Source organism: Oncorhynchus masou, chromosome 12 (genome assembly GCF_036934945.1).
Source record: "Oncorhynchus masou masou isolate Uvic2021 chromosome 12, UVic_Omas_1.1, whole genome shotgun sequence".
Taxonomy (NCBI): Eukaryota; Metazoa; Chordata; class Actinopteri; order Salmoniformes; family Salmonidae; genus Oncorhynchus; species Oncorhynchus masou.
This window is the reverse complement of record NC_088223.1, coordinates 13224122-13293047: the sequence shown is the minus strand read 5'-3', so window position 1 is coordinate 13293047 and position 68926 is coordinate 13224122. Positions and strand designations below refer to the sequence as shown.

The 68926-nt window shown below is 45.8% G+C and overlaps 3 protein-coding genes across 4 annotated transcripts in view; 1 reads left to right on the top strand and 2 right to left on the bottom strand.

Moving 5' to 3' along the window:
• LOC135549572 (zinc finger and BTB domain-containing protein 10-like) overlaps positions 1-6638 on the bottom strand; it is a 29613-nt gene extending 22975 nt beyond the window's left edge. The window contains exon 1 of the mRNA XM_064979651.1: positions 5653-6638. Within this exon, the coding sequence (XP_064835723.1) occupies positions 5653-6345 (693 nt within the window). The 5' untranslated portion in view covers positions 6346-6638. The remainder of the gene's footprint in view (positions 1-5652) is intronic.
• A 4468-nt stretch (positions 6639-11106) lies between these two features.
• On the top strand, positions 11107-50918 carry LOC135549579 (tumor protein D52-like). 2 transcript variants are annotated; one of them, XM_064979668.1, is made up of 7 exons: positions 11107-11245; positions 43348-43472; positions 43564-43712; positions 43847-43948; positions 48310-48351; positions 49097-49145; positions 49361-50918. In XM_064979668.1, exons 1-7 carry the CDS (start codon positions 11227-11229, stop codon positions 49496-49498), a joined length of 624 nt encoding a protein of 207 aa, XP_064835740.1. In that variant the 5' UTR covers positions 11107-11226; the 3' UTR covers positions 49499-50918. The 2 variants fall into 2 exon arrangements, with proteins under 2 accessions (XP_064835740.1, XP_064835741.1); XM_064979669.1 differs by lacking the exon at positions 48310-48351.
• Positions 50919-55636: 4718 nt separating this feature from the next.
• Positions 55637-68926, bottom strand: part of LOC135549575 (zinc finger protein 704-like) — a 117573-nt gene continuing 104283 nt past the window's right edge. Inside the window, exon 10 of the transcript XR_010456988.1 lies at positions 55637-59525. The gene's annotated coding sequence lies outside the window, so the exon portion shown is untranslated. The remainder of the gene's footprint in view (positions 59526-68926) is intronic.

Here is a 68926-nt window from a genome sequence, read left to right as displayed (position 1 = left end):
CTCTTCCAGGCTCATTGTTCAGTACCTCACTGGGGCCTCTTTGTATGGCCCTGCACTCACTTATTACACACAGCAGCTAAAGCCTGGCTCCTCTGTGTCTCCTCTGCTCTAACTCTGCTCCCACTTAACCATCAAGGCCCTAATGTGAATGTGTGTGTGTATGTGTGTATGTGTGTGTGTGTGTGTGTGTGTGTGTGTGTGTGTGTGTGTGTGTGTGTGTGTGTGTGTGTGTGTGTGTGTGGTAAGACAGGGTGCACGTGGCTCTCTAAGAGGGGCTAAGCCCTGAATAGGATAACAGGAAGGAAGGAAAAGGCAGAATGATTCCATCATCATCCACACCATCATACAATGGGCCCCATGCCAGAGAGTCAGTCACTTCATTTATTTACCCCAACAGGATGGGTAGAATTTGGAGAGGTGTGTATAAGGAGGGAGAAGGATGAGCACGTGGATGAACCATCTCTGGGGAAATCACCAACACATAGCCTAGTCCTACATAAACTAACCTTCAATCCAAACTGGTTCTCTAGCAGATTAGTAAGAATGGCTCAAGATTTTTATTTTTCAGTGTTCAAGAACGTCCTTTTTCTCTTCATTCAGATTACAACCGCTCGCTTTCAGTTATTAGAAAATGAAAACCTGCCATAGAAAGCAGGTTGCAATTTCAGTTAAATCCACCAGAAAAGAACAAACAAATATTCCAACAAAAATGTTAAAACTCAAATATACTAACTAATAAAAACCTGTTCTTATGTTGTTGTTTTTTTTTTTGGGGGGGGGGGGTAATCTTTGTAAATTATATCATAAATAGGACTGGTGGAGTTGTCACACATGCAGTTAACAAAAATATATGGAAATTCCTGCTCTATCCAAAATTACAAGCAACTGATTGTGGCATTAGTGGAAAAATGGAGGAGGCAAGTGGAATGTGAAGAACTTGTCTGCCGGCCCTACATAAAATAACAAAATTGTGATAAATCAAAAAGTATACCAGTTTAATTTAAGGACCAAAAGAATGACAGCTGCGCCATAAAAGTTGCAAAATAGTTGCGAGGAGATTTCGATGTACCGATTCCATGGCACATGGTTCATGAACTGATACACAAAACAACACCGGATTCAAAACAGACCATTCCAGGTGACAACCTCATGAAGCTGGTTGAGAGAATGCCAAGTGTGCAAAGCTGTCATCAAGGCAAAGGATGGCTACTTTGAAGAGTCTCAAATATAAAATATATTTTGGATTGCTTAACACATTTTTGGTTACCACATGATTCCATATGTGCTATTTCATAGTTTTGATGTCTTCACTATTATTCTACAATGTAGAAAATAGTAAAAAATGTAATTCAAATAAAACACTGGAATGAGTAGGTGTGTCCAAACTTTTGACTGGTACTGTACATAGGCGATTGGAAATGATTCAGACAATTACATTGATAGTAGCCACACTCTATCTGTAATATGAAAAGACTTAGGCCTACTTCCTGGTTACATAAAGAGAAATCTTTGCCATCTTTAACCCAGTAGCATTCACTGTGCGGACTTGACAATATGTCCTGGTATTGAGGCCGTTAAATAACCCAGTAACCCAGACAGGTCACAAGGGTGGGGATACGTTCTGGTATTGAGGCCATTAAATGACCCAGTAACCCAGACAGGTCACAATGGTGGGGATACGTTCTGGTATTGAGGCCATTAAATGACCCAGTAACCCAGACAGGTCACAAGGGTGGGGATACGTTCTGGTATTGAGGCCATTAAATGACCCAGTAACCCAGACAGGTCACAATGGTGGGGATACGTTCTGGTATTGAGGCCATTAAATGACCCAGTAACCCAGACAGGTCACAATGGTGGGGATACAGGCCTGCAACAGTACTGCATGTACGCTATGTTAGATAGGCTGCTGTATAGTGGTATGGAGTCCAGCTAGGACTCCCTCCTCTCTCCTGGTCCAAGACCAGCTCCAGCTCCACACTCGGGTTCATCCTTTCTCCAGATGTGCCACGTGTTACAGTGTGTCAGTGCTGCTGGAGTGCAGATGCTGCTGGATGGGCAGGTCTCTCACACTGCTCCGGCTGGGTCCAAAGGAGAACATCACGGTGACAATATCCACCTCTGTGATGTGGCCATTTGTTGTAGGTCTAGAGATAGTTAGTGGTGGAATAATAAGAGTACAGGGGAAAGGGGTTGTTGACGAAAGGGGTGGTCGTCAAAAAGAAATTCCATCTGAGTCCTTAGGCTATGTTTAGGTTCCTACTATCCATGTTGCCTTTATTAAACTACCTACCAATGGATATCCTGTGATGCACTATAATCTCTTACCATAACGGAGTTTAAATAAAAAACAGTTCCCTTTAGAGTAGAATTCTCAGAACGATAGCTCACAACACCAAATCAAACCAAGGACCGCGCGAGCAACGAGAGCCCTGGTTAATGTGGCCACACAAACACACACCTCCAACCCCACAATGATCAGATGTGACGTAACATCGTTCTCAGAGACGACAGAGGACAGCGGAACACCACCAGTTTCTGTTTCTCTACCATCCATCTACCATCGCCACCCTGAGGCCAGCTAGCTCCCCACCCTCTCTAACTCAGACATTAGAACACTACTACAGCAGTGTGAATGACCATACGGTGTGTAGAGGGGACGGGGGGGATCCAGGCCTCCCAACAATGCTCCACATAGGCTCCACATAGGGTTGAAGATTTCCTGGGAAGAATTCTCTCAATTCAATTTAAGGGCTTTCTTGGCATGGGAAACATATGTTAACGTTGTTTATTATCCACTTCTCTTGCTTGGACAAAAGTAAAATAAACAATAAAACTGAACAGTAAACATCACACTTACAGAAGACATTTCAAATGTCATATTATCTCTCCCTCTCCCCTTCCCTGGCCAAACACTACCCTGACCAAACCCAACCCAGGGCTGTATGGTTGTGCTGTACAGAACCTCTGTACCAGGAGTGTACAGCCAAGACCCAGGCTTGTATGAGACCCACTGTCAACCACAGCTGCTTTGGTTTGTGTGCCTTCTCTATAGCAGAGCTAATCGAGTAATCGAGTTAGGTTAGCCACGCAGATGGGCACGAATTTGATCGGGAATAAGGTGAAGAAAATAAGGATGCCATTTTATGTGCTGCAACAATGCAGTTCACACAGTCAATATTCAAACAGTATTAGGCTACTGTTATATATATATGGGGAAAACACCACAGGGAAAATCTAATTTGCATATATTTAACTTTAACCTTAATTAATTTACAAAAATGTAAAGTAAATGTAAAAATGACCATCTGAAACAATATAAGAATATGTTATGGCGTGAAATTAGCCTATAGCAAAGTGTTTAAATACACGATGGATAAGGCAGGTTGGTGTCTGTCGTGTCCCTCCCCATCCTTAACTTCTAAACCTATGCCAGGGCCTTGTTGCCAACCATCCGGGGTCGTCTTGATTCCAGAGAGGAGGAATACTGCTTCTTCTTCTCTACTCTCTCCTCTCACTGGATTTCCTTCTTAATTAGTGACGTGTACAAGTTAGTGGACGGGACAGAAGGAACTAACCATGCAGTGCGATCCAATCCTTTTGCATTTCACCTGACAAGTTAAGAGTCAAATTGTGGCTACATGCTCTTAAATCCCCTGACAGCTTGAATCCGAGTCAGCATAGGAAGTGATCGATATCAACTGGTATCTGTAGTTATAGTGTGTAAATATATATGTATGTGTGTAAATATATATATGTATGTGTGTAAATATATATGTATGTATGTGTGTAATTACATATATGTATGTATGTGTGTAAATATATATATATATATGTGTAATTACATATGTATGTGTTTAAATATATATATATATATATATATGTATGTGTGTAATTACATATATGTATGTATGTGTGTAATTACATATATGCATGTATATATATATATGTGGAATTACATATATGTATGTGTTTAAATATATATATATACGTATGTGTGTGTATATAAATATATATATATGTATGTGTGTAAATACATATATGTATGTGTGGAATTACATATATGTATGTGTGTGTGTAAATATATATATATGTATGTATGTATGTGTGTAAATATATATATATATGTATGTGTGTGTGTAAATATACAGCCCTGGGTTGGATAGGGGTAGTGTTCGGCACACACACACACAAACTACAGATCGCCAAGCTCCAAACACACACACACCCACATCCACACACCCACACACCCACACACACTCCAGATCCCAGTTACCAAATTGCTATTTATCACTTCCTATCCTGACTCTGATTCAAGATGTCAGGGGAATTAAGAGAACTGTGAAAAAAACACTGTAGCCCAATTACAATTCACAACATTGTTGTTAGATTTCAGTAATTGCTTTGTAATTGTGTAGTAACAGAGTGACAGTTTTTGTTCTTACACAAGTGGAATGTTTAATCTCGTCCAGAAGCAGTTTAATATGTCTTATGGTCAGGACGATTCCAAATATGTGAATAACTTGCATCAATATATTAATCCTTTTCACATTGGTAATTTCACCAAGTAGGCTAATCAATGTTTGATATCAAGCTAACAGGGGGAATAACCCTTGGTGATGGTCTTTCAAGGCGGCATAATGGTTTCAGTTGTCCTCTACATACAATGGCTATATGGCTACAGAAAACTATGATATGAAACAACCATACCATAATACCCCCCATTAATCCATACATTTAAGGGGTGACAAGGTCAGATGTTGCTGTGACGATCCATGATGCTGCTGGTATACATATGAACCCATTAGAGTAAAATTGTACCCATTAAAGTCCCATTGTAAGCTACTGGGACTTGATTTAACTCTCCTCCTGTTCAACCCGGGCCATCACACACCATCTATGGATTTGGGGGGGGGGGTCATCTAGAACAATGACTCTAATTTAGCTGCCCCAAAGGGGAGGAAGGGAGAAATGCGCCAGAGGACATTCTGCTCTTTACTGTAAGAGAGCCATCAAAATGACATGTGAAGCAGAGCAGAGGCGTGGTTGGGTAGGCAGGGGTTCAGTTCCCCAAAGGCTAATATGGTCAAGCCCGTGCCTTTGGCGACCTCTAGCTACTAGCAATCATCCAAGGTAGTTGCTGATAACTAGTATGTGTAATGTTCTTGTGGCTATGTAAATGTAAATGAATCGAGGCTATCTAGCCACCTATTACTTTTAGAATAGTACTGTAAGCTAATGGGACTCACACTGTTACTGGCCTACATGCTAACTCGAACTAGACAGATTTGTTTAGCTCGTAATTGGTTTCTATAGTAATGTCACCATTAAACACATTTAATTTACGTAAGCTGTAACGTTAGGTACTTAGATTGCCATGGGATCAGACTAGCTCCCATTTACTAGTAAACATTAACGTCAGTTTCAAACTAACAACTTTACATAGCCTCTCACGGGGAAATGAAGCTGCCAGCTCCAACTAGCCCGGCTATAGCAAGCTACTCGAAGTCAACTGTGCCTAAAACAGAAACTAGAACAAGCTAATTAGTTGGTTAGCTGTGTGTCTATTTTCCTTCTCAGATAATATTGGCTCGCTACAAAGAACTAAAAACATAAATGATAAAACATAAATGAAGCAGGATGACACTTTACCTGTTTTGTCGGGTCATTCCTCCCGTGCTCAGAAGACAGGTGATGTCTCAGCAGCAAGGCCCGCTTGTAATTTCGACTACCTCTCACCAGCTCGTCGTTGTTTTTAGTGGGAATGTTGTGACACCAGGAGCAGGACATAAGTCCCGTCTCCTGACAAAATGTGAGCCATGGAAACTCCTGTAGCCATGAAGCTTGGAATTGGGGGTGTTTCTGGAGTAGCGTCTGCGGTCTCATTTGTACCCAAGATTTCCTGGCAGCTTCGCCTCTGTCGTCCTCGGATCCAGTGCCCCCGCTGCCCAAGTCAGCGCCGTCCTCGTTGTTCAGGCAGTTACCCGCTGTCCGGCTACTCCCTTCCCTGGACTCGTCTTCTCCGACAGTTACTGCCACCCAACCGACACGATCGTCTCCTACCCCGGCTGCCCAGTTGCCCCCTTCCGGGTCCTCTTCCTCCTCAGCCTCTGGTTCTGCGCTATCACTTAGAGATCCCCCACCCTCCACTCTCCCTTGCGATGGTCCTTTTGCCCCCAGATCCCTATCCTCTTCTTGATCTGGCCTGTTCCCGTTCAAATGTCGGTCTTGACAGGCCTGGGCCTCCCAGCTGTTATTGTTGCCCCCACCGACACCACTGGAGCTGGTTACCGCTAATCCACCTCCTCGGAACGCCAGAGACCTGCGGTTTCTCTCTCCGGACATTTTCTTAATATATTAAAATCTACCACTTTCTTAACAATATTACTACTAATTTATATTTCTTTAAGTACTATATGTTACGGATCCGAATTAAATGGCTGGTTGTCGTTTTTTCCCGCTTTGGCCTCCTGGTGAGAGTATGTAGGTTATGCGGAAATAAATAAAGCTTTTAAACGCATAATGAATTTCAGGGTTCTAGCTGCGTCCGCGCAGGCTTGCAGAGGTCGAATGGCAACGACTTTCCCCATAATGCACCTCGATCAGAGAAAGGGGGGTAGTGGGGGGCTCATTTAAAGGAAGATGGGGGGTGCGGTTAACAGCATGGCGTATTTTCTTTGAGTGGCTGCGCTCATTGTACGCGTGCTTCTCATCTTTGTTTTCCTTCTCTTCAACCAATACATCCTTGTCCTCCTTTCATACCTCCTGCCACGCGGGTTGGCAGTCCCCTTGTATTAACTGCGTCAAACAGATCTAGTGCGCTTATCGTGTTTGTTTTATACTAATTCCAATGGACAGGTGAAGCAAGTGATCCAACGCACAAGGTGTAGTGATGGTGGTGGTTACAGCCTACCGGTTACCACAGCCACAAAGTCAACATTGGCTATATCGTAAAAAATACATATTTTTTGTTGTTGCTTTTGGGCAGTGGTGGAAAAAGTACCCGAATGTCATACTTGAGTAAAAGTAAAGATACCCAAATAGAAAATGACTTAAGTAAAAGTGAAAGTCAACCAGTAAAATACTACTTGAGTAAAAGTCTAAAAGTATTTGGTTTGAAATACACTTATCTATCAAAAGTAAATGTATAAATACTTCCTAATTCATTATATTAAGAAAAACCAGATGGCACAATTTTCTTGTTTTTAATGTATTTGTGGATAGCCAGGGGGCTCACTCCAACCCTCAGACATAATTTACAAATGAAGCATTTGTGTTAATAAGCGAGTCCAACAGATTAGAGGCAGTATGGATGACCAGGGATGTTCTCTTGATAAGTGCGTGAATTTGGGCCATGTCCTGACGAACATTCAAAATGTATCGAGTACTTTTGGGTGTCAGGAAAAATGTATGGAGTAAAAAGTGCATTATTTTCTTTAGGAATGTAGTGAAGTAAATATTTTCAATAATACAAATAGTAAAGTAAAGTACAGATACCCCCCCAAAAAACGACTTAAGTAGTGGTTCAAGTATTTTTACTAAAGTATTTCACACTACTGGTTTTTGGTCTTAATTTAAGGTTTGGGTTGGGCATAAGGTTAGCAGTGTGTTAGGGTTGAGGCTAGGGTTAGCAGTGTGTTGGGGTTGAGGTTAAGGTTAGCAGTGTGTTAGGGTTAGCAGTGTGTTAGGGTTGAGGCTAGGGTTAGCAGTGTGTTAGGGTTGAGGTTAAGGTTAGCAGTGTGTTAGGGTTGGGCATAAGGTTAGCAGTGTGTTAGGGTTGAGGCTAGGGTTGGGCATAAGGTTAGCAGTGTGTTAGGGTTAGCAGTGTGTTAGGGTTAGCAGTGTGTTAGGGTTGAGGCTAGGGTTAGCAGTGTGTTAGGGTTGAGGCTAGGGTTAGCAGTGTGTTAGAGTTGAGGCTAGGGTTGGGTATAAGGTTAGCAGTGTGTTAGGATTGAGGCTAGGGTTAGCAGTGTGTTAGGGTTAGCAGTGGGTTAAGGTTAGCAGTGTGTTAAGGTTAGCAGTGTGTTAGGGTTAGCAGTGTGTTAGGGTTAGCAGTGGGTTAAGGTTAGCAGTGTGTTAGGGTTGGGCATAAGGTTAGCAGTGTGTTAGGGTTGGGGTTAAGGTTAGCAGTGTGTTAGGGTTGGGCATAAGGTTAGCAGTGTGTTAGGGTTGAGGTTAGGGTTAGCAGTGTGTTAGGGTTGAGGTTAAGGTTAGCAGTGTGTTAGGGTTGAGGTTAAGGTTAGCAGTGTGTTAGGATTGGGCATAAGGTTAGCAGTGTGTTAGGGTTGGGCATAAGGTTAGCAGTGTGTTAGGGTTGGGCATAAGGTTAGCAGTGTGTTAGGATTGGGCATAGGGTTAGCAGTGTGTTGGGGTTGAGGTTAAGGTTAGCAGTGTGTTAGGGTTGAGGTTAAGGTTAGCAGTGTGTTAGGATTGGGCATAGGGTTAGCAGTGTGTTAGGGTTAGGGAATGATTAACATGTTCATGGTTCTTTGAATACCAACTTTTCCCCCACGACTATTGCGATATTTTCAAAAAAAAATAAAATGTAATCCAACATCACTATGAATTGAAATGTACATAGTCAAATGTGACTAAGTGGAATATTTTGCTATTCAAATGAGGTTTTGTTGATGAATAGACCAAAACAAGTAGCCCTAATTCATTGGCTTAAACATGTATAATGATATAGTAATATATATATATATAGTAATATAATAACATATATATCTGTGTGTGTGTGTGTGTTTAAGTCAACATGATCAATAAAACATTTGTTTTGGTATAAACCATTAGTTGTCAGGCCTGATTTTACATTGCTGTTGTTTTTCACCCTCCAGATTATTGAAGTTAAAGATCAATACAAAATAGGGGAATTGATATTGATCTATTCTAGCCTATGTAATCCCATGGAAACTTGCTCCTGCTATGCTGCTCCAGCAGGTGGAAGCCTTTCATGATTCACTGAGTTGACTGACTGACAGCACAGTTAGATTAATGAGTCGCATTGTTAGGCCTAGTGTTCAGTGTCCTGTTTCAAAGTCAGTAAATTAAGGACTAAGCTCAGACACAGTGTTTGACACTGCTTCTGGTAATGGCATGTGCTTTTAAAGCCTTGTCAGGTCTACATCCAGAGAAAGGAGGGAGGGTGATAAAATGTGCATGCCCAAAACAATCAGTGTCTCTCCATTTAAATGCCTCAAATGTGTGTTGTTGTACTACTGACACAATTGTGGTTGGAATTGCATGTATTTTTTGTTGTTGTTGTTTGAATGGAAATGAATAGATGAATAAGGATGAATAATGGCAGGTGTGTCAAGGCCACTCGTGCCACATTATTTCACTCGTGCCTTCAGAAGGTATTCACACCCTTTGACTTGTTCAACATTTTGTTGTGTTACCGCCTGCATTTAAAATGGGATCAATTGATATGTTTTGTCTCTGACCTATACACAATACCCCACAATATCAAAGTGGAATAATGTTTGTTTTTTTAATTATGCAAATTAATTAAAAATTAAAAGCTGAAATGTCTTCAGTCAATAAGTAATCAACCCCTTTGTAATGGCAAGCCTAAATAAGTTCAGGAGAAAATTTTGATAAAAAGTTGTATGTGTAGTAATAGTGTTTAACATGATTTTTGAATGACTACCTCATCTCTGTACCCCATACATACAGTACAATGATCTGTAACGTCCCTCATTCGAGCACTACATTTCCAACACAGATTAAACCACAAAAACCAGGGAAGTTTTCTAATGCCTCGCAAAGAAGGGCACCTATTGGTAGATGGGTAAAAAAAAAAACTGCTTTGGATGGTGTATCACTTTTTCAGGATAAAAAATAAATGGAATGGAGCTAAGCACAGGCAAAATCCTAGAGGAAAACCTGGTGCAGTCTGCTTTCCACCAGACACTGGGAGATTAATTAAACGTTCAGTAGGACAATAACCTAAAACACAAGGCCAAATCTACACTGGAGTTGCTTTCCAAGAAGACAGTGAGTGGCAGAGTTACTGTTGACTTAAATCTACTTGAAATTCTATGGCAAATACTGAAAATGGTTGTCTAGCAATGATCAACAACCAATTTGGCAGAGCTTGAAGAATTGTGAAAAGAATAATGGGCACATGTTGCACAATCTAGGTGTGGAAAGCTCTTAGAGACTTACCCAGAAACACTCACAGCTGTAATCGCTGCCAAAGTTGATTCTAACAATTATTGACTCAGGGGGTTGAATACTTATGTAAATGTGATATTTCTCTATTTCATTCTCAATAATTTTGCAAAAATGTCTTAAAACACGTTTTCACTTTGGCATTGTGTGTAGATGGGTGAGATAAAAATCTATTTAATCCATTTTGAATTCAGGCTGTAACACAACAAAATGTGGAATAAGTCAAGGGGTATGAATACCTTCAGAAGGCTCTGTACTTAGATCTTTCTTAAATGATTAATATATAGATCTAGTCAAGGAAGTCTATGGTTACAGTCTGAGTCAAGTCGGAAGTAGACTAGAAGATCCGTCTGCCACACATTAAAACCATTAATGTATGTTCAGACAGATCTCAATTAGGCTATCCTACATGCATATGAAGAAATATACCATAGCAAAATGTGAAATATTAGTTTATCAGGCTTGGTGTTTATTTTGTATTTTTTTAATTGAACCTTTATTTAAACTAGGCAAGTCAGTTAAGAATAAATTCTTATTTACAACGAAGCTTGGCCAATTGTGCTCCGCATTATGGGACTCCCAATCATGGCCCGTTGTGATACAGCCTGGAATCAAACCAGGGTCTGTAGTGACGCCTCTAGCACTGAGATACAGTGAGACCTCTTTGCCACTCGGGAGCCCAAAATAGATAGTTTTGTGTGTTGAAATAGATCGTTTGATTAATGTGGTGAGCTCTCGCTGGCCCTTGAAATATGTGTTTTTGGCAATTAGACCATGCCCATCTCAAGCTTATCTTTCCCCCAAAACATGTTTTTCAGAATATTTAGGCAAGTTAGCTGGATAACTCCTTGACTCTGCTTTGTATTATTAAAAAATTAACCACGTGCCTGGCTCTTGTTTACACTTTCTACGTACTCTACGGCTTGACGTCACAGAGGGCCCCACCCCTACTGCCTAGCAGCATGTGAGTGCGCAATACTGCTGGAGCGAAGTGGGGAACCTGCAAGCTTTTTGACCCCAAAAATAATAGCAGAAACAGCATACAACGTAAGGATGGAGGAAGCAGATCAAGGTAATGTATTTGCCATAGCACACATTGCAAAATTACATTCATATTACTGACAAGCATTTTTTTTAAACACTGTTTAGTTTGTTTTAAACCAAAGTTTACCAGCTAGCTGTATGCTAGCCCCGGGAAGCCTGTGGAAGTTCCATCACAGACAGAAATATATTTATAAGTAACCAACGTAGTTCATCTGTGTCGTTTATAGTGGAGCAAATTAAGCATAGTGGGCAAAACAAGGAAGGAAGTGGCCAAGCACGAGCTAGCGAGATGCTATTGGCGCGTTGCAGCATGTATTTACATATTTCCGTTAGGAACGTGTGAAGTGCTCGTGTGCACAAACGCAAATCTTTAAAACTTAGTGCATTGTGTTCGTAACATATTTATGTTTTGGCAACAGACGAATCTATTGAGATAAAATGTTTAATCGATGAGAAAATTAGCAAAATGTCGGCCCGGTTTCACCTAGTTCCGTCCTCTCCCACTGCCCTTATGTGGTGGTGAGAAAGCAACGTTTATTAACGGGTGCTTCAAGTTTATAGCCCCAGTGACGTGTCTGGGTTACCCCATCGGGATTCGTTATAATTTTGGTTCAATTGCAGAAATCAGTTTAAAGAGGGTTTTGAACCCGGTGTAAATCACTAACACGTCACAACACGTCAAACCAATCAAATGCCTTACTTGGGCGGAGCTCCGAAGGTGCTGTCCAGATTAGTGCGGTAGGAGAGATTGCGCGGTAGGGGAGATTGCGCGGTAGGGGAGATTGCGCGGTAGGGGAGATTGCGCGGTAGGGGAGATTGCGCGGTAGGAGAGATTGCGCGGTAGGAGAGACTGTGTGAGGACTAAGGATGTCAACATAACACTGGTGACAAAACATTTTAGAAAGTTTGCAGGTTTTCACAGCTTTTATTTCGAGAAGAGCTAAATCTGTGACAAGAGGGGATAAATGGTCTACAGTGGTGGTCATATCAATATTTGTGACATTTCTGAAGTGGTGTTTGACTGTAAAGGCTAGCATAAGGGACAACAAGTAGCTAGTCACAATGAGGTTCATTTTGAGAAAAGCCAGAAAACCTTGTACGCTACCAAGGTATAACTAACTAGCTAGCTACTAGCTAGTTAATTTTCTCACACGATTATAAAGCCAACAAAATGTTTTCTAAAACAGCATATTATTTACTTAAAAAGCTAGCTGTGTTAGTCACTCGTTTTTTCAGGGTCAGTGATACACATGGTTGGTCTATCTATGGGAACGACTGCAATAATTTTGAAAGCAATATTGCTAAAACGAATGAAATTAAATGTAATGAAATTCAAATGTTTCCTGTAATGCTCATCTCTTGTAGCCTAATTGTCATGTCTTTATTTTCATAATGTACCTAAATTACAAGGGTTGGATTTGCACTAAACTATTTTATATGTCAGCATTTAAAAGACATGTACAAAATCTGGTATATGGTTTGCCTCATATACATTGTCTACTGGTAACATTTTAAATTGAGAACATACAGCTCAACATGTAAACAATGAGTTTAGCTATTCTCTGCTTCAGATGCCCATTAGGCCAGTAATGCCATCATACTGTAGGCCTATGGCAGCATTGGCGATACCATTTGACAGGGCTATTCATCTATCTTCTTACAGGGGCCAGTGGTAAACAACAGGTTCATTTCAGGGGGGCCGAACGTTTTCCACATGCCATAATTCTTCGGAAGAACTGTATAAAAAAAGAAACGCACACACACCATTAAAGCACTGTTTTTTTTTAAATGAAATGTTGCTAAAAGTTATTAGGGAAGAAGTGGAGGAGCTCAGTTCAACCAAAACATTTACATAATAATTGAAAATTAGATAATCATTGATAACTATTTTATTCAAACAACAATTAAAATTGTCTTAAGTAATTAGGTCATTTTTTAAATGATCTGAAAACTAAGCATCTCAATAAATACTACAAAGCTAGAGACAAATTCAAATGATGAAAAAAATGATCAACATGCCACATAGGAACTAGAAACTGCTCAAAACCGCTGAAAACCACACTATAGACAAACACAATGGTACTTGTCATTTTGGCACAGAATGTGGGATTTGTTTTGCATATCTTTTAATGTTCAGAATTGATTAAAGGGCCAGTCTAAATGAATGAAGTTGAATAGCCACCAGTTGAGTAGTCCTGCCATATGATGAGCTGCAAAACAGATTTACATTAATTGTCGGAGTAGAGGATCTTGTACATTTCAGGTAAAATAACAACTCAATGTTTATATCCCAGGACAACAGCAAGCTAGCTAAATATGACAAATTAGCTAGCAAGTGCAAGCTAACTAGCTAAATTGCCATACATGTTTAATGCTTTTCGACCTGTCCCCAAATTAATATAATTGGTTCAGAGTTTGTTTTGATATTTTAACCTGCGTGTCGTGATCATGTTTGGTGTGGTGGGACAAAATACATTTATGCACGATGGCGCATGCGAGCAGCTGGTTTGGGTTCGGTGTTATCATAACCTTTTCTAGTTTTGGGAACAGAAAACTGTATTAAGATCAAATGTTTCATTGATGAGAAAATGTGCAGAATGTTGGCCAAAATCCACCACGTTCCATCTTCTCCCACTGCCCGCTAGTGGGCTTCCTCTCACTACATATTTGGTAGCATATGCTAGCCAACGCAAGTTCAGCCTTCTGCAGAGCTTGTAAAAAGGTTTGATATACAATACAAGTAAAACAAGATACACTACATGGCCAAAAGTAGGTGGACACTCCTTTGAAATGAGTCGACTAAATCAGCCACGTACGTTGCTGACAGGTGTATAAAATGGAGCACACAGCAGCGCAATATTCATAGACAGACATTGGCATTAGTATGGCCGTACTGAAGAGGCTGTATCACATCCGGCCGTGATTGTGAGTCCCACAGGGCAGCACACAATTTGCCCAGCGTCGTCCGGGTTTGGCCGCGGTAGGCCATCATTGTAAATAAGAATTTGTTCTTAACTGACTTGCCTAGTTAAATAAAAAAAATATATTTTTAAAGAGCTCAGTGACTTTCAACATGGCACCATCATAGGATGCCAGCTTTCCAACTAGTCAGTGCTGCCCTGCTAGAGCTGCCCTGCTAGAGCTGCCCTGCTAGAGCTGCCCAGGTCATCTGTAAGTGCTGTTATTGTGAAGTGGAAACGTATAGGAGGAACAACAGCTAGACCGCACAGAACGGGACCGGTTAGTCCTGGAAGTCTTTGTCTTTATTACTCTGACAATGAAATAAGATATGGTTATTGAATGAATGGCAACGTAGAACCTAATACAACCGATATGTTATGCACTATATATACAAAAGTATGTGACTATGCAACACTCACTACCGAGTTCCAAACGGCCTCTGGAAGCAACATCAGCACAATAACTGTTTGTCGGGAGCTTCATGAAATGGGTTTCCATGGCCGAGCAGCCGCACACAAGGCTAAGATCACCATGCTTAATGCCAAGCGCCAGCTGGAGTGCTGTAAAGCTCGCCTCCATAGGACTCTGGAGCATGGTTTGGGCTAGGCTACTTAGTTCCAGTGAAGGGAAATCTTTATGCTACAAAATACAATGACATTCCAAACCATTCTGTGCTTCCAAATTTGTGGCAACAGTTTGGGGAAGACCCTTTCCTGTTTCAGCATGACAATGCCCTATGTACACCGCAAGGTCCATACAGAAATGGTGTGTCGAGATCGGTGTGGAAGAACTTGACAGACTTGCACAGAGTCCTGACCTCCAACTTCATGTAAAACTTTTCTGATGAATTGGAACGCCGACTGCGAGCCAGGCCTAATCGCCCAACATCAGTGCCCGACCTCACTAATGATCTTGTGGCTGAATGGAAGCATGTCGCCGCAGCAACGTTCCAGCATCTAGTGGAAAGCCTTCCCAGAAGAGTGGAGGCTGTTATAGCAGCAAAGGGGGACCAACTCCATATTAAAGCCTTCCCAGAAGAGTGGAGGCTGTTATAGCAGCAAAGGGTGACCAACTCCATATTAAAGCCTTCCCAGAAGAGTGGAGGCTGTTATAGCAGCAAAGGGGGACCAACTCCATATTAAAGCCTTCCCAGAAGAGTGGAGGCTGTTATAGCAGCAAAGGGGGACCAACTCCATATTAAAGCCTTCCCAGAAGAGTGGAGGCTGTTATAGCAGCAAAGGGGACCAACTCCATATTAAAGCCTTCCCAGAAGAGTGGAGGCTGTTATAGCAGCAAAGGGGGACCAACTCCATATTAAAGCCTTCCCAGAAGAGTGGAGGCTGTTATAGCAGCCAAGGGGGACCAACTCCATATTAAAGCCTTCCCAGAAGAGTGGAGGCTGTTATAACAGCAAAGGGGGACCAACTCCATATTAAAGCCTTCCCACAAGAGTGGAGGCTGTTATAGCAGCAAAGGGGGACCAACTCCATATTAAAGCCTTCCCAGAAGAGTGGAGGCTGTTATAGCAGCAAAGGGGGACCAACTCCATATTAAAGCCTTCCCAGAAGAGTGGAGGCTGTTATAGCAGCCAAGGGGGACCAACTCCATATTAAAGCCTTCCCAGAAGAGTGGAGGCTGTTATAGCAGCAAAGGGGGACCAACTCCATATTAAAGCCTTCCCAGAAGAGTGGAGGCTGTTATAGCAGCAAAGGGGGACCAACTCCATATTAAAGCCTTCCCAGAAGAGTGGAGGCTGTTATAGCAGCAAAGGGGGACCAACTCCATATTAAAGCCTTCCCAGAAGAGTGGAGGCTGTTATAGCAGCAAAGAGGGACCAACTCCATATTAAAGCCTTCCCAGAAGAGTGGAGGCTGTTGTAGCAGCAAAGGGGGACCAACTCCATATTAAAGCCTTCCCAGAAGAGTGGAGGCTGTTATAGCAGCAAAGGGGGACCAACTCCATATTAAAGCCTTCCCAGAAGAGTGGAGGCTTTTATAGCAGCAAAGGGGGGGGACCAAATCCATGTTAATGCCCATGATTTTGGAATGAGATGTTCAAAGAGCAGGTATCCGCATACATTTGGCCATGTAGTGTAGTTCAATATTGTACAATGCTCATGTCTTGTTTATTTCTCCAAAATTCAAAGAACAAGGAAGTCTCTGTCTGGTCCTCAACTTCAAAACCCAACCTCAAGTTAACTGTTACTTTGTTGCATGCTTTTGAAAAAACAAAAGAAAGAAAACGAGTCATAATATTGGTTAACAATATATATATATATATAATATTAATTCTCCGATATTTTACAGAAATATATTTTTGCTTTGTTGCTTTGCTGTTATTTTCACTGAAGTTGGTTGAAAATAAGCCTTACCATATGTTTGCTGCTGGAACGCCGTCACACCACACCTTTAGATGTGTCACACCTACTTTACTGTGTACCAAATACAGATTGTTCTGGGCTTGAATCAATAACCCATTGATTACCGTTTACTGTATCTCTTTCGTCCTTTTAAAGCTTTGTGATGATAGACATTTTTAGCTTTATGTAGACAGTCATAATTCAATTGTCACAGTTTGGATGAAGGCGTAGCCTGTTGACATAGTAATGTTTGTTAGTTGGTAAGCGACACTGACGTGTATTGTTACCACTGTTCTTGTGGGTCATTTGTTTACAGGATGTTGGCTTGTAGTCTACCAGCACTCTTCAGTTTTACTGCCATCTCTGAAACGTTGTAAACAAATCCTGTCTCTACATGTCTAGCCTAGTATTTTACGCCCAGAACTAGGCTACACATTGTACAAGAGCAATTCAGGTAGTAGCCTATGCCTCTTGAGCGTGTTGAGCAGCAGCAACACTCTCTGCTTCTGCTTCCTCTCTCCAGTCCCCTATGACCCCTCACCCCTCTGACCACTTCCCTGTTCTCCTCCCTCCTTCCCTCCTACCGCTTGGTTTGATGCATGGTCAGACTTGTAGCAGCTGAATGCATCCTTCCTGGCTTTGACTCCATCCCCCACCCCCTCCTATCTATCTATCTATCTATCTATCTATCTATCTATCTATCTATCTATCTATCTATCTATCTATCTGTCTGTCTGTCTGTCTGTCTGTCTGTCTGTCTGTCTGTCTGTCTGTCTGTCTGTCTGTCTGTCTGTCTGTCTGTCTGTCTGTCTGTCTGTCTGTCTGTCTGTCTGTCTGTCTGTCTGTCTGTCTGTCTGTCTGTCTGTCTGTCTGTCTGTCTGTCTGTCTGTCTGTCTCTGTCTCTGTCTCTGTCTCTGTCTCTGTCTCTGTCTCTGTCCTGCTGGGCAGCCATCTGCCTCGTGGCTCCCTCTCCTTCCTCCTCTCCCTTCATGTCTGTCTGCTCACGTCTCGCTGCAGCAGGTATACAGGCCAGGGAGCCACGTGTTGTTTAAACAACAGATTAACAGGATGATGCCAGAGACAGTCTGGTTTGTGTACTCTGCAGGAGGGGCTGCCAGGTAGGAAGGCCTTTGTGACCTTCTTTTCTTTCAGCAGAAATTGAGTGATCTGCTATGCAGGATACTGTGCAGGATACTAAGTCAATCTGCTCGTTCTGTAGTATGTCTTTTTTTTTGATAACATTGCATCTTTTTATGATGCTATTGCATCTAAGTAGTTTTTTATCAAAAGCAGACCTGGCATTTAATAGCCTGCAAAAGTCAGCGTTCTTGACATACCACTGGAAATATGAAAAAGCAATCCTTTTTATTACCTTCGTCCATTTTCAACTCAGTTTGTCACAGTGAACTCTTGTGTATGGATATGAATTGGCTCCGTTGCCAAGGTTTTCATCAGGGTGTCGTGACCACTAGTCCACGGTTTTTCTTCTTAGGCAGCTGTCATGGCAATAGAGTGAGAGGTTCAGTTGGCTGCCAGAGCTCCAGGTAAAAGCTACAGGAGTGATGATCTGTATCTGGAGCCAAATGACTATTATCAGCCACAGGGCCTAGGTTTCAAACATTAAGCATAAATTCAGATGAAAGAGTACATTTATGGCTATTTTAAGACACCTTTTTGAGGCATTCCCCTGGTATGAATATAGAGTGGTATCTCTTTTGCAGCCACTGCATCTCAGTTGTTAGCTGAGCCACTTGAGATCCTGGTTAGAGTCCAGGCTCTGTCGCAGTCGGCCGCGACCGGGAGACCCATGGGGCGACGGACAATTGGCCCAGCGTCATCCTGGTTAGAGTCCAGGCTCTGTCGCAGTCGGCCGTGACCGGGAGACCCATGGGGCAACGGACAATTGGCCCAGCGTCATCCTGGTTAGAGTCCAGGCTCTGTCGCAGTCGGCCGCGACCGGGAGACCCATGGGGCGACGGACAATTGGCCCAGCGTCATCCTGGTTAGGGGAGGGTTTGGCTGGCAGGGATATCCTTGTCTCATTGCACACTAGCAACTCCTGTGGCAGGCCGGGTGCAGTGCACGCTGACACGGTTGCTAGATGTACGGTGTTTCCTCCGACACATTGGTGTGGCTGGCTTCTGGGTTAAGTGGGCATTATGTCAAGAAGCAGTGTGGCTTGGTTGGGTAGTGTTTCAGAGGACGCATGGCTCTCGACCTTCGTCTCTCCTGAGTCCGTATGGGAGTTGCAGCGATGAGACAAGACTGTAACTACCAATTGGATACCACGGAATTGGGGAGAAAAAAGGGTAAAAAATATATATATATATATATATATATATATATATATATATATTTTTTTTCAGCTACCCTCTACGACAAAGGCCTGAAAAGGAACTGTTTTACCAGGAGGTGGGGAAGGGCTTCATTGTACGGTTTACCGGTGTAACTGAGAAGAGTTATCTAAGGAATGGCTCCAGTTCGGTTATGCTATACTTCTCCACCTGTGCTTGTTTAGATGACCTGAGTTGATAGCAGACACCCTGTTCTTCCCCTTCTGTCAGTTCCACAGTTTCCATCGGTTACTTAACTAGTTAAATAAAGGTATAACATTTTTTTTAACTACAGTGTCCTCTCACAGGCTGACTATACTGCTCACGTTGCAAAATAAATTTAGACATACATATTCAATTATTGCACACACACTGCTCGCGCGCGCCAACGAGTGTCAGCATTACCAAGGGCTAAAATAGAAGTCAGTTCTAAGTCCTGCCTCTCCCATCTCCTCATTGGTTCATAGAAGCAGGTACCCACGTGCCATCTCCTCATTGGTTATACCCACGTGGGTGACGGAAAGACGAACGAGGTCGGTGGCAGTAATGCACTTAATTTACAAAAGTTGCCAATCGCAATGTAAAGTCAAGAGAAGAAAAAGCCTGGAAGGAGGAGAGATGACTAGAAACGATTCGGGTTGGCCGTTTTATGTGCGGATTAATTGGCGGAGTAGAGGACCTTGTGCATTTCAGGTAAAATAACAACTCTGTGTATATCCCAGGACAAATTAGATAGCAACAGCAAGCTAGCTAAATAGGACAAATTAGCTAGCAAGTACAAGCTAGCTAACTAAATTGCCATAAATGTTTAATGCTTTTCGACCTGTCCCCAAATTAATGTCATTGGTTTAGAGTTTGTTTTGATATTTTAACCTGCGTGTCGTGATCGCGTTTGGTGTGAGGGGACAAAATACATTTATGCACGATGGCGCACGCGAGCAGCTGGTTTGGGTTCCGTGTCAGGGGTCACTGGAAATGTCTCTCCCTCCCTGGGAATATCTGACGGTTAAATGGGATGTATTTATTTTGACTTATCTAGCCCTCTGCTATGATGTGGAGACATTGTACTCAAACGTGTGAGCTGCAATTGACCTCAAAAGTGGGCCAAAGGGATATTTATATTTTAACGATTTGACTGAAAGTGTGAATGTGGATCAAAAGTAAGAAGAAGGATGAAGCACAGGCCTAGAAGCTTGGGCCTAGAAGCTTGGGCCTAGAAGCTTGGGCCTAGAAGCTTGGGCCTAGAAGCACAGGCCTGTATGATGAAAGCACAGGCCTAGAAGCTTGGGCCTAGAAGCACAGGCCTGTATGATGAAAGCACAGGCCTAGAAGCTTGGGCCTAGAAGCTTGGGCCTAGAAGCACAGGCCTAGAAGCACAGGCCTAGAAGCTTGGGCCTAGAAGCTTGGGCCTGTATGATGAAAGCACAGGCCTAGAAGCTTGGGCCTGTATGATGGAAGCACAGGCCTAGAAGCTTGGGCCTGTATGATGGAAGCTTGGGCCTAGAAGCTTGGGCCTGTATGATGAAAGCACAGGCCTAGAAGCTTGGGCCTGTATGATGAAAGCCCACGCCTAGAAGCTTGGGCCTGTATGATGGAAGCACAGGCCTAGAAGCTTGGGCCTGTATGATGAAAGCACAGGCCTAGAAGCTTGGGCCTGTATGATGAAAGCACAGGCCTAGAAACCTGGGCCTGTATGATGGAAGCTTGGGCCTAGAAGCTTGGGCCTGTATGATGGAAACACAGGCCTAGAAGCTTGGGCCTGTATGATGAAAGCACAGGCCTAGAAGCTTGGGCCTGTATGATGAAAGCACAGGCCTAGAAACTTGGGCCTGTATGATGGAAGCTTGGGCCTAGAAGCTTGGGCCTGTATGATGGAAGCTTGGGCCTAGAAGCTTGGGCCTGTATGATGAAAGCACAGGCCTAGAAGCTTGGGCCTGTATGATGAAAGCCCACGCCTAGAAGCTTTGGCCTGTATGATGGAAGCACAGGCCTAGAAGCTTGGGCCTGTATGATGAAAGCACAGGCCTAGAAGCTTGGGCCTGTATGATGAAAGCACAGGCCTAGAAACTTGGGCCTGTATGATGGAAGCTTGGGCCTAGAAGCTTGGGCCTGTATGATGGAAACACAGGCCTAGAAGCTTGGGCCTGTATGATGAAAGCACAGGCCTAGAAGCTTGGGCCTGTATGATGAAAGCACAGGCCTAGAAGCTTGGGCCTGTATGATGAAAGCACAGGCCTAGAAACTTGGGCCTGTATGATGGAAGCTTGGGCCTAGAAGCTTGGTTCTGTATGATGGAAACACAGGCCTAGAAGCTTGGGCCTGTATGATGAAAGCACAGGCCTAGAAGCTTGGGCCTGTATGATGAAAGCACAGGCCTAGAAGCTTGGGCCTGTATGATGAAAGCACAGGCCTAGAAGCTTGGGCCTGTATGATGAAAGCACAGGCCTAGAAACTTGGGCCTGTATGATGGAAGCACAGGCCTAGAAGCTTGGGCCTGTATGATGGAAGCACAGGCCTAGAAGCTTGGGCCTGTATGATGGAAGCACAGGCCTAGAAGCTTGGGCCTGTATGATGGAAGCACAGGCCTAGAAGCTTGGGCCTGTATGATGGAAGCTTGGGCCTAGAAGCTTGGGCCTGTATGATGAAAGCACAGGCCTAGAAACTTGGGCCTGTATGATGGAAGCTTGGGCCTAGAAACTTGGGCCTGTATGATGGAAGCTTTAGCCTAGAAGCTTGGGCCTGTATGATGGAAGCTTGGGCCTAGAAGATTGGGCCTGTATGATGAAAGCACATGCCTAGAAGCTTGGGCCTGTATGATGGAAGCACAGGCCTAGAAGCTTGGGCCTATATGATGGAAGCACAGGCCTAGAAGCTTGGGCCTGTATGATGGAAGCACAGGCCTAGAAGCTTGGGCCTGTATGATGGAAGCACAGGCCTAGAAGCTTGGGCCTGTATGATGGAAGCTTGGGCCTAGAAGCTTGGGCCTGTATGATGAAAGCACAGGCCTAGCAGTTTCGTAGTTGTCTCAATGGTCATACCCAAAGACCTACATCTATTTTATGTAGTTTAAGGTTAAGGCTGGAAATCTCTGTCTCTATTACTCAGACAATGAAATAAGATATGGTTATTGAATGAATGGCAATGTAGAGCCTAATACAACCGATATGTTATATACTATATATACAAATGTATGTGACTATGCAACACTCACTACCGAGTTCCAAACTGCCACTGCAAGCAACGTCAGCACAAGAGCTGTTTGTCGGGAGCTTCATGAAATGGGTTTCCATGGCCGAGCAGCCGCACACAAGCCTAAGATCACCATGCGCAATGCCAAGCGTCAGCTGGAGTGGCGTAGAGCTTGCCGCCATAGGACACTGGAGCAATGTAAAACGCCTTCTCTGGAGGGATGAATCACTCTTGACCATCTGGCAGTCTGACGGAGGAATCTGGGTTTGGCCAGGAGAACGCTACCTGTCCGACTGCATAGTGCCAACTGTAAAAGTTTGGTGGAGGAGGAATAATGGCCGGGGCTGTTTTTTGTGGTTCGGGCTAGACCCCTAAGTTCCAGTAAAGGGAAATCTTAACACGACAGCATACAATGACATTCTAGACGATTCTGTGCTTCCGACTGTGTGGCATCAGTTTGGGGAAGGCCCTTTCCTGTTTCAGCATGACAGTGCCCCCGTGCACAAAGCGAGGTACATACAGAAATCGTTTGTCAAGATCGGTTTGGAAGAACTTGACTGGCCTTCACAGAACCCTGACCTCAACCCCATTGAACACCTTTGAGATGAATTGGAACGTGGACTGCAAGCCGGTATGTCCACATACTTTTGGTCATGTAGTGTAGCTTATGGCAACTTTATCATGTAATTTATCTGTGGCCCCTAGTAACACAACCCAGATAATCCCCTTAAATACATTATTCTGAAGTTGTCTTCACAATAAATAATTTCCAAATGATCTCCTTTAATAATGTAGCATGACCGACCGCAAGCCAGCTCTACAACGGAACAGCTTTAAAGCTGATTTTTTTTCTCCTTTTTCTCTGAGATGCAGCCTCACTTAACAATATTAATTACTCTTAAGACAGGTGTCATGGCAAATTTGCTATAATTAGATTTCAATAAGAAACAACTAGCTCCATTTGAGTGGTCTGACTCTTGTAGGAAGTCTTTCAGAATCTGAGACGGCAGCATCCGCCCCCTCCAGCCACGACCGAGACGACCCTGACACATCTCTCTACCTGCAAGGTCTGGTTAAAACGTCAAGGAGCGTCAGAGGGAACTGAAGACTTCTGTCTTCGTCAGAAGTAGCCTAACCTATTCCTACATGTTGTTGATTTCCCTCAGTGGTGTGGATCAGCCCATGTGCAGCTTTCTATGTGTGAAGGATATAAGTGGCCTTGTGAAACTTAAACCTATTCAAAACTATTTCACACCCTTCCACCACATGTCTCTTGCGTACAAGTATGCAGATATAAATTATAGCTGAATGACAGAAATTGCCAGTAGTTGTCATCAGAGATGTTTGTAATTGAAACAAGAAGCTCGAATTGACATTAGGTTTATTGACATTTGGCCTATCCTGTACTCTTGAAAAATCATCATTCACTTCCTGAATCTGTGTTTCAAAGCAGGGGATTGGTTGAAGTCCCAGTGTGTTGATGTGTCATGATGAATGACTCATGATGTGTCCATATGTCATTTGCTCTGCCTCTTAGTGTCTGTCACCAACATTTTCTCTCTAAGCTTCTATTACAGCTGTATACCCAATGCTCCAGTGAGGGGAACCTGCCATGCAGCTTCCCATGTGAATACTATATGACAGGGATCGTCAACTAGATTCAATTTTTTTTCTTGAGCAGATGGTTGGGGGACCAGAACATAATTAAGCAATAAGGCCCGAGGGGGTGTGGCATATGGCCAATAAACATTGGCTAAGGGCTGTTCTTAGGCACGATTCAACGCAGAGTGCCTGAACACATCCCTTAGCCATGGTATATTGGCCGTATACCACAAACCCCCGAGGTGCCTTATTGCAATTATAATCTGTTTACCAATGTAATTATACCAGTAAAAAAATAAAAGTTTTTTTTCCATACTTCTGGTGGTATATGGTCTGATATATACCACGGCTGAATCAGCATTCGGGGATCGAACCACCCAGTTTATAATTACAAATCATTTGTAGACTTCAAATTGACTGCAAGTAGCCCAAACAGATATGTTTGACTAAGACAATCATTTCAAACCTTGTTTACATTTGTATACAATCACATGTCTCTCTATCATGCGTGGGAATACTTGGGGGAAGATTTCTTAAATTAAAATCACTTGGAGCAACATTTCCTGGTGTTTTTGCAGTCTTTTTTTGTCAAACAATAAAATAAAATAAAAAGACATTTGATCAGAACTCGGGGTCCAAATTAAACCTGGGTCGCCAGTTGTGGGATCCTGCTTTATAACGTGGCCTGGGCTGTACCTGCTGCTGTTGACCTAAGATATACAGGATCAATCAGACTAACTTTGCATTTAGACCTGACTTGTTTTACACTGCTATTGGCTTGAATTGGGTTTATGAAACTTTAGGTTATGCTAACTGTTGCAACTCTAAATGTTTCTTTAACAAATAGGCTACAGAGATGCATTATGGTAATACCAAGTGGAAGACAGTGATACAGCAGACCAGATAGTGGTTTATTTTCAGGGAAAATCTCCAGCGGAACATTATCCTACACATTAACAGGATAGGACTTGTCAGATTCCTTGTCATGTCATCTGTAATGGAACGTCCATTCCATACTTTATCCCTGAAGGGTCTGCTCATCTGTTGATATTACTTGACATAACTTCCCTCCTAGTCAGTCCCCTGATCAAAGACCAGGCCTGCATGAGAAGGATCACAGAAGAAAAGCCTGCAGTCTCCCATCTTTCATCTCACTCAGTTGTTAACTTCGTTGTTATTCTCGAGGCAAGACCCCTTGATAGCCCCACTTCCTTACTGTTCAGGATTCCATGGACAGGATTACTATTTCTTTGTGAATTTTCCATCAGAGCTTGAGATTTGGCCGGGCTGTCGACTGGCTGTAAGTTAAAGGGGGGCCCAGAATGGCTGGGGGAACACTAACATTACAGTCAGCTGTAGAGGGGCCCAGAATGGCTGGGGGAACACTAACATTACAGTCAGCTGTAGAGGGGCCCAGAATGGCTGGGGGAACACTAACATTACAGTCAGTTGTAGAGGGGCCCAGAATGGCTGGGGGAACACTAACATTACAGTCAGCTGTAGAGGGGCCCAGAATGGCTGGGGGAACACTAACATTACAGTCAGTTGTAGAGGGGCCCAGAATGGCTGGGGGAACACTAACATTACAGTCAGCTGTAGAGGGGCCCAGAATGGCTGGGGGAACACTAACATTACAGTCAGCTGTAGAGGGGCCCAGAATGGCTGGGGGAACACTAACATTACAGTCAGCTGTAGAGGGGCCCAGAATGGCTGGGGGAACACTAATATTACAGTCAGCAGTAGAGGGGCCCAGAATGGCTGGGGGAACACTAACATTACAGTCAGCTGTAGAGGGGCCCAGAATGGCTGGGGGAACACTAACATTACAGTCAGCTGTAGAGGGCCCAGAATGGCTGGGGGAACACTAACATTACAGTCAGCTGTAGAGGGGCCCAGAATGGCTGGGGGAACACTAACATTACAGTCAGCTGTAGAGGGGCCCAGAATGGCTGGGGGAACACTAACATTACAGTCAGCTGTAGAGGGGCCCAGAATGGCTGGGGGAACACTAACATTACAGTCAGCTGTAGAGGGGCCCAGAATGGCTGGGGAACACTAACATTACAGTCAGTTGTAGAGGGGTCCAGAATGGCTGGGGGAACACTAACATTACAGTCAGCTGTAGAGGGGCCCAGAATGGCTGGGGGAACACTAACATTACAGTCAGCTGTAGAGGGGCCCAGAATGGCTGGGGGAACACTAACATTACAGTCAGCTGTAGAGGGGCCCAGAATGGCTGGGGGAACACTAACATTACAGTCAGCTGTAGAGGGGCCCAGAATGGCTGTGGGAACACTAACATTACAGTCAGCTGTAGAGGGGCCCAGAATGGCTGGGGGAACACTAACATTACAGTCAGCTGTAGAGGGGCCCAGAATGGCTGGGGGAACACTAACATTACAGTCAGCTGTAGAGGGGCCCAGAATGGCTGGGGGAACACTAATATTACAGTCAGCTGTAGAGGGGCCCAGAATGGCTGGGGGAACACTAATATTACAGTCAGCTGTAGAGGGGCCCAGAATGGCTGGGGGAACACTAACATTACAGTCAGTTGTAGAGGGGCCCAGAATGGCTGGGGGAACACTAATATTACAGTCAGCTGTAGAGGGGCCCAGAATGGCTGGGGGAACACTAACATTACAGTCAGCTGTAGAGGGGCCCAGAATGGCTGGGGGAACACTAACATTACAGTCAGCTGTAGAGGGGCCCAGAATGGCTGGGGGAACACTAACATTACAGTCAGCTGTAGAGGGGCCCAGAATGGCTGGGGGAACACTAACATTACAGTCAGCTGTAGAGGGGCCCAGAATGGCTGGGGGAACACTAACATTACAGTCAGCTGTAGAGGGGCCCAGAATGGCTGGGGGAACACTAACATTACAGTCAGCTGTAGAGGGGCCCAGAATGGCTGGGGGAACACTAACATTACAGTCAGCTGTAGAGGGGCCCAGAATGGCTGGGGGAACACTAACATTACAGTCAGCTGTAGAGGGGCCCAGAATGGCTGGGGGAACACTAACATTACAGTCAGTTGTAGAGGGGCCCAGAATGGCTGGGGGAACACTAACATTACAGTCAGTTGTAGAGGGGTCCAGAATGGCTGGGGGAACACTAACATTACAGTCAGCTGTAGAGGGGCCCAGAATGGCTGGGGGAACACTAACATTACAGTGAGGGGTCTCTTTGTCTCCACACTGTCTGGCTTCCCTACTGCCAATGACTGACTGTGGCTAGCCACAGCTGTGATGGGTCTTGGCTAGAGAGTCGTCTTCCAGCCAGCCAATGTCCCATGATTCCTGTTTTGGCCCCACCAGCATGTGACACGGATGATTCCTGTTTGGGCCTCACCACAATCATGGGACACGGATGATTCCTGTTTGGGCCTCACCACAATCATGTGACACGGATGATTCCTGTTTGGGCCTCACCACCACCATGTGACACAGATAATTCCTGTTTGGGCCTCACCACAATCATGTGACACGGATGATTCCTGTTTGGGCCTCACCACCACCATGTGACACGGATAATTCCTGTTTGGGCCTCACCACAATCATGTGACACAGATGATTCCTGTTTGGGCCTCACCACAATCATGTGACACAGATGATTCCTGTTTGGGCCTCACCACAATCATGTGACACGGATGATTCCTGTTTGGGCCTCACCACAATCATGTGACACGGATGATTCCTGTTTGGGCCTCACCACCATCATGTGACACAGATGATTCCTGTTTGGGCCTCACCACCATCATGTGACACGGATGATTCCTGTTTGGGCCTCACCACCACCATGTGACACGGATGATTCCTGATTGGGCCTCACCACCACCATGTGACACGGATGATTCCTGATTGGGCCTCACCACCATCATGTGACACTGTGCGTCTGTAATAATATACTAATGGATTAGAGGCTGTGGTGTATTAAACACTTAAAGAACGTCTTTGTTCCAGTCTGACGTGATGGCTGCTGTTTTGTGTGTGTGTGTGTGTGGGGGGGGGGGGGGGTGACCACAACTTGGGTTGAATCAAGAGGATAACCTGTGCCTAAATGGAGAAGCTGCACGGATTCAACAACAGTTAGTCTATTACTCAGTTTCCTCTTATGGTAAAACAAGTGTACAGTTATACTAGTTGAGTAGGAAGTGTGACTATTCAGCTTACAGGGTGCTTTACGTGATCCGTAACTGAATTTTGCTGTCTATTTTCATGTAGGCTTGTTTACGAGCGTGTCTCTAGGCTGTTCTGTAATGTCATCTTATTGAGTGATGCATGCTTTGGCAGCCCGCCAACAAGGACCAGTCGGGAAAGCAAACATCCGGGACCTATACAATTATTTTCACTGACTGCAGAGAGAATGAAGAGACCAGGTTAACCTGTCCTTGATTTTTTGTGTGTGTGTGTGTGTGTGTGTGTGTGTGTGTGTGTGTGTGCGCGCGTGCGTGTCTGCCTGCTCGTGAGGAACTTGCTGATTGGAAGCAGTGTAAGGCCTCATTGTTACCAAACTCGATCACAGCCTTGCGATACTGTAACAGACTCTGCTTCATATATCCCACTGGTCCCTAATCTCTACAAAGGAAAACGTGCAGGCTAGTTTATATAGTTCAAAATCCAACACCCATGGCTGCTAGGACATAAGTCCCTTACCAAGACAAAGTCAGCCTCATTGGTCTACTGGTTGTATGAAATTGGGATCTATCATCCCACAATTGTCCCAGAGTTTATTTGGAATAGACTATTTATTTCTCGCACAGAACGACAAGCTGACCAATTGAATAAGTACAACTTGTCTACTATGTGGGATAGTAGATTGACATAGGCTAGTGCTTTTGCTGCTCGTTACTCGTCTTGTTGGCTGAGGGAAAAGTTTTAAAAAAATCTTCAAATGCGCATCGGAATTCGGTAAGATGGACTTACACTGTTGCATCCTCGAGTTGTTCTTTTAGTATAAACTAGCATCATCTAAATGTGATTCCTGTCATTCTGAGCACTTTGGGTGGACGCCCTTATCAGGTTATGCACCCAATGCATATGAGTCCGGTAAATTTCTCAAATGTCGGGTCAATTTTAAATGCTGGTCAAATGTCCGGCGCCACATTTTCCTGACGGAAACCCTGGCCTGTACTGTACACCAGCTCAGGCGTCGTATAGTATCTCATCAGGATCACGGACAGTGAGCTCAGTTTTGGGACACTGACCATTTTTGCTTTGTCTCTGTACTGAAATTATACAATGACTGTGAGGTTAAAGTGCAGACTGTCAGCTTTAATTTTCATCCGTATCGGGTGAACCATTTACAAATTACAGCACTTTTTGTACCATTTTAGGAGACCAAAAGTTTTGGGACGGATTCACTTACAGTGCATTCGGAAAGTGTTCAGACCACCAAGACTCTTCCTTGAGCTGGCCACACGGCCAAACTGAGCAATCAGTGGAGAAGGGCCTTGGTCAGGGAGGTGACCAAGAACCCAATGGTCACTCTGACAGAGCTCCAGAGTTTCTCTGTGGAGATGGGGAAAACCTTCCAGAAGGACAACCATCTCTGCAGCACTCCAGAAATCATAAAAACCTGCTCCAGAGCGCTCAGGACCTCTTGGGCGAATGTTCACCTTCCAACAGGACAATGACCCTAAGCACACAGCCAAGACAATGCAGGAGTGGCTTCGGGACACGTCTCTGAATGTCCTTGAATGACAAGTACTCAGACCCCTTGTCATGTCTTAGGGTATGATGTCATGTCTTAGGGTATGATGTCGTGTCGTGGGGTATGATGTCGTGTCGTGGGGTATGATGTCGTGTCTTGGGCTATGATGTTGTGTCTTGGGCTATGATGTCGTGTCTTGGGCTATGATGTCGTGTCGTGGGGTATGATGTCATGTCGTGGGTATGATGTCATGTCTTGGGGTATGATGTCATGTCTTGGGGTATGATGTTATGTCTTGGGGTATGATGTCATGTATGATGTTATGTCTTGGGGTATGATGTCATGTCTTGGGGTATGATGTTATGTCTTGGGGTATGATGTCATGTATGATGTTATGTCTTGGGGTATGATGTCATGTCGTGGGGTATGATGTCATGTCGTGGGGTATGATGTCATGTCGTGGGGTATGATGACGTGTCGTGGGGTATGATGTCGTGTCTTGGGGTATGATGTCGTGTCGTGGGGTATGATGTCGTGTCGTGGGGTATGATGTCGTGTCGTGGGGTATGATGTCGTGTTGTGGGGTATGATGTCATGTCGTGGGGTATGATGTCATGTCGTGGGGTATGATGTCGTGTCTTGGGGTATGATGTCATGTCGTGGGGTATGATGTCATGTCGTGGGGTATGATGTCGTGTCGTGGGGTATGATGTCATGTCGTGGGGTATGATGTCATGTTTTGGGGTATGATGTCATGTCGTGGGGTATGATGTCATGTTTTGGGGTATGATGTCATGTCGTGGGGTGTGATGTCGTGTCGTGGGGTATGATGTCGTGTCGTGGGGTATGGTGTCGTGGGGTATGATGTCGTGTCGTGGGGTATGATGTCGTGTCTTGGGGTATGATGTCGTGTCGTGGGGTATGGTGTCGTGGGGTATGATGTCATGTCGTGGGGTATGATGTCATGTCTTGGGGTATGATGTCGTGTCGTGGGGTATGGTGTCGTGGGGTATGATGTCGTGGGGTATGATGTCGTGTCGTGGGGTATGGTGTCGTGGGGTATGATGTCGTGTCGTGGGGTATGATGTCGTGTCTTGGGGTATGATGTCATGTCTTGGGGTATGATGTCATGTCGTGGTGTATGATGTCATGTCTTGGGGTATGATGTCGTGTCGTGGGGTATGGTGTCGTGGGGTATGATGTCATGTCTTGGGGTATGATGTCATGTCTTGGGGTATGATGTCGTGTCGTGGGGTATGGTGTCGTGGGGTATGATGTCGTGTCGTGGGGTATGATGTCGTGTCGTGGGGTATGATGTCGTGTCTTGGGGTATGATGTCATGTCTTGGGGTATGATGTCATGTCTTGGGGTATGATGTCATGTCGTGGGGTATGATGTCATGTCGTGGGGTATGATGTCATGTCGTGGTGTATGATGTCATGTCTTGGGGTATGATGTCATGTCGTGGTGTATGATGTCATGTCGTGGGGTATGATGTATGAGCGTCTGTAACTTTCTCACTGCATTGGCAGTACAGGAACAATTCTTTATTGTTTTATTATTTTAACCTTCATTTAACTAGGCATGTCAGTTAAGAACAAATTCTAATTTACAATGACTGCCTACCCCGGCCTAACCCGGATTGGGGCTGGGCCAATTGTGCTCCGTTCTATGGATCTCCCAATCATGGCCGGTTGTGATACAGCCTGGAATCAAACCAGGGTCTGTAGTGACATGCCAGTACCTTAGACCGCTGCGCCATTCGGGAGCCCAGCCTAGGTCCCTGGTCTCTCTGTTCAGTAACAATACAGCCTGGTCTCTCTGTTCAGTAACAATACAGCCTGGTCTCTCTGTTCAGTAACAGTACAGTCTGGTCTCTCTGTTCAGTGACAGTACAGTCTGGTCTCTCTGTTCAGTGACATTACAGCCTGGTCTCTCTGTTCAGTAACAGTACAGTCTGGTCTCTCTGTTTAGTAACAGTACAGTCTGGTCTCTCTGTTCAATAACAGTACAGTCTGGTCTCTCTGTTCAGTAACAGTACAGTCTGGTCTCTCTGTTCAGTGACAGTACAGTCTGGTCTCTCTGTTCAGCAACAGTACAGTCTGGTCTGTCTATTCAGTAACAGTATAGCGTGGCTCCAAGCTGGACAATCTGAACTGGATTAGCAGCTCGCTATAATCTGGGACACTGCCGATTACGCCTGCTTCCATCTCACGGGCCTGCCCTCTCCCGGGCCTGAGCTTGTCATGTGACCAACCGACAAATGGAACCCTGTATTTCCTTAGATGGCAGTGGTGGGCAACTGACGGAGGGAGGGGGAGAGTGACCAGGGCTGGATACTGGAGCTACAGGATTGGTGTAGTTATCACAGAAGAGCTCCTGCATGCCATAAACTCTAGCTAGCCTAGCAGCTTCATGCTCTTTTACTTTAAAGACCTCCTGATTGTGCTGAATCGGAATCTGTGGATGGCAGCAATCCACCAGTGGCCTTTGCGATTATTTACAACAGACACGCCTAGTTACCGGGTGACTGACTGTGATTGTGGTGGTTGGTGATTGCAGCGTCGGTAGAGAGCGAAGGGGAAAGGGAAGGTAACTCATTAACACCACAGAACGACTGTAGTTAAGCTGCCTAGGCCTGCCTGTCTGGCTGCTTGTCATATGAGCCTGCAGCAGAAATACAGAACCAGAGACAGACAGACAGACAGACCCAGAGACGGACGGACAGACAGACAGACCCAGAGACGGACGGACAGACAGACAGACCAGAGACGGACAGACAGACAGACCCAGAGACGGACAGACCCAGAGACGGACAGACCCAGAGACGGACAGACCCAGAGACGGACAGACCCAGAGACGGACAGACCCAGAGACGGACGGACGGACAACAGACAGACCCAGAGACGGACGGACAGACACACAGACCCAGAGACGGACGGACAGACAGACCCAGAGACGGACGGACAGACAGAGACGGACGGACAGACAGACAGACCCAGAGACGGACTGACAGACACACAGACCCAGAGACGGACGGACAGACACAGACCCAGAGACGGACGGACAGACAGACAGACCCAGAGGCGGACTGACAGACAGACAGACCCAGAGACGGACGGACAGACAGACCCAGAGACGGACGGACAGACAGACAAACCCAGAGACGGACAGACAGACAGACAGACAAACCCAGAGACGGACAACAGACAGACCCAGAGACGGACGGACAGACAGACCCAGAGACGGACGGACAGAGAGACGGACGGACAGAGAGACGGACGGACCCAGAGACGGACGGACCCAGAGACGGACGGACCCAGAGACGGACGGACAGACAGACCCAGAGACGGACGGACAGACAGACCCAGAGACGGACGGACAGACAGACCCAGAGACGGACGGACAGACAGACCCAGAGATGGACGGACCCAGAAACGGACAGACCCAGAGACGGACAGACCCAGAGACGGACGGACAGACAGACCTCAGAGACGGACAGACAGACCCAGAGACAGACAGACAGACAGACAGACCCAGAGACGGACAGACAGACCCAGAGACAGATGGGCAGACAGACCCAGAGACGGACGGACAGACCCAGAGACGGACAGACCCAGAAACGGACATACAGACAGACAGACCCAGGGACGGACAGACCCAGGGACGGACAGACCCAGGGACGGACAGACCCAGGGACGGACAGACCCAGGGACGGACAGACCCAGGGACGGACAGACCCAGAGACGGACAGACCCAGAGACGGACAGACCCAGAGACGGACAGACAGACCCAAAGACAGACGGACGGACAGACCCAGAGACGGACAGACCCAGAGACAGACAGACCCAGAGACGGACAGACAGACCGAAAGACAGACGGACGGACAGACCCAGAGAAGGACGGACAGACCCAGAGACAGACAGACAGGCTAGGAAGCTAGCCTTGGCTAGAGCTGTGTGTGTGTCCGACTGCCACACAAACATACTGACATATAACTCACACGACATACGCCACAAAACACACACACACACACAACACAACACAGAAGTGCTGTGTGCTTCCAGACCAGGAGACAGGAGAGGACAATCAGAGCAGTGAGTGAGTTGTGCCCCAGTTGCATGCGCCCTATCACATGCAGGAAATTAGTGGCAGCAGCAACGGGGTTCTATGAGTCGTTGTAGTGGAAGGCCGGCCAGCTAGCCAGCCACCTAACCCATCCAGGCAACAGCAATGGACCCTCTGGAGCAGGAATACAAGTCTCCATTTGACTTTGAGCAGGGGGTGAATAGCAGCTACCTCTATCTGTCTCCCAGCTTCAATGTAACACCACCAGGCTCACCGCAGGTGACTGTCACAGCCAGAGGTAACCAGAGCAGTGTGTGGGGGAGTGAGTGAGGAAGTTTGTATTTGTTATAGGGTGTTTGGAAAGGGAACAAGCGATAGAGGGGTGGGAGGGGGTCATGTGAGAGAAAGGGGGATGGATTATTTGAGTTTCTTGATTTGTGAGTGTGTGGGCGGGGGGCGTTTGTGTGTGACTGCGTACTTTTGCCATCATATCCTGACCTGTTGAGTAAGAGGGTCTGTTTGGAGCAGATGTCAAACAGACTTCGTTCTGACAAGCTCACAATGAACGCACTCATAGAAAGAAACCTAGAATTGTTTCAAATCTAAAGTGGTTTAGTCAAGCCTAGAAGGGTTTCAAACCTAAAGTGGTTTAGTCAAGCCTAGAAGGGTTTCAAACCTAAAGTGGTTTAGTCAAACCTAGAAGGATTTCAAACCCCTAAAGTGGTTTAGTCAAACCTAGAAGGATTTCAAACCTAAAGTGGTTTAGTCAAACCTAGAAGGGTTTCAAACCTAAAGTGGTTTAGTCAAACCTAGAAGGATTTCAAACCTAAAGTGGTTTAGTCAAACCTAGAAGGGTTTCAAACCTAAAGTGGTTTAGTCAAACCTAGAAGGTTTTCAAACCTAGTGGTTTAGTCAAACCTAGAAGGGTTTCAAACCTAAAGTGGTTTAGTCAAACCTCGAAGGGTTTCAAACCTAAAGTGGTTTAGTCAAACCTAGAAGGGTTTCAAACCTAAAGTGGTTTAGTCAAACCTAGAAGGGTTTCAAATCTAAAGTGGTTTAGTCAAACCTAGAAGGGTTTCAAACCTAAAGTGGGGTTGAGTCAAACCTAGAAGGATTTCAAACCTAAAGTGGTGTTGTCAAACCTAGAGCGGTTTAATGGCATCGTAGGAGCTTGGTCAAACAATGAGAAATGACAAAGATGGTGTCATAGGCAAATCCCTTTAAACAAATATTAGTCAAAGAATGTATAACAAAGAGTTTAAGTGACTGTTTAACTATGCTGGCAGTCATAGTTGTGGGGGGCCTTAGGTGGTTTAGCAGTCAACACAGTTCAGGGATAAAGGCTAGAAAAATCATGCATTGAATTAAAAAAAAACGTATTAAATATAATATATTTTTAAATAGGTTCATTTTCAGTGAATTTCCTGGTTTGAGAGAGTTAAACAGGAAGTGAGCCTGTTGTCAGTACAGAAACCAAGGACTCTCGGCCATGTAAGGTAGAACCCCCCCCCCCCCCCATGATCTGGGCTGACAGTGTAGGTTACTCAGATCTGTCACTGTCAGCGGTATGGAGACCTGGACCGCTGACACCTGAGTGGCACTGCCTTGTCATCAAGAGGAGGGAGGAGAGACAATAGAAAGGGAGAGGTCAGGAAGAGGTGAGAGTGTAAAATGTCTTGAGCATTTGATCTAATTTGATTAAGCATAGATCTACACAATTTTCCCTCATGGAAAAGTGATTTATGATTGTGATATTCCAAACTGGGTACATATCTGTTAGATTGGCACTATTTGGAGCAACATTGATGAGCATGCTCCTACTTGTTAATGCTCCTTCTTGAGACCAGCCAGTCTGTTCTGAAGCCTATTAGGGGAGAAAGTCACTCTTCACTCTGTTGTTCGTCTTACTTCCTGTCCCTTACCCTGGAACTAACTGTTCAAGTCAAAAAGGATGGATTGATGGAATAGTACATCCTGTTTATTCCTGATCCTGAACGGCCCTCCAGACAGTAGCTAACAAACACCATGTGGTAACACTTTGAAGCCTCCACAAGAACTGCATAACAACATCATATAACGCATTCATAAACAGTAGGCTACATAAGGATTTTTCATAAAGGCTCATGTCAACAACTGCAATTTGATACTTCCTTTGTCACAATTTCACTTGTGTTATGTATGGGTTATGATTGTGTTATGTATGGGTTATGAATGTGTTATCTATGGGTTATGATTGTGTTATGTATGGGTTATGATTGTGTTATGTATGGGTTATGATTGTGTTATGTATGGGTTATGATTGTGTTATGTATGGGTTATGATTGTGTTATGTATGGGTTATGATTGTGTTATGTATGGGTTATGTTTGTGTTATGTATGGGTTATGATTGTGTTATGTATGGGTTATGATTGTGTTATGTATGGGTTATGAATGTGTTATCTGTGGGTTATGATTGTGTTATGTATGGGTTATGATTGTTATGTATGGGTTATGATTGTGTTATGTATGGGTTATGATTGTTATGTATGGGCTATGATTGTGTTATGTGTTACGCACGCCTCTATGAAGAGGGAACGTAACACCCTGCTACAACTAAACTCTCCGTGAAGTTAAAAAAGGTATGGACTGTAGGTGCAAGAAAGAATGACAACGGGCAGAATGTGGTACCGTTTACAAACACCATGTGGTAACACTTTGAAGCCTCCACAAGAACTGCTTAACAACATCATATAACGCATTCATAAACAGTAGGCTACATAAGGATTTTCATAAATGCTCATGTCAACAACTGCAATTTGATACTTCCTTTGTCACAATTTCACTTGTGTTATGTATGGGTTATGATTGTGTTATGTATGGGTTATGAACGTTATGTATTGGTTATGATTGTGTTATGTATGGGCTATGATTGTGTTATGTATGGGCTATGAATGTGTTATGTATGGGCTATGATTATGTTATGTATGGGCTATGATTGTGTTATGTATGGGCTATGATTGTGTTATGTATTTGGCTATGGTTGTGTTATGTATGGGCTATGAATGTGTTATGTATGGGTTATGAATGTCTTATGTATGGGTTATGATTGTGTTATGTATGGGCTATGATTGTGTTATGTATGGGTTATGAATGTGTTATGTATGGGTTATGAACGTTATGTATTGGTTATGATTGTGTTATGTATGGGCTATGATTGTGTTATGTATGGGCTATGAATGTGTTATGTATGGGCTATGATTGTGTTATGTATGGGCTATGATTGTGTTATGTATGGGCTATGATTGTGTTATGTATTTGGCTATGGTTGTGTTATGTATGGGCTATGAATGTGTTATGTATGGGTTATGAATGTCTTATGTATGGGTTATGATTGTGTTATGTATGGGCTATGATTGTGTTATGTATGGGTTATGAATGTGTTATGTATGGGTTATGAACGTTATGTATTGGTTATGATTGTGTTATGTATGGGCTATGATTGTGTTATGTATGGGCTATGATTGTGTTATGTATGGGCTATCAATGTGTTATGTATGGGTTATGAATGTCTTAGGTATGGGCTATGATTGTGTTATGTATGGGCTATGATTGTGTTATGTATGGGCTATGATTGTGTTATGTATGGGCTATGATTGTGTTATGTATGGGCTATGATTGTGTTATGTATGGGCTATGATTGTGTTATGTATGGGCTATGATTGTGTTATGTATGGGCTATGATTGTGTTATGTATGGGCTATCAATGTGTTATGTATGGGCTATCAATGTGTTATGTATGGGTTATGAATGTCTTATGTATGGGTTATGAATGTCTTATGTATGGGTTATGATTGTGTTATGTATGGGCTATGATTGTGGTATGTATGGATTATGAATGTGTTATGAAGTTCTTATGTAGGTATCATTCAAATAAAGTGTTATCACTCAGGAAATCCTTTTTGATTTGACGGTATCAGCAGTACCCAATGTTACGTAGTGCCATTTGTTATCTTCTAGTCAAATGACATGTTATTTGTCTCATGTGTCGAATACAACAGGTGTCGTAGACCTTACCGTGAAATGCTTACTTACGAGCCCTTAACCAACAATGCAGTTCAAGAAATAGAGTTAAGAAAATATTTACTAAATAAAATAAAATAAAAAAATGAAATAAAAAGTTACACAATAAAATAACAATAACGATACTATATACAGGGGGTACCAGGTAGTAGCATGGCTATATACAAGGGGTACCGAGTCAATGTGCAGGGGTACCAGGTAGTAGCATGGCTATATACAGGGGGTACCGAGTCAATGTGCAGGGGTACCAGGTAGTAGCATGGCTATATACAGGGGGTACTGAGTCAATGTGCAGGGGTACCAGGTAGTAGCATGGCTATATACAGGGGGTACCGAGTCAATGTGCAGGGGTACCAGGTAGTAGCATGGCTATATACAGGGGGTACCGAGTCAATGTGCAGGGGTACCAGGTAGTAGCATGGCTATATACAGGGGGTACCGAGTCAATTTGCAGGGGTACCAGGTAGTAGCATGGCTATATACAGGGGGTACCGAGTCAATGCGCAGGGGTACCAGGTAGTAGCATGGCTATATACAGGGGGTACCAGGTAGTAACATGGCTATATACAGGGGGTACCGAGTCAATGTGCAGGGGTACCAGGTAGTAGCATGGCTATATACAGGGGGTACCGAGTCAATGTGCAGGGGTACCAGGTAGTAGCATGGCTATATACAGGGGGTACCGAGTCAATTTGCAGGGGTACCAGGTAGTAGCATGGCTATATACAGGGGGTACCGAGTCAATGCGCAGGGGTGCCAGGTAGTAGCATGGCTATATACAGGGGGTACCGAGTCAATGCGCAGGGGTACCAGGTAGTAGCATGGCTATATACAGGGGGTACCAGGTAGTAACATGGCTATATACAGGGGGTACCGAGTCAATGTGCAGGGGCACCAGGTTGTAGCATGGCTATATACAGGGGGTACCGAGTTAATGTGCAGGGGTACCAGGTAGTAGCATGGCTATATACAGGGGGTACCAGGTAGTAGCATGGCTATATACAGGGGGTACCGAGTCAATGTGCAGGGGCACCAGGTAGTAGCATGGCTATAGACAGGGGGTACAGAGTCAATGTGCAGGGGCACAGGTTAGTTGAGGAGATTGAAGTAATATGTACATGTAGGTAGAGCTAAAGTGACTATGCGTAGATAATAAACAGAGAGTAGCAGCAGTGTAAAAACAAAGGGGGGGGGGGGTCAATGTAAATAGTCCGGATGCACATTTGATTCATTGTTGAGCTGTCTTATGGCAGCTCATTGTTGAGCTTATCATTGTTGAGCTGTCTTGGGGGTAGAAGCTGTTAAGGAGCCTTTTGGACCTAGACTTGGAGCTCCGGAGCCGCTTGCCATGCAATAGTAGAGAGAACAGTCTATGACCTTGTCATCTATCAAGTCTGGAAATATGTTGGGAATGTGAGGAGGAGATGCTAGTGTCTGGCTGTAGGAATGTAGGGGGAGGCGAGGAGGTGATAGTGTGGTCGACCACGCTAAGGAAAATAAGGTAATTCCATCTCTTTTAAGTCAGATTCATCACTGGTTTAGTATAAAGTAGCTCCAACCACATTTCTTCCTGCTTTCATAAATGGCAATCGAACCATAAGGTACTGAGACAATCAACCATCATACATACAGGTACCAACCACAGACCCATGCCAGCTGTGATTCTGTATGTGAACTTCTATTACCATAGCAACACATTTTATTTATTTATTTATATATATATATATATATATAATCCTAATCAATTATAGGAAACTACTGTAACCATAACAATAGTTAACCCTAATCAACTATAGGATCAGAGGTCCTAATACACTATATATACAAAAATATGTGGACATCCCTTCAAATTGGTGGATTCGGGCTATTTCAACCAAACCCGTTGCTGACAGTTCTATAAATTCGAGCACACAACCATGCAATCTCCATAGACAAACATTGGCAGTAGAATGGCCTTACTGAAGAGCTCAGTGACTTTCAACGTGGCACCGTCACAGAATGCCACCTTTCCAATAAGTCAGTTTGTCAAATGTCTGCCCTGCTAGAGCTGCCCCAGTCAACTGTAAGTGCTGTTATTGTGAAGTGGAAACGTCTAGGAGCAACAACGGCTCAGCCGGAGAAGTGGTAGGCCACACAAGCTCACAGAACGGGACCTCTGAGTGCTGAAGCTGAATCATCCGTCTTCTGCAACACTCACTACCGAGTTCCAAACGGCCTCTGGAAGCAACGTCAGCACAAGAACTGTTTGTCGGGAGCTTCATGAAATGGGTTTCCATGACTGAGCAACCGCACACAAACCTAAGATCACCAAGCGCAATGCCAAGCGTTGGCTAGACTGGTGTAAAGCTCGCCGCCATTGGACTCTGGAGCAGTGGAAACACATTCTCTGGAGTGATGAATCACGCTTCACCATCTGGTAGTCCGAAGGACGAATCTGGGCTTAGCGGATGCCAGGAGAATGCTATCTGCCTGAATGCATAGTGCCAACAAAGGTTTTGTGGAGGAGGAATAATGGTCTGGGGCTGTTTTTCATGGTTCGGGCCCCTTAGTTCCAGTGAAGGGAAATCTTAACACTACAACATACAATGACATTTTTTTTTCACCTTTATTTAACCAGGTAGGCAAGTTGAGAGCAAGTTCTCATTTACAATTGCGACCTGGCCAAGATAAAGCAAAGCAGTTCGACACATACAACGACACAGAGTTACACATGGAGTAAAACAAACATACAGTCAATAATCAAGTATAAACAAGTCTATATACGATGTGAGCAAATGAGGTGAGATAAGGGAGGTAAAGGCAAAAAAAGGCCATGGTGGCAAAGTAAATAAAATATTTTATTATTTATTTTACCAGGCAAGTCAGTTAAGAACAAATTCTTATTTTCAATGACGGCCTAGGAACAGTGGGTTGACTGCCTGTTCAGGGGCAGAACGACAGATTTTGTACCTTGTCAGCTCGGGGATTTGAACTTGCAACCTTTCGGATACTAGTCCAATGCTCTAACCACTAGGCTACACTGCCACCCTGCAAGTAAAACACTGGAATGGTAGATTTGCAATGGAAAAATGTGCAAAGTAGAAATAAAAATAATGGGGGGTGCAAAGGAGCAAAATAAATAAATAAATGAAATACAGTTGGGAAAGAGGTAGTTGTTTGGGCTAAAATATAGGTGGGCTATGTACAGGTGCAGTAATCTGTGAGCTGCTCTGACAGTTGGTGCTTAAAGCTAGTGAGGGAGATAAGTGTTTCCAGTTTCAGTGCTTTTTGTAGTTCGTTCCAGTCATTGGCAGCAGAGAACTGGAAGGAGAGGCGGCCAAAGAAAGAATTGGTTTTGGGGGTGACTAGAGAGATATACCTGCTGAAGCGCGTGCTACAGGTGGGAGATGCTATGGTGACCAGCGAGCTGAGATAAGGGGGGACTTTACCTAGCAGGGTCTTGTAGATGACATGGAGCCAGTGGGTTTGGCGACGAGTATGAAGCGAGGGCCAGCCAACGAGAACGTACAGGTCGCAATGGTGGGCAGTATATGGGGCTTTGGTGACAAAACGGATTGCACTGTGATAGACTGCATCCAATTTGTTGAGTAGGGTATTGGAGGCTATTTTGTAAATGACATCGCCAAAGTCGAGGATTGGTAGGATGGTCAGTTTTACAAGGGTATGTTTGGCAGCATGAGTGAAGGATGCTTTGTTGCGAAATAGGAAGCCAATTCTAGATTTAACTTTGGATTGGAGATTTTTGATATGGGTCTGGGAGGAGAGTTTACAGTCTAACCAGACACCTAAGTATTTGTAGTTGTCCACGTATTCTAAATCAGAGCCGTCCAGAGTAGTGATGTTGGACAGGCGGGTAGGAGCGGGTAGCGATCGGTTGAAGAGCATGCATTTAGTTTTACTTGTATTTAAGAGCAATTATTCAATTCAAGAGCAATTATACACTTTGTTCTTCCATCTTTGTGGCAACAGTTTGGGGGAGGCCCTTTCCTGTTTCAGCATGACAATGTCCCCGTGCACAAAGTGGGGTACATACAGAAATGGTTTGTCAGTGATCAGTGTGGAAGAACTTGACTGGCCTTAACAGAGCCCTGACCTCAACCCCATCGAACACATTTGGGATGAATTGGAACGCCGACTGCGAACCAGGCCTAAGCACCTAACATCAGCGCACGACCTCACTAATGTTCTTGTGGCTGAATGGAAGCAAGTCCCTGCAGCAATGTTCCAACATCTAATAGAAAGCCTTCCCAGAAGAGTGGAGGCTGTTATAGTAGCAAAGGGGGACCAACTCCATATTAAAGCCTTCCCAGAAGAGTGGTGGCTGTTATAGCAGCAAAGGGGGACCAACACCATATTAAAGCCTTCCCAGAAGAGTGGAGGCTGTTATAGCAGCAAAGGGGGACCAACTCCATATTAAAGCCTTCCCAGAAGAGTGGAGGCTGTTATAGTAGCAAAGGGGGACCAACTCCATATTAAAGCCTTCCCAGAAGGGTGGCCCAGCGTCACTCTTCGGCCCAGCGTCGTCCCGGGTTAGGGGATGGTTTGGCCGGGGTAGGTCGTCATTGTAAATAAGAATTTGTTCTTAACTGACTTGACTAGTTAAATAAAGGTGAAATAAAATAACTTAAAAAATCAGCAGAATGTGATATTGACAGTAGAGTATATTAGTTACCTAGTAATTAGTTATTTGAGTTGTTATTCCACTTGGCAGTGTGTCTTGTTGATTGACACCTCTGTTCTGAACCACCTCTGTTTCTCTCTCCTGCTTTCTCAGAATGGCTCCGTCCAGAAAGGTTATTAATGTGTTGTCTTTCCTACAGCGTACAGCTGACTGACCTGCTCAAAGCTCAGTGTCAGACATCCAAGTAGATTTGCCTATATGTGTGTTTCCCCCTGGGCTAGTGTCCATCTTCAGAGGCTATGTCTCAATCTAGTTGGTCCTCCAACTCCCATCATCCACCCCCTGTGGACTATCTTTTGTCCATGTCTTCATCATCTTCCTCCTCTTCAGAAGGAGAGATACTACTCAGATTGACAGCTAATGTTGACATGGTCCTATTATGTCTTTGAGGACAGGAAACACTGTGTGTGAGGATGTCTCTGAACTCTTTCTTTCTCTCTCTCTCTCTCTCGCTTTCTCTCTCCTCTCTCTCTCTCTCTCTTTCTCTCTCTTTCTCTCTCCTCTCTCGCTCTTTCTCTCTCCTCTCTCTCTCTTTCTCTCTCTTTCTCTCTCCTCTCTCTCTTTCTCTCTCCTCTCTCTCTCTTTCTCTCTCCTCTCTCTCCCTCTCTTTCTCTCTCCTCTCTCTCTCTCTCCTCTCTCTCTCTCCTCTCTCTCTCTCCTCTCTCTCTTTCTCTCTCTCTCTCTCTCTCTCTCTCTCTCTCTCTCTCTCTCTCCTCTCTCTCTTTCTCTCTCTCTCTCTCTCTCTCTCTCTCTCGTTCTCTCTCTCTCTTTCTCTCTCCTCTCTCTCTCTCTCTTTCTCTCTCCTCTCTCTCTCTTTCTCTCTCCTCTCTCTCTCTCTTTCTCTCCCCTCCCTCACTCTCTCTCTTTCTCTCCCCTCCCTCTCTTTTTCTCTTTCTTCTATTCTCCCCCCCCCCTCTCTCTCTCTTTCTCTCTCCTCTCTCTCTCTCTCTCTCTTTCTCTCTCCTCTCTCTCCTCTCTCTCTCTCCCCTCCCTCACTCTTTCTCTCCCCTCCCTCACTCTCTCTCTTTCTCTCCCCTCCCTCTCTTTTTCTCTCTCTTCTATTCTCTCCCCCCTCCCTCTCTCTCTCTTTCTCTCTCCTCTCTCTCCTCTCTCTCTCTCTCTCCCCTCCCTCACTCTTTCTCTCCCCTCCCTCACTCTCTCTCTTTCTCTCCCCTCCCTCTCTTTTTCTCTCTCTTCTATTCTCTCCCCCCTCCCTCTCTCTCTCCAGGGGCTGTGAGACCAGACTTTACCCCAGAGTTAGGTGAGGATGCAGTGAGGTCAGTGACCGTGTCCCCTGCCATCCCCACCCTGACAGAGGAGGAGCAGGAGGAGCTTCGAGGGGAGCTGCTCAGGGTAACCTTTCCTTAGACCTAAAGCGTTTCTTTAGTCTTTTCTCCCACTACGTCTCATCAGGTCTCCCTGTTTTTCTCCGTATCTCTCGAAGGTGGAGGATGAGATCTTGACTCTGTCTCAGGTGCTGGCAACTAAGGAGAACCAGTTGGCAGACATCAAGAGGAAGCTGGGCATCACTCCTCTCAACGAGCTCAAACAGAACCTCAGCAAGAGCTGGCACGAGGTCACCACCTCTACAGCGTACGTGGCTGTACAAACAAACACACACACACACACACTGTTCTGCAGAGTCAGTTCTTACATGCTGATTAGTCAGAGGGAATTAATGTGTACATACTTTATTCTCTCTCTCTCGCTCTCTCTCACTGATACAGCTATAAGAAGACGTCAGAGGGCCTGTCCGTGGCCGGTCAGAAGGCCACAGCAGCCTTCAACAACATGGGCTCAGCCATCAGCAGGAAGTTTGAGGATGTCAGGTGAGGCACACACATTACATGGCACCCTATTCTATTTATAGTGCACTACTTTTGACCAGTACCCAATGGGGTTATGGTACAAATATAGTGCACTATATAGGGGCCTGGTCAACAGTAGTGTACTATATAGTGAATAGGGTTCCATTTCAGATGCAGGTAAAGGCAGACTCTTTTATACCCCAGAGAGAAGCCCTCCACCCTACCCCAGTCACCTTTACCCTCTACCCCAGTCACCTTTACCCTCTACCCCAGTCACCTTTACCCTCTACCCCAGTCACCTTTACCCTCTACCCCAGTCACCTTTACCCTCTACCCCAGTCACCTTTACCCTCTACCCCAGTCACCTTTAACCTCTACCCCAGTCACCTTTACCCTCTACCCAAGTCACCTTTACCCTCTACCCCAGTCACCTTTACCCTCTACCCCAGTCACCTTTACCCTCAACCCCAGTCACCTTTACCCTCAACCCCAGTCACCTTTACCCTCTACCCCAGTCACCTTTACCCTCTACCCCAGTCACCTTTACCCTCTACCCCAGTCACCTTTACCCTCTACCCCAGTCACCTTTACCCTCTACCCCAGTCACCTTTACCCTCTACCCCAGTCACCTTTACCCTCTACCCCAGTCATCTCTACCCCAGTCACCTTTACCCTCTACCCCAGCCACCTCTACCTTCTACCCCAGTCACATCTACCTTCTAGCCCAGTCACCTCTACCTTCTACCCCAGCCACCTCTACCTTCTACCCCAGCCACCTCTACCTTCTACCCCAGCCACCTCTACCTTCTACCCCAGTCACCTCTACCTTCTACCCCAGTCACATCTACCTTCTACCCCAGCCACCTCTACCTTCTACCCCAGTCACCTCTACCCTCTACCCCAGTCACATCTACCTTCTACCCCAGCCACCTCTACCTTCTACCCCAGTCACCTCTACCTTCTACCCCAGTCACCTCTACCTTCTACCCCAGCCACCTCTACCTTCTACCCCAGCCACCTCTACCTTCTACCCCAGCCACCTCTACCTTCTATCCCAGCCACCTCTACCTTCTACCCCAGCCACCTCTACCTTCTACCCCAGCCACCTCTACCTTCTACCCCAGTCACCTCTACCTTCTACCCCAGTCACATCTACCTTCTAGCCCAGCCACCTCTACCTTGTACCCCCTTCTACCTTCTACCCCAGCCACCTCTACCTTCTACCCCAGCCACCTCTACCTTCTACCCCAGTCACATCTACCTTCTAGCCCAGCCACCTCTACCTTGTACCCCCTTCTACCTTCTACCCCAGCAATTTTTATAAATGTTTGAAGAAGAAAAAATTCAAACCCTTTGCTATGAGACTCGAAATTGAGCTCCGCTGCATCCTGTTTCCATTGATCATCCTGGAGATGTTTCTACAATTCTACAACTTTATTGGAGTTCAACTGTGGTAAATTCAATTGATTGGACATGATTTGGAAAGGCACACACCTGTCTATATAAGGTCCCACAGTTGGCAGTGCATGTCAGAGCAAAAACCAAGCCATGAGGTTGAAGGAGTTGTCCGTAGAGCCCCGAGACAGGATTGTGTCGAGGCACAGACCTGGGGAAGGGTACCAAAACATTTCTGCATTATTGAAGGTTCCCATGAACACAGTGGCCTCCACCATTCTTAAATGGAAGAAGTTTGGAACCACCAAGACTCTTCCTAGAGCCGCCCGGCCAAACTGATCAATCAGGGGAGAAGGACCTTGGTCAGGGAGGTGACCAAGAACCCAATGGTCACTCTGACAGAGCTCCAAAGTTCCGCTGTGGAGATGGGAGAACCTTCCAGAAGAACAGCCATCTCTGCAGCACTCCACCAATCAGGCCGTTATGGTAGAGTTGCCAAACGAAAGCCACTCCTCAGTAAAAGGTACATGACAGCCCTCTTGGAGTTTGCCAAAAGGCAACTAAAGGACTCTGAGACCATGAGATTTTCTGGTCTGATGAAACCAAGATTGTACTCTTTGGCCTGAATTGCATTATGTCTAGAGGAAACCTGGCACCATCTCTACGGTGAAGCATGGTGGTGGCAGCATTGTGTTGTGGGAATGTTTTTCAGCGGCAGGGACTGGGAGACTAGTCCGGGTCAAGGGAAAGATGAACAGAGCAAAGTACAGAGAGATCATTGATGAAAACTTGCTTCTGATCTCTCATGACCTCAAACTGGGGTGAAGGTTCACCTTCCAACAGGACAATGACCCTAAGCACACAGTCAAGACAATGCAGGAGTGGCTTCGGGACACGTCTCTGAATGTCCTTGAGTGGCCCAGCCAGAGCCCGGACTTGAACAACGATCGAACATCTCTGAAGGGACCTGAAAATAGCTGTGCAGCGACGCTCCCCATCCAAACTGACAGAGGTTGAGAGGATCTACATGGGAGAAACTCCCCAAATACAGGTGTACCAAGCTTGTAGCTTCATACCCAAGAAGACTCAAGGCTGTAATCGCTACCAAAGGTGCTTCAACAAAGTACTGAGTAAAGGGTCTGAATACTTATATAAACGTAAGTTTTCTATTATGGGGTATTGTGTGCAGATTGATGTCTAATCCATTATAGAATACGGCTGTAACGTAACGGAATATGGGAAAAGAGGTCTGAACACTTTCAGAATGATGTATGAACATGGAGCCTGAATACAAATAATGGGGAATTTGCAGCAAGATGGATTGATAAATGAAAGCTAAGCTTCTCCCTGAAGTTGGCTACTGATTTCTATAAAGCATAGAGGGGAGACTGAATTGTCAGGCAGGGAGAAAACACGTACTAATCTATTTTATCTTCATTGTTTATTGTCTGCACATGTCTTTAATACAACTCTTGGGCGTTACAGATTGCAGTCTATTTCCAGTTCCTTTGGGTAAAAGACTGTCCCCGCTAGTGCCATTAGTCAGTCAATTCATACGTCATTTTGGATGCTGCTGAGATCATTACTCTCCAGGACGTCTTGTGGACTGTATTCATTGTATTAATCCAAGGCTACTCTCTGTGGTGTTAACGACTATTCTCTCTCTCTCTCCTGCATGGGGTAACTTGTGCTGGGGTGATTTTGAGTTTGTGTGAGGATTCATTCAAGTGCTTCATGTGATTGAATGGTTGTCTATGTAGGTCTACATTTCCAGACAGGACTATGGTAACTGATGCATGTTGTCACCTCAACATGCTCTTTACAGTCAGTCATCAATAATAGATTGATCACTGGGATAATAGACACATTGAATGAATGGATGGATGGATGAATGGTTTAATGAAATAAAGGATGAATGAATGAAATAAAGGATGAATGAAATAAAGGATGAATGGATGGATGAAGGAAATAAAGGATGAATTGATGAATGAAATAAAGGATGGATGGATGAATGAAATAAAGGATGAATGGATGAATGAAATAAAGGATGAATGGATGAATGAAATAAAGGATGAATTAATGGAATAAAGGATGGATGAATGAAATAAAGGATGAATGGATGAATTAAATAAAGGATGAATGAATGGAATAAAGGATGAATGGAATAATGGATGGATGGATGAATGAAATAAAGGATGAATGGATGGATGAATGGAATAATGGATGAATGGAATAATGGATGGATGAATGGAATAAAGGATGAATGGAATAAAGGATGAATGGAATAATGGATGAAGGAAATAAAGGATGAATGAATGGATGAAGGAAATAAAGGATGAATGGATGAATGAAATAAAGGATGAATGGATGAATGAAATAAAGGATGGATGGATGAATGAAATAAAGGATGAATGGATGAATGAAATAAAGGATGAATGAAATAAAGGATGAATGGATGATTGAAATAAAGGATGAATGGATGAATTAATGGAATAAAGGATGGATGAATGAAAAAGGATGAATGGATGAATGAAATAAAGGATGAATGAATGGAATAAAGGATGAATGGAATAATGGATGGATTGATGGATGAATTAAATAAAGGATGAATGGATGGATGAATGGAATAATGGATGAATGGAATAATGGATGAATGGAATAAAGTATGAATGGAATAATGGATGAATGGAATAAAGGATGAATGGAATAAAGGATGAATGGATGAATGAATAGAATAATGGATGGATGGATGAATGGAATAATGGATGAATGAAATAAAGGTTGAATGGATTGATGGATGAATAAATAAAGGATGAATGGAATAAAGGATGGATGAATGGATGGATGGAATAAAGGATGGATGAATGGAATAAAGGATGAATGGAATAAAGGATGAATGGATGTGTGTCTGTACCTCTCTAGACTAACAGTGGTGCACTCTCATTCTTCGCTAATCTCTCTCTCTCTTCTTTGATGCTGTCGGATAGCATACGCTCCCTACAGCATTCTGCTAGTATGCCTGTAATGAGGTAAGGGCACACACACACACACACACACACACACACACACACACACACACACACACACACACACACACACACACACACACACACACACACACACACACACACAACCACAACCACACCGCGGCTTTCTGGAACCCTCTACTCCCCTGGGGCACCTTCTGCAACAATTTTGTAGCATTGCGGACTTGAAAAACTGGCATAAGTTCAGGATGGTAGAACTGTGAAGGTGTTTTATGGAAACTGCTGAGTTGTATCTTTAGGTCAAGGTGCCACTGCCAACACCCTTCTAGTCTATAGGGATTGAGGTGCTTTGCTGCCATAAAAATGTATGGTTATATCCTTGTCCTTGTATTCGTTCTGTTTTACCCTCTGGACAATAGTCTATATGATCTGTGACTAGAAGAGGATGGAATGTAGCCACTCTGGGATAATCAGTTGTTAACTAACCAGTCTGGATGGGCTGTCGGGTTAACGTTTCCTATGAAAACGATGATAATAAATATGTGTCAACGTCCCTGACCTCCGACCTCCCATCTCTGCTTTCTCAAGTGTCCTGGAGGTGTGATGTTCATGTAAGGCATCTGTTAGTCTCTGTCTCCCTATTCCCTACGCAGGGCACTACTATGGGCCCTGATCAAAAGTAATGCACCACATAGGGAATAGGGTACCATTTCAGACACCTGTCTCTGGGCCGATGTCACTCCTCCTCGTACCTCTCTACTCACGTCAGGCGTCACTGTCTTCACAGGAACACACCCACCTTCAAGTCGTTTGAGGAGAAAGTAGAGACTTTAAAGGTAATGGATGAGAGAAGTGGTGAAGAACTTCTCAGTACATTTGGAAGAGCCATAAAATATTTCTCTTTCAATATTTGGGGAGAACTTTATCAAAACAAAACAGACAATAAAAAGTAAATCATTCTTCCATTTAGTCCATTTGTTCATTAATTCATACATTTGTTGGTTCCTTCATCAATTCACTCATTCAACACCTGTATCTCTTCCTCCTGCAGGTCAAGATGAGCCCGACGGTGTCTCAGGGTGACTTTGGCGACGTGTTGACCTCTACTGCAACCTCTGACCCGTCTGTTGTCGTGGAGAAACAGCCAGAGGCCACGCCCATCGTCATCCAGGAAGAACATCTCCAGTGAGACCAGCCTGACCTTTCACCCCTGATCCGCTGGAACTTTACCCTTCTGTCTCCTCTCTCTCACCTCCTCTCACATCCTCCCTTCTGTCTCCTCTCTCTCTCACCTCCTCTCACGTCCTCCCTTCACCTCTCACGTCCTCCCTTCTGTCTCCTCACTCTCTCACCTCTCACGTCCTCCCTTCTGTCTCCCCTCTCTCTCTCTCTCCTCCTCTCACTTCCTCCCTTCTGTCTCCCCTCTCTCTCTCACCTCCTCCCTTCTTCACCTCCTCTCACTACAAACCTCCACAGCACAACAAAACAGATCCAACAACCAAATAAATATTTAAAAAATGATGAAAATATTGTTGTGCCACCATAACACTTAAGTTTGTATGACTGTGTGTTTGTATTAGAATGGCCGTGGTTTAGGAACCTGTACAAGTAGAAGACGATACATGGCACACAAAGGATAGAATGTGTCCCAGCCAGGGGTGCTTTATTCTGTATATTAATAGCACAGAGTCCTTATATTTGCATGTCTTTGAGTTGGAACAGGCATTTTGGAGGGTACTTCAATTTCCCATTTTCTTCTTAATCACTGTACTACTTTAAGATTTGATTTCTAGAGAACGCATGGTCCTCTAACACCTGAAGTGATGGTCTCGGTTAAAGACATTTGTTACTGTCACCGATATCTTCAAACCGTGTCCATCTCTGTCTGAATAGCACTAGTAATGTGGTGTAGAGCACTGCTGAGTAGAGTTAATCCCAGATCAGTGTTGCTCACCCACTCCTCTCCCAGTTTAACCATAGGGGGGGTGGTCTAAATCTGACCTCCAAGCAGTTCATAGTGCTCAACTCTGACATTCGAGAGGGTGGGCCAGTGCATTCAGATCCGTGTGAAACGGTGGTCACCGCACCAGTTCCGTGGTGTCTTATTATGGTATGTCAGCAGGCCTTAACTCTCCGTTCAGTCTATATCACTCACTGCCTCGCATGGTGGGGCCAAAGTCAATATTGGACCACTTGTCTTATTGGTTTCTGTGAGGGACTAGGCTATTTTCTCTCTGCTTGGAATGCTGAAACAGGATAGTCACTGGATGCTGTGTACTTCTCTACTGTTGAATGTTTGTTTTTTACTCTCAAAGTATATCCATATATAGTGGGATAATACATTTTTGGCGTTTACATTATGAGGGGGTGGCTTCTGATTAAAGAAAATCTGTAACCAATTTTTGTTTTGTTTTCCTACATACCACATTGGTGATGATACATACAGCCTTGGACACTAGTGAGTATGTGGTGTAAATACATGCCTGATGCAAGTCCTCCCCTACTGGAAGACGACTGGCCACATCATGGCATGGATTTATTGAGGAAGTGAAAACTTTTGTAAGAAAAGCCTTGGTTCCACCATTAAAAATGAATTATGGCTAATAGAATCTCTTGTCATCATTTAATCCAATTGCTAGGACAGGCTGTAGAAAAGTAAGGCAGTAGGACAGGCTGTAGGACAGTAAGGCAGTAGGACAGTAAGGCAGTAGGACAGGCTGTAGAAAAGTAAGGCAGTAGGACAGGCTGTAGGACAGTAAGGCAGTAGGACAGGCTGTAGGACAGTAAGGCAGTAGGACAGGCTGTAGGACAGTAAGGCAGTAGGACAGGCTGTAGAAAAGTAAGGCAGTAGGACAGGCTGTAGGACAGTAAGGCAGTAGGACAGGCTGTAGAAAAGTAAGGCAGGCTGTAGGGCAGTAGGGCAGGCTGTAGGGAAGTAAGGCAGTAGGACAAGCTATAGGGCAGTAGGACAGACTGTAGGGCAGGCAGTAGGACAGTAAGGCAGGCTGTAGAGCAGTAGGAAAGTAAGGCAGTAGGACAGGCTGTAGAGCAGTAGGAAAGTAAGGCAGTAGAACAGGCTGTAGGGCAGTAGGACAGTAAGGCAGGATGTAGAGCAGTAGGAAGGTAAGGCAGTAGAACAGTAAGGCAGGCTGTAGAGCAGTAGGAAAGTAAGGCAGTAGGACAGGCTGTAGAGCAGTAGGAAAGTAAGGCAGTAGGACAGTATAAGCAGGCTGTAGAGCAGTGGGACAGGCTGTAGAGCAGTAGGACAGTAAGGCAGTAGGACAGGCTGTAGAAAAGTAAGGCAGTAGGACAGGCTGTAGAGCAGTAGGAAAGTAAGGCAGTAGGACAGGCTGTAGGGCAGTAGGATAGGCTGTAGGGTAGTAGGCCAGGTTGTAAGGCAGTAGGACAAGCTGTAGGGAAGTAGAACAGGTTGTAGGGTAGAAGGACATGCAGTAGGGTAGTAGGCCAGGTTGTAAGGCAGTAGGACAAGCTGTAGGGCAGTAGGATAGGCTGTAGGGCAGTAGGATAGGCTGTAGCGTAGTAGGACAAGCTGTAGGGAAGTAGAACAGGTTGTAGGGTAGAAGGACATGCAGTAGGGTAGTAGGCCAGGTTGTAAGGCAGTAGGACAGGCTGTAGGGCAGTAGGATAGGCTGTAGGGTAGTAGGCCAGGTTGTAAGGCAGTAGGACAAGCTGTAGGGAAGTAGAACAGGTTGTGGGGTAGAAGGACATGCAGTAGGGTAGTAGGCCAGGTTGTAAGGCAGTAGGACAGGCTGTAGGGTAGTAGGCAAGGTTGTAAGGCAGTAGGACAAGGTGTAGGGAAGTAGAACAGGTTGTAGGGTAGAAGGACATGCAGTAGGGTAGAAGGACAGGCTGTAAGACAGTAAGGTAGCAGGATAGGAAAGTAGGGCGGTAAGGGAGTAGGAGAGTAGTAAAGCAGTAGGACATCATTAGGGCAGTAGGACATCATTAAGGCAGTAGGACAATAGGGCAGTAGTAAAGCAGTAGGACATCATTAAGGCAGTAAGACAATAGGGCAGTAGTGAAGCAGTAGGACATCATTAAGGCAGTAGGACAATAGGGCAGTATTAAAGCAGTAGGACATCATTAAGGCAGTAGGACATCATTAAGGCAGTAGGACAATAGGGCAGTAGTAAAGCAGTAAGGCAGTAGTAAAGCAGTAGGACATCATTAAGGCAGTAGGACAATAGGGCAGTAGTAAAGCAGTAAGGCAGTAGTAAAGCAGTAGGGTTGTATGTCAGGTGGACAGTACGACAGTAAGTCAGTGGGCTGTTCATTTGTGTGTTTAATCATGACCTTTTTCACAGATATGCCCCACCTCGTTGTGGGCACAAATAGTTTCTGTCAGATTATCTCTATGATAAAAAGTATTTGATAGAGACGGCCAGATAGGCTTTCAACAGCCCCCCCCCCCCTGATCTGGTCTGTAACTGGAATGCTGATGTCTTTTATTTTCTCATTAGAAATGTTGTGAGAGATGCTGACGAAGACACACAAAGACAGGCCACTGTTCAACTACACTGTTGTTAATAAAGAACCCACTTTGGGGATTTTTTTTGTTTTTCTAAATGTTGTTTCCCCCTTTTAGGAGGCATTTTTTTCTTCACATTTTATCTGTATCAAAGCATGATCACGAGGAATCCTTAGATCCACTCTGGTGTCACACTGTCAGAGACAATAGTAATGTCACTGTTTCATAGAAGGATGTTTGGAGGGCAGGACAGGTTTCAGGAGGTGGATAAGAAGCTCAGAAGTTGTCAGGAGGACATGTGTGCCAATGGCCACGTAGATATACAGTACTATAGATATATGAATAATAGATATCTCCTTTCCTTGGTTCATTTTGAATCATACTTTTTTTAGTAATGTCTGTAGAAGTTTAAAGATGCCTATGGTGCTGAGGAGTAACATGACTAACAGTGAATAGAGCAGGTATAGTTCAGAAGTTATAGATAACATTCAATATTTTTTGGAGCGGTTGTTTCATTTTGGAGCTACACTTTTTGTCTGGGTTTACTGAACCTGCCTGGGATTCTAGAACCTAGAACTTTCTAGAACCAACTGGATTAGTGGGAGTTCTGTTCTGGAACTTCAGAGTCTATACTGGGCACTTGGCGTCACTCACTGTGTTGCTAAATGTGGTAAATCTTAAATATGGCTGCCTTGAGGAATGTGGGACATTACCATTAACAAAGCAGCCTGCCCTTGATTTGAGTCTAAATGGTAAATTGGATTTGTGAAAACAGTTCAGTCTGGCCTGGTCTGTATTTAGGAAAGCATTTACACTGTATGTTAATCTATGAGAACATATGAACTGCTTCTGTTTTGTGAAGTGCCATATTTACTGAATGTATTACATTTGTAGACTGTAGAGCTGGATAATAGGTTGACTCAGAAAAAATGACATTGCCAGCAGCAGCACCGCAGATATTAATCTGAGTGAGATGCAACGCTTTTCTCTCACACAGCCGCACGCTGTATCTGTGCATGTGCACGGGTTGGCTTCACGCTGTTACAGCACGGTAGGTACGGGATCAAAACAGAGGGGGAAGTGGAACCTCGCGGCTTCAACACTTTTAGTTGTTGAGGAAATTGACCCACAATGCCGTTTACTTTCTGAGCTCTACTACTTTGCGTTTTCACGCCTATATTTCATCATTTAAGCTCTGGTGCTTCTGAATGCATTGTGTATGTTTGCAGAACACGGTCAATATTATGGGTTGAGTGAGGGTCACGTAAATGAAGGTATATATGATGAGTCATGAACGTGTATCTTCATGGTGGCTTTTTTACAGAGCGGCAGTTGAATAATTGTGCACTTCACTTGTTCTGGGTTAGCTATAGTACTAAAACGGCCACGCTTCACTCTAGTGGGTTGACCGCCATGATGATGCTGATGATGCTTTTTCTGCACAAATTGCTTATTTACTTTATTTGTATGTCTGCTGCCAAATAAAACATAACAAATGACATTTCGTTATGGGCCCTGGAATATGCAGAGTGTACAAAATATTAGGAACAACTGCTCCAAGATTTATTTTCATTTAGCAAACGTTGTTATCCAGAGCAAATGTTTTAGCATGTTGTTGTTCTTGTCCCCAGTAAGAATTGAACCCTGGCATTGTAAGCATCATGCTGTAACAACTGAGCCACACGGACCAAGTGAATCCAGGTGAAAGATATGATCCCTTATTGATGTCACCTGTTAAATCCACTTCAATCAGTGTAGATGAAGGGGAGGAGGCAGGTTAAAGAAATATTTTTAAGCTTTGAGACAATTGAGACATGGATTGTGTGTGTGCTATTCAGAGGGTGAATGGGCAAGACAAAATATTTAAGTGCCTTTGAACGGGGTATGGTAGTAGGTGCACTGGTTTGACTCTGTCAAGAACGCTGTTGAGTTTTTCACGCTCAACAGAGATTCCCTTGTGTACCAAGAATGGTCCACCATCCGAAGGACATCCAGCCAACTTGACGTAACTGTGAGAAGCGTTGGACTCAACGTGGGCCAGCATCCCCGTGGAACACTTTCAACACCTTGTAGAGTCCATGGCCTGACTAATCGAGGCTGTTCTGAGGGCAAAAGGGGGTGCAACTCAATAATAGGAAGGTGTTCCTAATGTTTTGTCCACTCAGTGTACAATGACAGGGAAATAGTGTATTACCACTGAATACCACCAGATGGCAGTGTGGAACAAAAACCTCACAAATCGTTTCATCCCAGATTTGCTCCAAGCCATCTGCTGTTGTATTGACCTTCATGGTCAATAAGAAGGAACTCGTGGCTGTATCTCGAGCTATAGAACTATAGAGGTGAGACTCATGTGTATCAACAAGCTGCAGGACCGTTCTGTTCCAACAGTTGTTTGCGAAGGGAATATGTTACATATAAATTATTCAGAAGACCTTTATAATGATGGGATTAGAATGGTGTTTTATGGGAGAGAGAGAATTTGTTTATCTGTGTGTATTTACTATTATTAGGCCACAGATCACACACACGCGCAGATGTCAGGTGGTAGTAAAACAGCTCCCAAAACGTGTCGTTATTTATCAGTGTGAATGATCACCAGTAGTTTATAGTTACACGGCCTGGGCCATGTTCATTAGGACATGCAGCCAAAAGTGTTTCAAAACATTTTGCAACGGAAAACTAAAAGGAGTCGTTTCTCTTTCAACAAGCCCATGTATTTCCTCCCTCTCGATTTTGGTCCGTTTGGTATCTAATGAACACAACCCTGGAGAGTTCTTACACAGAGGACAACAACCACTTCATGGACATGACCATCACCATCATTAAAATGGCTGTTTATATTTACACTGCTCAGTAACAACATTCTGAAGTGTAGTTTATATTTATACTGCTCAGTAACAACATTCTGAAGTAGAGTTTTTATTTACACTGCTCAGTAATAACATTCTGAAGTAGAGTTTTTATTTACACTGCTCAGTAATAACATTCTGAAGTAGAGTTTTTATTTACACTGCTCAGTAACAACATTCTGAAGTAGAGTTTATATTTACACTGCTCAGTAATAACATTCTGAAGTGTAGTTTATATTTACACTGCTCAGTAACAACTTTCTGAAGTGTAGTTTATATTTACACTGCTCAGTAATAACATTCTGAAGTGTAGTTTATATTTACACTGCGAGTAACAACATACTAAAGAATACAGTCAGTGTGTGAAGAGGTAACAGTCACCATGTGTTGATTCTCCTAAAGAGAAATATAATCAACATTCAACTTATTTTTAGCTTCAATGGACAGTGCTATACACGCAGAAAGGAAACATCATTGGTACGGTAGGATACAGTGAGTGAGATACACACACCCTAAACACATTCTGATAGGTCGCACAAATATGTAGAATCCCCAGATATAACCATAATGGCATCTAGTACACTGTCAACTCTGCCACTGTCTATTCTATTGTCTTCGCTACAGCCGTGTGTGTGTGTGTGTGCGTGCATGCATGCGTGCGTGCGTGTGTGACCAAGTGTGATCGTGGTGCATAATCAAATCAAATCAAATCTCTGTGTGTAGCCTCCATGGTGCCTGCATCTCAATGTGCAGTCGTGAACAGTCATTCAACATTCAAACACGGGTGCTTGTGGAGAGAGACACGGTGGTTAAATGGTGTCTAGTGTGCCGAGCCCTAAAAATGTTATCAGCATTGAACTATGGATATTTGTGGCCAAGACACTAATGGAGTTTCCATGATAAAAGCATGATGAGAATATGGAGACGTGGACACTAATGGAAAACAGGCTTGATACAGACACGATAAGGACCCATAACAACAACTCTGATGTCACCCCTACGTCCGTGCGTCCGCCTGTCTGCCTGTCTGTCTGCCATCATTAAACAGAGAGAGGGGCTTTGTCCTCCTCTCATGTTGGGAAGCCGTTGATTTTATGGACCTCAGTGATTCTTATCAACCATCAGCACAAAACAGAACAACCAAATGGCCCCTTTAAGCAAGCTTCTACTGTGTGTTCGTCAACAATCTTACAAAAAGGGGGCTGTATATGTGTTTCTATGTGTGCGTGTGTGTGTGCGTGTGCGTATAAACATAATCACTATATACACTGTGAAAGATATTGGGCTCCCTGTGTAAACAGCCTCTGTGTCTTCCTGCTTGAGTGCCTTAAAAATATGCAGCCAGCAGCTCCTCTCCTCTCCTCAGGGACCAGCAGACGAGCCCACAGCGTGTGAGGAGCCCAGATAACCCCTGCCACCACAAGGCTCGCTTTCTGTAGCCCCACACAAATGCACACACACACACTATAGCCACACCACACCAAGGCATCCATACATCCTAACGCCTGTGTCTTAAAATGCATCCACCAATGTGAGTCTAATCCATAGGTTTAACAGACTTAACGTACACACGATACACCCTCCATGCCTTGAGCCCTGCTATATCAGTAGAACAGAGAGGGATGGGATGTTTGATTAGTTCTGGCTGCCTGTCTTTATCATAATGGTGTCGTTGGCTTAGGCCTGTCAGGCAGAGCAACAGGGATGGATGAAGGAGTATGGGCTATATGTCAATATGAGCTTCTGATACGACAATGTGCAGCTTGGGATTCTGGTTGTGGACTTTGTTAGTGGAGGCTGAGGACTGGCTAGACACCCCCTCGATGGCTTCAGGTTCAGACTGCACCAACAACAGTGGCGCGTATTAAGGACACATCCTGAGGTTCCCTTCCCTCCACACACAGGCCTGGATCAAATATGTATCTCTCCATATTCCCTAGACGTCTTCCCAGGCGCGCTTGACTTAGCTTTGAGTTTGCACGTTTGGGGGCTATTCCATTCGTTCTATGGGTTCAGTGCAGCTCCTTTTAAATATGTTTGACCTAGGTTTGCTCTACACAAAATATATTTTGTAGTCACTTAGCTAGCAGGTACTGTAGTCACTTAGCAAGCAGGTACTGTAGCCACTTAGCTAGCAGGTACTGTAGCCACTTAGCTAGCAGGTACTGTAGCCACTTAGCTAGCAGGTACTGTAGCCACTTAGCTAGCAGGTACTGTAGTAACTTAGCTAGCAGGTACTGTAGCCACTTAGCTAGCAGATACTGTAGCCACTTAGCTAGCAGGTACTGTAGCCACTTAGCTAGTAGTTACTGTAGTCACTTAGCTAGCGTCGCTTAGCTAGCAGAAACTGTAGCCACTTAGCCATCAGGTACTGTATTCACTTAGCTAGCGTCACTTAGCTAGCAGGTACTGTAGTCACTTAGCTAGCGTCACTTAGCTAGCAGGTACTGTAGTCACTTAGCTAGCGCTGTGCCCTGCAGGCCAGGTGGTTATGTCCTCTAAGAAGAGTCTTAGAGTAAAATAATGGCCCATTTTACATCCTGGGTGTGTGCCAGCTTAGCTTAACCATCAGCATTGCATCAATCTTTTTTACTGTATCCATATTGGTTTTATTGGAGTAATTCAGCCATGTACTATAAAAGATAGGTACACATGCTGCTATTGTTAGGATGGTGCCAGAGGGACAGAGAGGGAGAGAGACAGAGACGGGGGAGGGAGAGAGCGGGAGAGAGACAGAGGGACAGAGGGAGAGAGAGAGAGACAGAGGGACCGAGGGAGAGAGAGAGAGACAGAGGGAGAGAGACAGAGACGGGGGAGCGAGAGAGCGGGAGAGAGACAGAGGGACAGAGCGGGAGAGAGAGAGAGAGACAGAGGGACAGAGGGAGAGAGAGAGAAAGGGACAGACGGAGAGCGAGAGAGAGAGGGACCGAGGGAGAGAGAGAGAGACAGAGGGAGAGAGCGGGAGAGATACAGAGGGACAGAGGGAGAGAGAGAGAGAGACAGAGGGACAAAGGGACAGAGGGAGAGAGCGGGAGAGAGAGAGGGACAGAGGGAGATTGAGACAAAAGGACAGAGGGAGAGAGGGACAGATGGAGAGAGAGAGAGACAGAGGGACAGAGGGAGAGAGAGAGAGAGAGACCGAGGGAGAGAGACAGAGAGAGGGGGAGGGAGATAGAGGCAGAGAGGGAGAGAGACCGAGGGAGAGAAACAGAGAGGGAGAGAGAGAGGGACAGAGGGTGAGAGAGAAAGAGACCGAGGGAGAGAGACAGAGAGAGGGGGAGCGAGAGAGAGGACCAACAGAACTCTCTGGTTGGCTCTAAACCCAGATCTGGTTGGCCTGGACAGTTGTAAAATGTAGCACACTACTTCTATTTATCTGACCTGCCAATCACACCCAATCAACAGGGTCTCAGAGAAGTAACCAAGTAACCAACCCAACACAGAGAGAGAGAGAGAGAGAGAGAGAGAGAGAGAGAGAGAGAGAGAGAGAGAGAGAGAGAGAGAAAAAAAGTGGGCACGAGCGAGAAAGAGACAGACAGAGAGGGAGAGAGAACAAAATAAAAACCTAGCGGTCAAACAGGGAAATGGTTCCAATAGTTTTTCCAGATAAAAATAAATGCACACCTATTTAGGTGAGGTGTTGGCTAGCGGAGTAGAAATCTTGAAAATAAAATTAAAGAGAGCCGCACACTCTCAGAGCTCAGATGCAAAAATGTAATTACCAACGTTGACAGCCAAGCTGTCTTCATCAGGGTATATCCAATAAGGGCTGTGTTTGGTGTAGGCTTACCCCGGAGTGACGTTTTGAGAACTATAGAAATCTCTCACAGACAAGGAGACTTTGGAGGAATTTGGAATGGCAGCCTGCTTGCCCTCTGCAAGGACACAACAACACAATAATATACACATTTATAAGTACATTTCTCTTAAAGTTTTGCATGCACATGCAGTATGTAAAAATACAGTAGATAATCATGGAGTATGTAGAAATACAGTAGATAATCATGGAGTTTGTTTAAATACAGTAGATAATCATGGAGTTTGTAGAAATACAGTAGATAATCATGGAGTTTGTAGAAATACAGTAGATAATCATGGAGTTTGTAGAAATACAGTAGATAATCATGGAGTTTGTAGAAATATAGTAGATAATCATGGAGTATATAGAAATACAGTAAATAATCATGGAGTTTGTAGAAATACAGTAGATAATCATGGAGTTTGTTTAAATGCAGTAGATAATCATGGAGTTTGTAGAAATACAGTAGATAATCATGGAGTTTGTAGAAATACAGTAGATAATCATGGAGTATATAGAAATACAGTAAATAATCATGGAGTTTTTGTAAATACAGTATATAATCATGGAGTTTGTAGAAATACAGTAGATAATCATGGAGTTTGTAGAAATACAGTAGATAATCATGGAGTTTGTAGAAATACAGTAGATAATCATGGATTTTGTAGAAATACAGTAGATAATCATGGAGTTTGTAGAAATACATGTAGATAATCATGGAGTTTGTAGAAATACAGTAGATAATCATGGAGTTTGTAGAAATACAGTAGATAATCATGGAATTTGTAGAAATACAGTAGATAATCATAGAGTTTGTAGAAATACATGTATATAATCATGGAGTTTGTAGAAATACAGTAGATAATCGTGGAGTTTGTAGAAATACATGTAGATAATCATGGAGTTTGTTTAAATACATGTAGATAATCATGGAGTTTGTAGAAATACAGTAAATAATCATGGAGTTTGTAGCCCTATTGGAAAATTGTCCACATCCAGTGTGACAGTCATTGAGTTGGTTGAGGTTAACATGGTTATAGCTGCAGGTGAAGGACAGGTAAAGGACAGGTAATGGACAGGTAAAGGACAGGTAAAGGACAGGGAGGTGAGATGATCCATTTACACTGAAGGAGATGCTCAGTCTCCATTTGGTCTCTCCTTTTCTGTGAAGAAAACAAGTATTTGTGCAACGACTAGAAGGTGAGATCCACTAATAGTTTGGAGCTGCTAGTTGGGAGGGCTGAGGTGTCTTATTCTGGATCACATTAGTTGGTCTGATCAAAATGCTGCTAGACTGTGGCTGTCACAGAGGAATGGTTTGGTGAGCAATTGGAAGATACAATGAACACCTGTACCTGCACTCTTCTTTTGGTGCAGTAGTTGTATTGTTGAGTCTGAATAGGATGGGTCATTGTACAGATTCAACACATTTGAAAGAAGCGTTACGGGTTTCCTAAACATACCTATTATATCGTCAACCTTTTGCAATCATGATTGTGATTCTTCATGTTAAAAACAAGCCCTCGTTCAAGGGGAAATACATGTTTGATAAGGCAGAATTTAAAAATGGATCACGGATCGAAAACCATTTATAAAGAACACGTGAAGATATGAAAAGTCACTCCCTCATTGCCCTTCTAAATGTCCTAGAACAAGAGAAAGGAATCAGTCACTCTAGCCGAAAGGGTCCCCTGAACTCACAAGTCATTTTAATAGAAGGAATAGACATAACTCAGACAAACTCATCAAGGCACAGTCACACTCCAGGTTCCCATGAAGAACCATCCTGTTTCACATGACTTAACATTCCTGAAAGCAGTCAGAGTGACAGCCCCCACTCCCCAAACCCCAGAACACAACAAGAGTGTCCAACCCCACTAACAGAGTGGGAGGGACCAGACAGACATAACCTGTTCGTCAAGTGCAGGCACCATGGAAACGCTCTCATGGTTTGTTGCTGGAAGCCCTGTTAGCTGTTGGAATGTGTAGTTATTGACCTTATGTTGGGTTCGTACAATGCAAACCACATTCCCATGACTGTTCTCTTAACTCTCTCTCAAATAACTTTTGTACTTTTGTGATTGTTACAGGTGGTCATCTTGTGTTCTATTTATTTAAATTCATGAAAAATACATCAGCAACTTTTTAAATGAATTCCTTTATTATAAAGTCCTGCTGTGTGTGCGTGTGGCTGATAAATCCTCTCCTCATTGCTTTGCGGTCCATTTAACCAAGACACATACACACAGTATTGTACCAGTGCAGTGGGTCTCTGTTCAGCCCAGCCCACCTGCCGTTAGCTTATTGTTGAGCGGTGCCTCTGAAGAGCACAATGAGACCACTGTCAGAGGAACAAAGGCGCAGAGGAGAGAGGGGCGGAGCTGGGAGGGATTGAGGAGAGGGGCGGAGCTGGGGACGGAGCTGGGGGCAGAGCAGGGAGGGATGGAGGAGAGGGGCGGAGCTGGGGGCACTAGCAGGGAGGGATGGAGGAGAGGGACGGAGCTGGGGGCAGAGGGGCGGAGCTGGGTGCGGAGCAGGGAGGGATTGAGGAGAGGGGCGGAGCGGAGCTGGGGGCAGAGCAGGGAGGGATTGAAGAGAGGGGCGGAGCTGGGGGCAGAGCAGGGAGTGATGGAGGAGAGGGACGGAGCTGGGAGCAGAGCAGGGAGGGATGGAGGAGAGAGGGGCGGAGTTGGGGACGGAGCAGGGAGTGATGGAGGAGAGGGACGGAGCTGGGGGCAGAGCAGGGAGTGATGGAGGAGAGGGACGGAGCTGGGGGCAGAGCAGGGAGGGATGGAGGAGAGAGGGGCGGAGCTGGGGGCAGAGCAGGGAGGGATTGAAGAGAGGGGCGGAGCTGGGGGCAGAGCAGGGAGGGATTGAGGAGAGGGGCGGAGCTGGGGGCAGAGCAGGGAGGGATGGAGGAGAGGGGTGGAGCTGGGGGCGGAGCAGGGAGGGATGGAGGAGAGGGACGGAGCTGGGGGCAGAGCAGGGAGGGATTGAGGAGAGAGGGGCGGAGTTGGGGACGGAGCTGGGGGCAGAGCAGGGAGGGATGGAGGAGAGAGGGGCGGAGTTGGGGACGGAGCTGGGGGCAGAGCAGGGAGGGATGGAGGAGAGAGGGGCGGAGCTGGGGGCAGAGCAGGGAGGGATTGAAGAGAGGGGCGGAGCTGGGGGCAGAGCAGGGAGTGATGGAGGAGAGGGACGGAGCTGGGGGCAGAGCAGGGAGGGATTGAGGAGAGAGGGGCGGAGTTGGGGGCAGAGCAGGGAGGGATGGAGGAGAGAGGGGCGGAGTTGGGGACGGAGCTGGGGGCAGAGCAGGGAGGGATGGAGGAGAGAGGGGCGGAGTTGGGGACGGAGCTGGGGGCAGAGCAGGGAGGGATGGAGGAGAGAGGGGCGGAGCTGGGGGCAGAGCAGGGAGGGATTGAGGAGAGAGGGGCGGAGTTGGGGACGGAGCTGGGGGCAGAGCAGGGAGGGATGGAGGAGAGGGACGGAGCTGGGGGCAGAGCAGGGAGGGATTGAGGAGAGAGGGGCGGAGTTGGGGACGGAGCTGGGAGGGATGGAGGAGAGAGGGGCGGAGTTGGGGACGGAGCTGGGGGCAGAGCAGGGAGTGATGGAGGAGAGAGGGGCGGAGCTGGGGGCAGAGCAGGGAGGGATTGAAGAGAGGGGCGGAGCTGGGGGCAGAGCAGGGAGTGATGGAGGAGAGGGACGGAGCTGGGGGCAGAGCAGGGAGTGATGGAGGAGAGGGACGGAGCTGGGAGCAGAGCAGGGAGGGATTGAGGAGAGAGGGGCGGAGTTGGGGACGGAGCTGGGGGCAGAGCAGGGAGGGATGGAGGAGAGAGGGGCGGAGCTGGGGGCAGAGCAGGGAGGGATTGAAGAGAGGGGCGGAGCTGGGGCAGAGCAGGGAGGGATTGAGGAGAGGGGCGGAGCTGGGGGAAGAGCAGGGAGGGATTGCGGAGAGGGGCGGAGCTGGGAGGGATTGAGGAGAGGGGCGGAGCTGGTGGCGGAGCAGGGAGGGATTGAGGAGAGGGGCGGAGCTGGGAGGGATGGAGGAGAGGGGCGGAGCAGGGAGGGATGGAGGAGAAGGGCGGAGCTGGGGGCACTAGCAGGGAGGGATGGAGGAGAGGGACGGAGCTGGGTGCAGAGGGGCGGAGCTGGGGGCGGAGCAGGGAGGGATTGAGGAGAGGGGCGGAGCGGAGCTGGGGGCAGAGCAGGGAGGGATTGAAGAGAGGGGCGGAGCAGGGAGGGATTGAGGAGAGGGGCGGAGCTGGGGGCAGAGCAGGGAGGGATGGAGGAGAGGACCAGGGAGGGATGAAGGAGAGGACCAGGGAGGGATGGAGGAGAGGGACGGAGCTGGGGGCAGAGCAGGGAGGGTTTGAGGAGAGGGGCGGAGCTGGGGGCAGAGCAGGGAGGGATGGAGGAGAGGGGTGGAGCTGGGGGAACTAGCAGGGAGGGATTGAGGTGAGGGGCGGAGCTGGGAGGGATTGAGGAGAGGGGCGGAGCTGCGGGCGGAGCAGGGAGGGATTGAGGAGAGGGGCGGAGCTGGGGGAGGAGCAGGGAGGGATGGAGGAGAGGGGCGGAGCAGGGAGGGATGGAGGAGAGGGGCGGAGCTGGGGGCAGAGCAGGGAGGGATGGAGGAGAGGACCAGGGAAGGATGGAGGAGAGGACCAGGGAGGGATGGAGGAGAGGGACGGAGCTGGGGGCAGAGCAGGGAGGGATGGAGGAGAGGGGCGGAGCTGGGGGCGGAGCAGGGAGGGATGGAGGAGAGGGGCGGAGCTGGGAGGAGAGGGGCGGAGCTGGGGCGGAGCAGGGAGGGTTGGTGGAGAGGGGCGGAGCTGGGGGCGGAGCAGGGAGGGATGGAGGAGAGGGGCGGAGCTGGGGGCAGAGGGACGGAGCTGGGGGCGGAGCAGGGAGGGATGGAGGAGAGGGGCGGAGCTGGGAGGAGAGAGGGATGGTGCTTGGGACAGAGGAGAGAGGAAGGGTGCGAGGAAGAGAGGAGAGAGGGTCAGAGCTAGGGACAGAGGAGATAGCGATGGAGCTAGGGACAGAGGAAAGAGGGATGGAGCTAGGGACAGAGGAGAGAGGGACGGAGGAGAGAGGGACAGAGCTAGGGACAGAGGAGAGAGGGTCGGAGCTAGGGACAGGGGAGAGAGGGTCGGAGCTAGGGACAGAGGAAAGAGGGACGGAGGAGAGAGGGACAGAGCTAGGGACTGGGGAGAGAGGGTCGGAGCTATGGACAGGGGAGAGAGGGACAGAGCTAGGGACAGAGGAAAGAGGGACGGAGGAGAGAGGGACAGAGCTAGGGACGGAGGAGAGAGGGTCGGAGCTATGGACAGGGGAGAGAGGGACAGAGCTAGGGACAGAGGAAAGAGGGACGGAGGAGAGAGGGACAGAGCTAGGGACGGAGGAGAGAGGGTCGGAGCTATGGACAGGGGAGAGAGGGACAGAGCTAGGGACAGAGGAAAGAGGGACGGAGGAGAGAGGGACAGAGCTAGGGACGGAGGAGAGAGGGTCGGAGCTATGGACAGGGGAGAGAGGGACAGAGCTAGGGACAGGGGAGAGAGGGTCGGAGGAGAGAGGGACAGAGCTAGGGACGGAGGAGAGAGGGTCGGAGCTATGGACAGGGGAGAGAGGGACAGAGCTAGGGACAGGGGAGAGAGGGTCGGAGGAGAGAGGGACAGAGCTAGGGACGGAGGAGAGAGGGTCGGAGCTATGGACAGGGGAGAGAGGGACAGAGCTAGGGACAGGGGAGAGAGGGTCGGAGCTAGGGACAGGGGAGAGAGGGTCGGAGGAGAGAGGGACAGAGCTAGGGACGGAGGAGAGAGGGTCGGAGCTAGGGACAGGGGAGAGAGGGTCGGAGGAGAGAGGGACAGAGCTAGGGACGGAGGAGAGAGGGACAGAGCTAGTGACAGGGGATTTCCCCAGGTTCCATTCAACCAGCTCTGTTCTGTTCTGTTATTCCCCAGGTTCCATTCATCCAGCTCTGTTCTGTTCTGTTAATCCCCAGGTTCCATTCATCCAGCTCTGCTCTGTTCTGTTATTCCCCAGGTTCCATTCATCCAGCTCTGTTCTGTTCTGTTATTCCCCCAGGTTCCATTCATCCAGCTCTGTTCTGTTCTGTTATTCCCCAGGTTCCATTCATCCAGCTCTGTTCTGTTCTGTTATTCCCCCAGGTTCCATTCATCCAGCTCTGTTCTGTTCTGTTATTCCCCCAGGTTCCATTCATCCAGCTCTGTTCTGTTATTCCCCAGGTTCCATTCATCCAGCTCTGTTCTGTTCTGTTATTCCCCAGGTTCCATTCATCCAGCTCTGTTCTGTTATTCCCCCAGGTTCCATTCATCTAGCTCGGTTCTGTTATTCCCCAGGTTCCATTCATCTAGCTCTGTTCTGTTATTCCCCAGGTTCCATTCATCCAGCTCTGTTCTGTTATTCCCCAGGTTCCATTCATCCAGCTCTGTTCTGTTCTGTTATTCCCCAGGTTCCATTCAACCAGCTCTGTTCTGTTCTGTTATTCCCCAGGTTCCATTCAACCAGCTCTGTTCTGTTCTGTTATTCCCCAGGTCCCATTCATCCAGCTCTGTTCTGTTCTGTTATTCCCCCAGGTCCCATTCATCCAGCTCTGTTCTGTTCTGTTATTCCCCAGGTTCCATTCATCCAGCTCTGTTCTGTTCTGTTATTCCCCAGGTTCCATTCATCCAGCTCTGTTCTGTTATTCCCCCAGGTTCCATTCATCCAGCTCTGTTCTGTTATTCCCCAGTTCCATTCATCCAGCTCTGTTCTGTTATTCCCCAGGTTCCATTCAACCAGCTCTGTTCTGTTCTGTTATTCCCCCAGGTTCCATTCATCCAGCTCTGTTCTGTTATTCCCCAGGTTCCATTCATCCAGCTCTGTTCTGTTATTCCCCCAGGTTCCATTCATCCAGCTCTGTTCTGTTCTGTTATTCCCCAGTTCCATTCATCCAGCTCTGTTCTGTTATTCCCCAGGTTCCATTCAACCAGCTCTGTTCTGTTCTGTTATTCCCCAGGTTCCATTCATCCAGCTCTGTTCTGTTCTGTTATTCCCCCAGGTTCCATTCATCCAGCTCTGTTCTGTTATTCCCCAGGTTCCATTCATCTAGCTCTGTTCTGTTATTCCCCAGGTTCCATTCAACCAGCTCTGTTCTGTTATTCCCCAGGTTCCATTCATCCAGCTCTGTTCTGTTCTGTTATTCCCCAGGTTCCATTCATCCAGCTCTGTTCTGTTCTGTTATTCCCCAGGTTCCATTCATCCAGCTCTGTTCTGTTCTGTTATTCCCCAGGTTCCATTCATCCAGCTCTGTTCTGTTCTGTTATTCCCCAGGTTCCATTCATCCAGCTCTGTTCTGTTATTCCCCAGGTTCCATTCATCCAGCTCTGTTCTGTTCTGTTATTCCCCAGGTTCCATTCATCCAGCTCTGTTCTGTTATTCCCCCAGGTTCCATTCATCCAGCTCTGTTCTGTTATTCCCCAGGTTCCATTCATCCAGCTCTGTTCTGTTCTGTTATTCCCCAGGTTCCATTCATCCAGCTCTGTTCTGTTCTGTTATTCCCCAGGTTCCATTCATCCAGCTCTGTTCTGTTATTCCCCAGGTTCCATTCATCCAGCTCTGTTCTGTTCTGTTATTCCCCAGGTTCCATTCATCCAGCTCTGTTCTGTTCTGTTATTCCCCAGGTTCCATTCATCCAGCTCTGTTCTGTTCTGTTATTCCCCAGGTTCCATTCATCCAGCTCTGTTCTGTTATTCCCCAGGTTCCATTCATCCAGCTCTGTTCTGTTCTGTTATTCCCCAGGTTCCATTCATCCAGCTCTGTTCCGTTCTGTTATTCCCCAGGTTCCATTCATCCAGCTCTGTTCTGTTCTGTTATTCCCCAGGTTCCATTCATCCAGCTCTGTTCTGTTATTCCCCAGGTTCCATTCATCCAGCTCTGTTCTGTTCTGTTATTCCCCAGGTTCCATTCATCCAGCTCTGTTCTGTTCTGTTATTCCCCAGGTTCCATTCATCCAGCTCTGTTCTGTTATTCCCCAGTTCCATTCATCTAGCTCTGTTCTGTTCTGTTATTCCCCAGGTTCCATTCATCCAGCTCTGTTCTGTTATTCCCCCAGGTCCCATTCATCCAGCTCTGTTCTGTTCTGTTATTCCCCAGTTCCATTCATCCAGCTCTGTTCTGTTATTCCCCAGTTCCATTCATCCAGCTCTGTTCTGTTCTGTTATTCCCCAGTTCCATTCATCCAGCTCTGTTCTGTTATTCCCCAGGTTCCATTCATCCAGCTCTGTTCTGTTCTGTTATTCCCCAGTTCCATTCATCCAGCTCTGTTCTGTTCTGTTATTCCCCAGGTTCCATTCATCCAGCTCTGTTCTGTTATTCCCCCAGGTTCCATTCATCCAGCTCTGTTCTGTTCTGTTATTCCCCAGGTTCCATTCATCCAGCTCTGTTCTGTTCTGTTATTCCCCAGGTTCCATTCATCCAGCTCTGTTCTGTTATTCCCCAGTTCCATTCATCCAGCTCTGTTCTGTTCTGTTATTCCCCAGGTTCCATTCATCCAGCTCTGTTCTGTTATTCCCCAGGTTCCATTCATCCAGCTCTGTTCTGTTATTCCCCCAGGTCCCATTCATCCAGCTCTGTTCTGTTATTCCCCAGGTTCCATTCATCCAGCACTGTTCTGTTATTCCCCCAGGTCCCATTCATCCAGCTCTGTTCTGTTATTCCCCAGGTTCCATTCATCCAGCTCTGTTCTGTTATTCCCCCAGGTCCCATTCATCCAGCTCTGTTCTGTTATTCCCCAGGTTCCATTCATCCAGCTCTGTTCTGTTCTGTTATTCCCCAGGTTCCATTCATCCAGCTCTGTTCTGTTCTGTTATTCCCCAGGTTCCATTCATCCAGCTCTGTTCTGTTATTCCCCAGGTTCCATTCATCCAGCTCTGTTCTGTTCTGTTATTCCCCAGGTTCCATTCATCCAGCTCTGTTCTGTTCTGTTATTCCCCAGGTTCCATTCATCCAGCTCTGTTCTGTTCTGTTATTCCCCAGGTTCCATTCATCCAGCTCTGTTCTGTTATTCCCCAGGTTCCATTCATCCAGCTCTGTTCTGTTCTGTTATTCCCCAGGTTCCATTCATCCAGCTCTGTTCTGTTCTGTTATTCCCCAGGTTCCATTCATCCAGCTCTGTTCTGTTCTGTTATTCCCCAGGTTCCATTCATCCAGCTCTGTTCTGTTATTCCCCAGGTTCCATTCATCCAGCTCTGTTCTGTTCTGTTATTCCCCAGGTTCCATTCATCCAGCTCTGTTCTGTTCTGTTATTCCCCAGGTTCCATTCATCCAGCTCTGTTCTGTTCTGTTATTCCCCAGGTTCCATTCATCCAGCTCTGTTCTGTTATTCCCCAGTTCCATTCATCCAGCTCTGTTCTGTTCTGTTATTCCCCAGTTCCATTCATCCAGCTCTGTTCTGTTCTGTTATTCCCCAGGTTCCATTCA

Bases quoted from the DNA above. Each gene is read 5' to 3' on its own strand.
- LOC135549579 (XM_064979668.1), top strand. The intron at 48,352-49,096 runs GTAAGGGCACAC...CTGTCTTCACAG, and splicing joins GCTAGTATGCCTGTAATGAG to GAACACACCCACCTTCAAGT. The intron at 49,146-49,360 runs GTAATGGATGAG...TTCCTCCTGCAG, and splicing joins AGAAAGTAGAGACTTTAAAG to GTCAAGATGAGCCCGACGGT.